This window comes from Peromyscus leucopus, chromosome 14 (assembly GCF_004664715.2).
Source record: "Peromyscus leucopus breed LL Stock chromosome 14, UCI_PerLeu_2.1, whole genome shotgun sequence".
NCBI classification, from domain to species: Eukaryota; Metazoa; Chordata; class Mammalia; order Rodentia; family Cricetidae; genus Peromyscus; species Peromyscus leucopus.
In genome coordinates, this window is record NC_051075.1 from 52,484,898 (window position 1) to 52,555,133 (window position 70,236).

General features: G+C 50.1%; 2 protein-coding genes across 12 annotated transcripts; one reads left to right on the plus strand and one right to left on the minus strand.

The window, feature by feature from the left end:
* The first annotated feature begins 1,020 nt into the window (after positions 1 to 1,020).
* Positions 1,021 to 24,959, plus strand: Vsx2 (visual system homeobox 2). 2 transcript variants are annotated; one of them, XM_028877927.2, is made up of 5 exons: positions 1,021 to 1,483; positions 2,741 to 2,825; positions 7,385 to 7,508; positions 21,835 to 22,015; positions 22,708 to 24,959. In XM_028877927.2, exons 1-5 carry the CDS (start codon positions 1,114 to 1,116, stop codon positions 23,088 to 23,090), a joined length of 1,143 nt encoding a protein of 380 aa, XP_028733760.1. In that variant the 5' UTR covers positions 1,021 to 1,113; the 3' UTR covers positions 23,091 to 24,959. The 2 variants fall into 2 exon arrangements, with proteins under 2 accessions (XP_028733760.1, XP_028733765.1); XM_028877932.2 differs by having other exon boundaries at positions 22,765 to 24,959.
* Positions 24,960 to 33,375: 8,416 nt separating this feature from the next.
* Positions 33,376 to 48,816, minus strand: Abcd4 (ATP binding cassette subfamily D member 4). Of its 10 annotated transcripts, none has more exons than XM_028876718.2 (19): positions 48,677 to 48,810; positions 46,863 to 46,981; positions 46,613 to 46,740; positions 45,359 to 45,498; positions 44,230 to 44,346; positions 43,755 to 43,880; positions 43,166 to 43,216; positions 40,431 to 40,546; positions 40,060 to 40,181; positions 39,885 to 39,976; positions 39,654 to 39,743; positions 37,574 to 37,782; positions 37,345 to 37,436; positions 36,869 to 36,905; positions 36,492 to 36,541; positions 35,603 to 35,655; positions 35,259 to 35,335; positions 34,593 to 34,708; positions 33,376 to 34,456 (listed from the first exon to the last, which is right to left on the minus strand). In XM_028876718.2, exons 1-19 carry the CDS (start codon positions 48,712 to 48,714, stop codon positions 34,388 to 34,390), a joined length of 1,842 nt encoding a protein of 613 aa, XP_028732551.1. In that variant the 5' UTR covers positions 48,715 to 48,810; the 3' UTR covers positions 33,376 to 34,387. The 10 variants fall into 10 exon arrangements, with proteins under 10 accessions (XP_028732551.1, XP_028732553.1, XP_037066612.1 ...); XM_028876720.2 differs by having other exon boundaries at positions 40,452 to 40,546; positions 48,677 to 48,809; XM_037210717.1 differs by lacking the exon at positions 46,613 to 46,740 and having other exon boundaries at positions 40,452 to 40,546; positions 48,677 to 48,733.
* Positions 48,817 to 70,236: the final 21,420 nt, after the last annotated feature.

Consider the following 70,236-nt stretch of genomic DNA (forward strand, 5'->3'; position numbering starts at 1 on the left):
TTGGGTTTGCTGCAGAACTCCAAGCTTTTGACTCAGAGCTGCTAACTGAGTGACTGGAAGACCAAATAAATACGATCTTTGAGTGAAGCCGGGCACACTTCAGAATACAGAGTTGGTCAAGTGAGCCCCAGGTAAAATCCTGTCCCTCAGGAGGACCAGGCAGGAGAACAGCGCGTTTGATAACAAGCTGGACTCTAGAGAGAGGTTCTGTCTTGGAAAACCCAGGAGGAAATGGAAAGAAAGGTTGGGCGAGGAGGCGAGCTAGGGAGAAAGGGGAGGGGAGAAGCCCCCGTATTTATTGTCAAAGAAAATCCTGGCTGTTCCTCTTTCCCCCTACGGCCTGATCCTGTTCCTGCCGCCTCTAAGGTGGCCCAGCTTTCTGAGCAGCTCTTCTGTGCTGGGGAGACAAGTCCTCACCCACCCATCACCCTCTCCACGCTGAAGCCAGTTCCAGTTACCCCCCCCCCATTCCCACCACACAGTTCAGGGCCCTCCAGCCTTTCTTGTCCCATGTCTGAGTCTATTTGAGCCTCCTGAGGTAAAGGGAGGGAGGTCTCCTAACCTCTAGCCTCTATCTGCAGCCCATCCTACCGTCTCCCCAACCCCACACCAGGGATCTGTCCCAGCGAACCCCGGGACTGGTCCCAGGCAGGTTATACAACTCAAAGCCCCCCATCCACCATGCCTCCTGGAACAACCTCAAATCTAGCTGTTTCACCTCCGCCCCAACACACACACACACACACACACACACACACACACACACACACACACACACACACACCCGGGATCCAGGAGATCCAGCCCAAGGGCAGGCCCCTGCACAGCCCACCACACTTGGGCCTGCAGCGCCCTGGCCCCTTGGTGCCGGCGGCGACGGGAGCTGCCAGCTTTTTGGAATTCCTAATCGCTCCTGGCCCCGGTGATTGGCTGTTCAGCTCTGACCCCACTTGGGCAGCCGCCTGGTTGGATAAAAAGGGAATCTCCTTGGGGCTCCAGAGCATTAGACACCGGAGGGGACACCTGGGACCAACTTCGCGAAGCGGGCAGCCTGGCGGGGGGGTTGGGGGAGCAAAAGACCCGCGGCCTCAGCCCCTCCAAAGAAACCGGGAGATGACGGGGAAAACGGGGGAAGCGCTGAGCAAGCCCAAATCCGAGACAGTGGCCAAGAGTACCTCGGGGGGCGCCCCGGCCAGGTGCACAGGGTTCGGCATCCAGGAGATCCTAGGCTTGAACAAGGAGCCTCCCAGCTCCCACCCGCGGGCTGCCCTCGACGGCCTGGCCCCCGGGCACTTGCTGGCTGCGCGCTCGGTGCTCAGCCCGGCGGGAGTGGGCGGCATGGGGCTGCTGGGGCCCGGGGGACTTCCCGGCTTCTACGCGCAGCCCACCTTTCTGGAAGTGCTGTCCGATCCGCAGAGCGTCCACTTGCAGCCACTAGGCAGAGCGTCGGGGCCGCTGGACACCAGCCAGACGGCCAGCTCGGGTAGGTGAGGGCAAGGCTGCTCGCCTGCCACACTGCTTGGGAAAGCCGCAGCCCGGCCTGCGCCGTCGGTTCTCGCCAGCCGGCCGCGACCTCCCCCGGGAGGAAAAGTTCGCACAGGCCAACGGATCTCAGCCCAGGCCTAGAGTCAGAGGGCCCCGGGCCAGCGACCCGGACTCAAGAGGGTTTTCAGATTCAGCTTTTCCAAGCCCTGCTCAGTTCTTGCGAACTAGTGTCTGGCCCCGCTCATCCCATCTCTGGGTTGGGGGTCCTACTGGCTGGCAGGCTCCGGGTGGCTGAGTCCTTGTTGCATCATCTCCTAAGGAGCTAGCTGGAGGGCCCCAGCTCTCTGCTCCACGGTGCCCTGGCCTTGGGCAGGACCTGCGGCTCCTGAAGCCTGATGTTGCTGGCGGGACAGGAAAGAGAAGCCAGCCCTGGCTCTTGCCCCTGTGTCCAAAGTTGTCCCCCATTTTCCTCCCCTCTTCTCCGTTCCAAACCTCTGTATTGCTTAGCTGAGGTTCGATTTCCTTTGCCCCTACGAACTGGGAAAATAAAGCCACATCGGCGGCCAAAGGGCATCCAACAGATCCAACCAAAGCGCCTCCTGGATTGGATCCTGATTTTTTCTCTGGATCAGGGACCCTGGATGAGTTCCCCCTCGCCCTTTCAGGGCCACTTTCCTGGCGGTGTGTTCTAGCTCACCGGCTCTCAGTAATTCCCTAGATTTTTCGTGCCATTGTTTATTATGTATTAAGTGTAGAAGGAGAATGCAAAGTGGTTCGTCGCAGACTCTCTGAACTCGATGAGAAAAACATTTTGTGGGTGCCACGAAGGAGGCAGCGAACCTGCAGTCTCCAGACCTTTCCAGAGTCCCAGCTCCGCTCCAACAAGCCTCCATTCCTTGGGTCAACTTTTCGACCTGGGACTTGCACTTGACAGGGCAGAGCTAAGAGTACCAACCCGGGTCCCTAAATCCTCAGTGCCTACCTCATTCTCCCACGTCCCTGCCTGCCAGCGCGCCTGGGCCTTGGTCTTTATTGCAACGAATTTTTTTTAAAATCTCTGGTTTCAGAAGCAGACCCGGGGAGGGTCAGCCTGGGCTAAGGGATGGGGACGGTCGCCCAGGCCCCGGAGGGCTTGCTGGAGACCACAGGCCCGCGCCGCTCGCCCAGGCTGCAGAAGGTGGGGTCCTCACCTTATTTTGCGGCTCTGCGGAGCGCACTCCCCATTCCGCCTCCTGCCTCTCCGCTCGCTTTTCAGATTCCGAAGATGTTTCCTCCAGCGACCGAAAAATGTCCAAATCGGCTTTAAACCAGACCAAGAAACGCAAGAAGCGGCGACACAGGTAAGGGCCGCACAGTTCTTTCCTGCTCCCATCCCCAGCTTCCTTTTCCCCGGCCGGGTCACCCAGATTTTGTTCTCTGCGATCGCAGATGTGAGGGCCCGGGCTGCACCAAAGACACCTGCGTGGTTCGCCGGAGCCTGCCTCGGGGCAGCCCTGGCACCCGCTGAGGGTGACTGAGCGTCAGCCCGGGCAGCCGCACCTTTTCTGCTTTCTCCATGCGCTGGAGAAAGGAAAGACCAGCTGGGACCAGATCTGTGCTGGAGAGGCGTCGGCGGCCCCAGATCCCTGCACTGACCCGGTCTGAGAGCCCCAGACCCGGTGGAGAGCAGATAGACACCCACCTCCCGCTGGAGCCGAGTCCGTGCAAGCTCGGCCCTGGGCGCCCGGTTCCTCCTACACTGGCCCCGTCTCGTCAACTCTCCAGTTTTCTATTGCGATCGTTCCCCTTCAGACTCCAGTGACCGCTGCACGGATGGCCCTTTGCTTTCGGCCTCTGCTCGTTTGTGCTATTGAGCAGGGTCGCTACCCTCCCGTGAGCCTCAATTTCCTAGTCTGGAAGATGGGGAAGAAAGCGAACGATCTGGTTCCACCTGCGGAGACCGGAGTGGGGTGGACTGCATTGGTGTACATTCTAAGGAGAGTTGGTCAGCTCATGGGGATCCATGCATTCTTCTGGCCTCCTGGGGCACCACGTGCACGTACTAATAAGCAGACACATACGCATATTTTTAGTGTGAAACAAAATGTCTTTAAATAGACGCTGTGAGTCCAAAGTTAAAAATTCAATGGGTCTATCCTAAGAAGTATGCTCCCTCCTCCACCACCCCCACCCCATCCCCGGAGGGGAGGGGTGTCCGACTCTCGCTCATTTCAGCATCAACACTAATTCGTTCCTGGTAGAAATCCTCAGGCGATTTTTTAAGCTAGGGCAGGCCAGAGAGACAACAAACAAACAAAAAACCTGAGTTTCTGGGAGCGCGGTTCCCAGGTCTCTGTCCCTGCACTCCCTAGCCGACAGGTTTCTTCACTTTTCTCTCTGTCCTAACCCAAGAGGGGAGGCCCCAGGGACAGTTAGTTCCCCGCTGCCGCTCTCTCTGGCCTGTGGTCCCATCGCAACCTCTTTTCCCTCCCGAATTTGGTCTCAGTCTCTGCATCCTCTCCCCTGCCGCCCCGCTCCGTGCTTCTCTGCGCCTTGAATTGCCCTAGCCTCCTCCACCCCCAAAGGTCATCACTGACTCTCTTTCCTGACCTCGGAACAGGTTTTGGCTTAAGGGAAAGTGAACTTCAGCTCGGGTCTCAGGGGGAACCTCCTTTCATTCTCCTCGGGCAGCTGGGGGGGCTTTAGTTCAATTCGTTTTATTCTTTTCGTAAATTTGTATTTGTTACTATTATGTGTGCATGTAATGGGGGTGGTGTGGGTGACGGTGAGGGGACTCATTTACGCCATGGAAACGTACCTGGTGGTCGGTCTGAGGACAACTCGGTGGAGTTGATTCTCTCCACCTTTTTGTGGGTTCCGGGGAATCTACCCATGTCTCTAAGGTTGGGCTGCAAGTGCCTTTCCTTTAATGTTTAGACATTTTTACCAGCCCAGTTTATTTTAAACGGAAAAAAATTATTAGTCCAGTCACTGGTCGTTTTGAAAATCCATCCAACAAATATTAATTAAAACATTACCTATGGGATGCGGCAGACCCCAAAGGAATCTTCCGTGCTGGGATAAGGTCAACGTGGTGTGGTGGTGTGTGGTGGTGGTTCTGCTCTTATCCTAGGCTTGGAGAGCCCTGGAAAGAGCATTCCCTAAACTCTGGCAGTGATGGAAAGGACGTCTCACTTTGCTGTCCACATAGAAACAAGCAAGGTGGCCCGCACTCTAAGTCCGTACCTAAAGTCCCTCGTTCCCATCTGATAGAGAAACATTTGGGGTTTGGGTGGGTTGGGAGCCAGGTAGAACAGGTCACCAACATCAGAGACTAGCTGCCCTGGGTGTCTGTCTTTTTCTGGCGTATGAAGGTAGCAGATAATCGGAAAAAAGAATGGGGGGGGTGGTTGGGAGGGGCATAGAAAACAAAGCATATTCCCTGAGCTTCATTCAGTCTTTGGGGATTTTGAGAAAGAGTCCCTGGAGCCCTGCGACGAGAATTGGCTTCAGGAAACAAACCAGTTTCAGCAGAACTGGGGGAGGAGGTGGGTAGACCAGGGATGCAGCGCAGTGGTGACCCACCTCCGGGATTTTGTTCTTGGGGAAACTGCAGATCCTCTTGCAAGAGACCCTGGGCTCTACCTCAGTCAGGAGCAGAGTTGGCGGTCTCTGGGTGGGGGAAGGGACCCTCCTGAAGAGTATGTGCTTATCAATAGGAAGACCAGCTCTGAGGCAGGAATGAGAGAGGCTTGAGGGATTTAAGGGTTGCGTCTGTCTGTCTGTCTGCCTGCCTGTCTTTCCTTCTTCCTTAGTTTTTAGTTTGTTTTGTTTTGTTTTGTCTTCTTGCAATGTAGTCCTGACTGGCCTGAACTATGTTGATCAAGCTGGCCTTGATCTCACTGTTCCTCCCGCCCCGTCCTCCAATGGCAGGAGCACAGGGCAGGTCCCTACTACACTTGCATTTTGTTTCGAATGGGACTCTTCTAAGTACAGAAAGGCCCTTAAAAACTCTAAATCATTCACAGTCAGCTCCCTTCCTGGACTTTGGCCAGGCCATACCAGTGTTCCTCAGTGTCCCTGGTTTTAAAAGGGACTTGCATATTTTGATTGCTTATTTTGATGATCTGTTCAAAAGATCTCCAGCAAGTCAAGAGAGAGAAACAGAGAGCTGCAGATCTTCAAAATCTTGAAGAATTAACTTTTTTCTTTCTTTTTCTTCTTTGCTTGTTTTGTTTTGAGACAGGATCTCACTGTGTAGTTCTGGCTAGCCTGATGTACACTGGACTGGCCTCTAACTAACAGAAATCTGCCTGCTTCTGCCTCTGTACTAGGATTAAAAGCATCACTACCACACCCAGCCTATGAATTAACGTTCTGTGCACATAAGAATTCCATATATTGCCACCAAGAGACTAGACAAAATAATTTAAAAGCAAACTAGTCATTTTTAATAAAGAGCACACCCCCCCCCCCGTATAATATCCCTGGATATACTGAAGTCCATATTAGCTCAAGGAAGGGGGCTTATGTGTGCATTTTTTCTATGCACTGGAGAGGGGAGGGCACAGTAGGGAGACTCTACAAATAAACCCTGTGCTGGCCCCAGGGTCCAAATCTCAGAGGATCAAGAAGGGACATCCCCCTTTGTAAAAGTTCTGTTTGTAGAAACCTGTTGTCTATGAGGGTGTAAAATAAAGACCAGGTAAATGCAACGAATATAAAATCTGTGGAAAGAGTTTGCAGCTGTCGGTGGGTGGTTCCTAGGTTCCTAGGTTACTCTAAACGGAGGGTTATGAAGGTCTTAGTATTGGAGGCTTGTTATTTGCCCATTTTCCTGGGGTGAGAAAATGTAGCTTTTGTCAGCTTTTTGTTGTTGGTTTTTTTGTTGGTTTGTTTGGTTTGGTTTGGTCTGGGTTTTTTGTTTTTTGTTTTGTTTTGTTTTTGAGACAAGGTCTCTCTATACAGGCTGTCCTGAAACTCACTCTGTAGACCAGGCTGGCCTTGAACTCACTCCTGCCTCTGTCTCCTGAGTGCTGGGATTAACGGTTCATCATCTCTTAAAATGGGTCAGTGGGAACCATTCTGGGGGTAGGAGAGGGGATGGTACATCCTGGCACTTACCTGTGAGCAATTGACCCTGTGTGGTGGGTCTGGGTAGTAGCGGTGCTCTGCACAGGTGGAGAGGGCATGGGTGGGATGGGGAGGGAGGAGGGAGAGGTCAGAGGTGTGTGAGACACTGTTCTCACTGGACAAACTATCCAAGTGAAGCTGCTTTTAGCCTTTAAAGAGAATCTTTACATTTGTCTGGTGGGGAGGAGCTCAGGATGCAGGTCCAGTGGACCAAGGCTTTATTCATCTGATGAGACCTCCTCTTTGGCTTGTGGGAGAGGAAGAATGACTTTCAATATTTAATATTCTGGAATTTTCTTCTTTTTTTGTATTTTTTGTTTGTTTGTTTGTTTGTTTGAGCCTGTCCTGGATCTCGCTCTGTAGACCAGGCTGGCCTCGAACTCACAGAGATCCACCTGGCTCTGCCTCCTGAGGGCTGGGATTAAAGGCGTGCGCCACCACCACCTTAGAATTTTCTTCTTAACGCACTTTTCCCCCAGAGTGTTTCCAGAAAGATTCTGAATGAAATGTCACCGAAGCTAAAGTAATGTGTGCCCATGACCAGGATGATGTGGGACCTCTGCCCTGGATAGAGAAGAGGCTAGAGGGTCAGTGTGTGTGTGTGTGTGTGTGTGTGTGTGTGTGTGTGAGAGAGAGAGAGAGAGAGAGAGAGAGAGAGAGAGAGAGAGAGAGAGAGAGAGAGAGAAGGTGATTGTGACCAAGGCACAGGAGAGAGATATCCTGCCTTCTCCAGGGCAGGCAGGCTCTTTCAGTACCAGGGTTCTGAGTTCTGATCTTGCTCCCTCAGGACAATCTTTACTTCCTACCAGCTAGAGGAGCTGGAGAAGGCATTCAATGAAGCCCACTACCCAGATGTCTATGCCCGGGAGATGCTGGCCATGAAAACGGAGCTGCCAGAAGACAGGATACAGGTAACAGTGGCTAGCCCCTCCAGCTGCCTGGAGACGCCTGGAGACGTCTATATCCCCAGGGGCAGGTACCCATCCTCACACGTCTATGCCCTTCCCTGGGGGAAGGACCATTTGCCAATCACCCTGTCCTCAGTAAAAACCATTGAGTCAAGTCTATTAAGCAGACAGGTATTTGCTGAATACCTACCACGTAAGTGAACTAGAGGTGGACAAGACACTTGCTAGATAAGTCTTGCCTGCTCTTCTAAAATGTAGGCTTCCTGGGCTGGGGATATAGTTCAGTGGTGGCGTGCTTTGCCTAGTTTGAGTGAGGTCTTGGGTTCTATTCCCAGTAAAAACCAAATCAAACCCCAAATCCAAACGAACAAAATGCAGATGGTACATTGTAGAGACCGTGAGGAGGCCTTATAATGAGAAAGAGCGTTGATAGGGGTAGGGTCTTCCCGAGCGAGCCTATTATAGCAACGTGGCTCTCTCTCTCTCTCTCTCTCTCTCTTCTCTCTTCCTTTTGGTTTTTTGAGACAGGGTTTCTCTGTGTAGCTTTGCACCTTTCCTGGATCTCTCTCTGTAGACCAGGCTGGCCTCGAACTCACAAAGATCCGCCTGGCTCTGCCTCCCGAGTGCTGGGATTAAAGGCGTGTGTCACCGCCGCCCGGCAGCACATGGCTCTTTTAAGACCAGAGGAAGGACCAGGTGGCTGAGAGAGGAAGCTGGCTTTTGCCTCTAACCCTAGCCGGCTTCTCCTCCTCTCCCTTCCCCTTCACTTCCTATTCCTGGCCACTGCATCCAGCTGCAGCTCTGTGTTCCCCTCATGACGGGGCAGCTGTTCCCACGTGCAGCTCCTGTTCAGTGCTTCTTCCTGGACTGGCCCAGACCCCCAGAACGTGACTGGGTACACATACCCTCTAGTGGGACTCACCAAGCCCCTCCTCCTCCCCTGGGTGGTTGTGTGGCATAACCAGCCACGTTTCTAGATTGGTGTGCCCAGCCCAGAAACCCCAGGGTATAGGAACATCTTGAGGCCAGAGAATTGAGTGGGATGGGTGGAGTATCTCCAGAACTGATTCCAGGTACATCTTAGCCTTAAATGAAAGCTACTCCAGGCAGGCCTGGAGAGTGGATTCCTGCTGCTACAGAACTGGTGGGGAGGGGGACATGGATGTTGGGACGTGTGGAGATCAGGTCCTGACTTCCTGATGCTGTTGCCTGCCCAGCATCTGCCTCTCTGTCTCCACTGGAGGTTCTTTCTGTCAGCAGGTGCTTGGTGGAGGGGAGCATCCCAGATGTGCTAGAGAAGGAAGCAGGGGTTATGGGTTGTTCCGACTAGAGAACCAGAGAATGAAAATGAGCCGGGCAGTGGTGGCGCACGCCTTTAATCCCAGCACTCGGGAGGCAGAGCCAGGCGGATCTCTGTGAGTTCGAGGCCAGCCTGGTCTACAGAGCGAGATCCAGGAAAGGCGCAAAACTACACAGAGAAACCCTGTCTCGGAGAGAGAGAGAGAGAGAGAGAGAGAGAGAGAGAGAGAGAGAGAGAGGGATTTCCTTTCACTAGAAATCAATTCAGAATTTCAGCTCCAGGCTTTAGACATGGACACGAACAATAAGCTCAATTATCCATAAGCAGCTTATGCTTATCTGTGGAGACCTGGGAATGTTGATTCTCACCCAGTTGAGTTCTGGTGGGGGAGATCTGGGTGGGTGTTGCCTCTGGACTGTGTGTGTGTGTGTGTGCACACACACACACGTGCATGGGGTGGCGGTGTACCCTGTAAACCGAGGCCTGGTTTGCCTAGTCCTCTCCTTCCGGCCTTCATTAGCATCAGGCTGGCCATTCCGGGCGGCTTGGAGGCCATTGCTGACAGGTCCAGGTCTGCACGGCTCTTTAGTGAGAAGGAGCCGCGGTCTCTCTAGTGGGCTGTCTAATCTCTGTTGAGCCGCGGTGTGGTGGGCAGGGCTGTGGGAAGCCGGAACCTCCCCTGTAACTGCCCTGTAAATTTTCCCAGCAGGCCCAGGCTAGTTCATTAAGTCACCTGGAGGTTGTCTGTTGGGAGGGGTTCAAAGTCACCATAGCCAGCACGGGGAGGGGTGGGGAGTAGAGAGCCTACCTGACTGACTATGCATGGGTGGATAGAGGAGAGATGAGACCAGAGTCTTGCCAATCTTCTGGGCACCACATAGCTAAGTGCTGCCCCCTACAGGAATTTGTGAGTGATTAAGTAGTCTTGCCCCCCAACTTAACCCAGTGGTTTAGGAAAGGTCTTGATGTGTATTGGTAACAAACCTAGGTATTTCAGAGAGGTTGTCATGTGCCAAGGGTGTGTACGGGCAAAGCAAGGTGAGGCAGGGGCTGGTGGCACTGATTCCAGAGCCAGAGCCCTGGGCTCGCAGCCAGGCGTCTCCTCCCAGAGTCTCCCTGTACTCGTGGGATTAGGGTGCACATACCCCACGCCTTGCACAGATCCAACAGGCTGAATGTGAACAGAGTTCAGAGCCGTGAGGGACATGTGTCCCTGCTCACTCAGAGTCAGCTCCGCTCTCATGAAACCTTGGTGACAAGTGGCAGGGTAGAGACCAGTGGCTTCCCACTTTTCCCAGAGAACTGGGAAATGACAGTCGACAGCTTCCTGTGCTCCATAGCTAAGCTATTGTAAGGCTGGAACGTGGGTCTGAAAACGCACCCTCTGCCTTGGGCTTCTTGGGTTTGAAGAAGCTGAGCCCAAATCTGGAAGAACGAAGGAGATTTGAGTTCAGCAGTGGGGTCCGGGCATGCTGACAGGTGGAACTAAGGTATGTGAAGATGGGTTGCTAGCACTTGAGTACAGCCTGCTCCAACATTGAGTCAGCAGTAGGCTGTGTGTGTGTGTGTGTGTGTGTGTGTGAGAGAGAGAGAGAGAGAGAGACAGAGAGAGACAGAGAGAGAGAGAGAGAGAGAGAAGAGAGAGAGAGAGAGACAGAGAGAGAGAGAGAGACAGAGAGAGAGAGAGAGACAGAGAGACAGAGAGACAGAGAGACAGAGAGAGAGATGAGTCCTTAGAATCAGGGGTTTACAGGTCAAATGGAACAATGATTGGTTTTGGTTTTGGTGATGGTGGTGGCGTGGAGTAGCCGGAACAGGAACAGCGCTGTCAGGATCACTGGCTGTCACCAGGCTCTAGGCTGCCAGGCTAAGGAGAGTTTAACAGCCCTAAGCAGACGGTTGGGAAGCTGAGCCCCTGCTCACGGTGTAGCTGAGGCTTCCCGCCTAGTCTAAGGACAACCCACAGCACACACGTGACAGCTAGGCACACCTACTTCCTTTTTTTGTTTCACTATCAGCAAAGTCACAGGCCGAGCCTCATACGACTCGTTCGTAAAAATAACATTTCCCCAAATTCTACCTTGCTGAAGGTGTTGCGATCTGGGGCCTTTACTGAGTACTCACCACTGCCCTCGGCGGTCAGTGCCTGGCACTTCATCCTTCAGCACCAGATGAGTCTGGTGTTGATTTCATACCCATTTTCTGGATGAAGAAACTGAGGGGCTGAAAGGTCAAGTTGATAAGAGGCTAGGATTCAGAGCCCAGTTTTACTGCTATCCCATGAGATGACATGACACTCTCTGTTCAAACTGTAACTAGGGTAAAAGGCCGTGAGTGAGCCAGGCCTCCGTGGGCCGCTCTGGGCTGGGGATGTAGTGATGTGGGGCACACTGGGGATAGAAAAGGTTCTAAGTCACCACAACAGACTTGTCTACACGGTTCTCTTTATGTATCAAATTTAGAATATATGTTCTGGAAGCCTCTTCAAGATGTCAGTCCTGGGGAAGGGGAAATGGATTTCCAGATTGATTTTATTTTCTCTGAGGTCACAGGTTACTAGCACTATAAGAGAGGGCTATATACATGGCTTTTGGGGTCTTTGTTTTTGGTTTTGGTGCTAGGGACGGAACCTAGGGCCATGCCCGTGTTTGGCAAGCGTATTACCATTGAGCTTCACAGATCCCTGGCCCTGTGGGTTTTTTTCAGATTGGTCTTTAATTTTTCTTATGTGTTTAACTGTATGCACAGTGTCTGCGGAAGCCAAAGAGGGCATCGGATCCCCTGGAACTGGAGTTACAGGCAGTTATGAGCCACCACGTGGGTGCTGGGAACTGAACCTGGGTCCTCCGCAAGAGCAGCCGGTCCTCTTAGCCACTGAGCCAACTCTCCAGCCCCCTTTGGCCCTCTTTTAAAATACACAATTTTTCTTCTTTAAAATCTAATTTTTATTTTCAGTTTTTGTGTGTGTCTGAGTGTGCTTGTGGTATAGATGCGTGTGGGGTGTGGTGCATGTGCTTAGGCGTGTTCCCAGAGACCAGAGGGGAAGGTTAGGTGGCCCATCCTACCACCCGCTCCATGTCTTATTTCCTCCAGACAGGGGCTTTCCCTGAATTTGGAGCTAGACTGGCAACCAACCAGCCTCAGCAATCCTCCTGCCTCAACCTCCCAAGTGCTAGGATTATAGGCAAGTGCTGTACCAGTTCTGGCTTTATTCTCTTAATTGATTACTCTGTTATTGTTTAACAAAAGATACCTTGTTAGCGAAAAGCAAATATGCAAAATGGATGGATACAGTCTCACACTGCTCTTAGCAACTCCTATGTGGGAAAGGTGAGTATGGATTACCTGGCTAGCATTATTCCATTTGGCATTATTATTATTATTATTATTTTTATTATGTTTTTGGACCTGGTCTTGCTATGTAGCCCAAGCTGGCCTGGAACGTGAAATCCTCTCGCCTCCCCTCCTTAGTGCTGGGGATATTAGGGATGTATCACCATATCCAACTAACACTTCTAACATTCCCTTGACTGGAGACCACTTTAGAGCAGGCATGGTTGAAGCTAAGCACGGTGGCCTGTCTGTGATCCCAGCATTTGGGAGGTTAAGCCAGGAGGAGCTGGAGTTTCATCACAGCCTGGATTCCATTGTCAAGGCCAGCCTTGGAAACACAGTGAGACTGTTCACCCCATCCTCGAAGTTCTATTCCAGAAGTTCAAGGTAGCTGTCCTGATGGGAAAGAATTTGTAGGATCCTGGCTTGGAATGCTTATTAGTGCTTCTTTTATGTATACAAGTGTTTTGCCTGCATGTAGGTCTGTGCGCCATGTGTGCCTGGTGCCCCCGGAGGTCATAGAGGGCATTGGATCCCCTGGAACTGGAGTGACAGACGGTTATGAGCCACCACGTGGACGCTGGGAACTGAACCCAGGTCTTCTATAAGAACAACCAATGCTCTTAACTATGGAGTCATGTCTCCATTTCCTTGTTTATTATTATTATTATTTTACAGTGCTGGGAATTGAACTCAGGGCCTTGTGCATTCACAGACACCTTTTTAGAATACCCTTGTGGCACCCCTATGCCCACCAATCCAGATCGAATTGGTCTGGAGTAGAGCCTTGGCGTCTGTGTTTCAAATCTCTCCGGGTGGTGGCTTCTGTGCGCAGCTGGTGTAAGAACACCAAGTCTTGGACGTAGGATAGGACTGTAAGAGGGTTAAAGGACGTGGAAGGTAGTGTAAGGGTGGAAGGGTGGAGAAGGAAAGAATGTGTCCTGGTAGACAGAAAGACGCTGCTTTAGGAGTTCTAGAAATGTGGGCCGAGCTGCCCCCTAGTGGCCATCAAAGGCCATGACAAGCTTGATCTTGGAGCCTTACGCTGGATGGCATGGAAGAAGTCTGCTGAAATATGGTGTCACAAGTTTACGTGCACTGAGCAGGCTGAGGTAGAAAAATTGCTGTAAGAGAGGATGACTACCAGGAGTTACAGCCCATCCATGGCTACACTCTACATCTCAAAAAGCCCCCCAAAATCAAGATGTGGTGCCACACACCTTAATTCCAGGGCTCAGAAGAGAGGCAGGTGGATCTCTGGGAGTTCCAGGCCGGCGTGGTCTACATAGGAGGTTTCAGGTCAGCCATATATACTGAGACTCTGTTTCAAAGAAGAAAAAAAAAAGCCAGGCATTGTGGCACACGCCTTTAATCCCAGCACTCAGGAGACAGAGGCAGGCAGATTTCTGTGAGTTCGAGGCCAGTCTGGTCTACAGAGCGAGTTCCAGGACAGCCAGGACTGTTACACAGAGAAATCTTGTCTTGAAAACAAAACAAAAAATAAAGCAGGATTGTTTGAAGCCAGCCTGGGCTACATAGCAAGAACTTGTCTCAAAAAAAAAAAAAAAAAAAAAAAAAAAAAGCAAAAACTTGCAGGGTGTGGTAGCTCATGCCCGTAATGGCAGCATTTGGTACAAAGAGACAGAAGGATCAGGAGTTCAAGGTTACCCTCAGCTTCCTGGGGAGTTCAAGGCCACCCTGAGCTACCAGAGTGCCATCTAAAACAAACCAAACAAAAGGCAAAGTCTGGGTAACAAGGTGACAAATATTGGAACAGCGTCTATCCTGCAAAATGTCACCTTTAGAGGGGTGATCCTGGGAGGAGCCCTGGGCATGTTGTCCTGTGGGGATACTGGGGTTGGGCCGCAGGTGGGACCTATGTGAGGAGTTAGGAGGACAGGAGTCCTGGGGAGTCCTGGGGAGTCCTGGGGCGCAGCTCCAGCTGCTGGTACTGATCTCTTAGGAAGTGGGAGAAAGACTTGCTAGAGCTGCAAGGTGGCCTGTTTGCTGTGTGCCCTGAAGCCGCAGAGCAGCCCTCCGGTGAGGAGGCCGTCCTTGGGCTGTTCACCTGGGAGGCACAGGTGCCCTCTGCCGGCTGGAGAGACAACTACACCAGCTGCTGACAGCTGGAACCCACCTGAACGCGGGCTGGGCTTCTTGAGACTGCTGGGCACCTCCTCTGAGGGGATGTGCACCTGGAAACCCAGGCTCCTTCCCAAAGCCCCAAAGCCTCCCTGCTAGCCTTTGCGGAGGACTCCAAACCTGGTGGCCATTTGTGTCACTTTGAGACCTTTGTCAGGCTCTCTGTACGACCGGCCTCTTCTCCTGGGACCAGATTTCCACAATAGAGGGGCTATTTTTTTTTTTTAGGAAGTAGAATCAGGAAACTCCAGGAATTCTTGGGGATTCTCAGAACCAAGAGTCAGATAGAAAGGGGCTGCCATGACCTCTGCAGGGTGGGAAGCAGGAGGAGGGCCCCCCTTTCTGTGACCCTAAAGCTGGTGCCGGAAAGAGGCCTCCTCACGTAGCACTGTGGTCCACAGACTCCATCAAGTGTCGGGCTGGTTCCTTCGAGTTCTTGCTACATGCCAGGCATTCCCCCCATGCTATTTTATTTAATGTTCCCCGACAATCTTGCCAGTGGATGGTAACAGGGCATTTGAGAAGCAGGAAGCTCTCGGGGGTGAGTGGATGTGCCTTGGTCTCGGCGGCAGCCGCAGACGGAGCAGCGATCTCTAATGTAGACACATTGAGATGTAGACACATCCGCAGCAGCTCTGGGCAGGACAGGCTTTGTAGGACCGCTGCCATTTGAGCCTGGGCTATCGAGTTTCAGCGTGATCTGCTAGGATCTTCAGACGCTACAGGGAAACTAGAGGCTGTCTGTATTCAAACATGGAAGCCGAGCCTGGAGATGGCTCAGCAGCTAAGAGCCTTTGCTTCATTAAAGAAGAAAGGAAACCTTAGGGTTGGCATGCGGCTTGATGATGAAGCGTGTGGAAGGCGCAGGTTCCGTCCCGAGGTGGGGCAGGGAGATTATCACCCGGAAGTTAGTTAGCTCTCCCCTCTCTGCCTTCGATTGCACTCACTGTCTTCTGTAAGTCCAGCTTTGCTAACGGACAAGTGTAGGGGGTCAGAGGGACAGGTGACGCTGCCATTGATTAACCTGCGCTTTAGGCAGACTCCCATTGATTTCCTGTGATATAATAATAGCCAGCAATTATCTAGCACCGTCTGTATGACAGCATCTGATTTTAGGCACTTTCACTAATTTTATTTAATCTTCAAATGAGCCTGAAATGTAGGCACAAGGGCCCTTCATTATCCAAGGGGCGTTAGTTCTAGCCTTTCTCCTCGGGAATGCTTAAGTCCCCAATATAGAGTGACAGAGATGGTGATGTCTAGTCCGTGTTAGCCGTTGGCTTCTGTTATTACCAGGGCAAAAAAAAAAAAAAAGCAAGAATCTGTACATAATGTGTGTACATCCTCATGTCTGCTTTCAATCATCTGTTAATTATAATATCTACTTGATGTAAATTCTATGTAAATAGTTGTTGCACTGTATTGTTTTGGAGAAAACAGCACACACTCAAAGTACCAGGTGGGCTAGGGAGATGGCCCAGTGGATAAAGTGTCAGTGGTGGGAATAAATGTGAGTTCTGATCCCCAGGACCCATGTAAAGAGCCTGGTGTGGGGCGTGCCCCTGCGATCCCAGTTTTGAGAGGTGGAGACAGGATTGCATAGAGTTCGTTGGCCAGCCAGTCTAGCCAGTCATTGATCTCCAGGCTCAGTGACAGACCCTGTCTCAAAAAACAAGGTAGAGTGCAGTCAAGGAAGGCAGCTAACACCAACCTCTTGACCTCCCACGTGTCCATACATGAGTGCTTGCACATGCACGCAGTTCACAGACCACACACACACACACACACACACACACACACACACACACACCTGTACGTGTTTGTCCGTGGTTGTTGAGCCCACTGACGTGGACACAGAAGGCCGATTGCAGTTTTTGTTTGGCGAACCTGAGATTACACGGCACCGCTCAGCTTCAACTGTTTTTGGCTGAGATCAAGGGCAGTGATTTTTAAAAGATTTTAAATTAATTTGTGTGGGTGGGTGTTTTGCCTCCATGCACGTACGTCTGTGCACCACATGTGGTCCTGGTGTGCACAGAGGCCAGAAGAGGGTTCTGGATCTCCTGAAGTTATAGACAGTTATGAGCCATCACGTGGGTGTTGGGACTAGAACCCGGGTCCCCTGGAAAAGCCAGGCAGTGCTTTTAACCTCTGAGCCATGTCTCCAGCCCCAAGTGTAGTGACTTTTAAGCTCTGCATGCATGCTGCTTGCTCCCATCAAGACAAGAGACGGAAAGCTATGAACAAAGCTCACTAATCCCTTATCCGCTTCCCTCCAAGGCAATTTTCATTTTGATGCCAAATGCCCTAAAACAAAATCATTTTGGCTGTCCAGGTTTCCTCCGTAAATTGGAGCCACATCTGGTCTTTGCAGAGAGCCAGGCACTCCAGGAACTCATAACTGAGGGTCCAGGTTCGAGCTACCAGCTGGCAGCATGCTCCCCTGGGAGAGAGTGTCATGGGCAAAAGCTGGTCTCCACACTAGTGATTCATTTGCCAGAGGAGAACCAGGGAAGGGGGTTCTGCTTATGAGCCCAGAAGGGACCCGCAAGCCTGTACCCCTTCTTTAGTTCCAACGTGTTCTTCCTACCTGACAACCCTGCCCCACCTCCAGCACTTCTGGACCAGCTAGGGGATACACCTGCCATGGAGGACAGCCAGGAGTGTTTTGTTATCTGCACATTCCACAATGCCTTCTCCAGAATCCCTCAATCCAAACTGTGCTGAAAATGGAAGGTCTTTAATGATTTTAGCATCAAAACTCACTTAGTGGCAAAAGCAGACCAGACCTTGTGTAGTTTACATGTCTCTTAGTGTGGGTGAGTTTGGCTGCAGAAACTGAGGCTGGTGGATACGATTATGTGGTGCTCAGGGAGCAGAGTGGCATTAACATGTGCTATATGTATCCTTCCTTCCTTCTTCTCGAGTTTTCAAGCAAGGTCTTATTTGACCCAGGCTGGTCTTACACTTCCTCTGTAACCGAGTCTGGCCTTGAACTCCTCATCTGTTTGCCTCTACCTCCCAAGTGCTGGGATTACAGGTCTGTGCCCTCATGACCGGCTACATATACTTTCTTCAAGGATTGTTTTTATTTCTGTGTGTGCCGGTGCCTGGATAGGCTGCAAAAGAGCATTGGTTACCTCTGTAGCTAGAATATAGGAGGTTGTGAGCCATCTAATGTGGGTGCTGCTGAGAACTGAACTCAGGTCCTCTGAAGGGGCACATGCTCTTTAACTACTACTAATCACCTCTCCAGTCCAGGCTACATATAGTTTCTAAAATCCCAGATATTCTCTGGCTGCAGGGATTCTGTTTAAGGACTTATGACCTCAATGACTTTCAAAGGTTCTGCTGGACTGGCCACCTCCTGGCCTGGGGGCATATGGCTTGTCTCCATTCATATTTTTGCTGAGTGGGATCTGTCACCATCTGTTATACACTGTCTGGTCTGAGGGGGTCGAGGAAACAGGAAGTCACTTATACTTGCATACAGGTTAATCCTTTTAGATTTTGCCTCTGTCGGAAGAAGGAAGCCTGGAACAAATGGGTACTTTGTAGACAGGGACCAAGCGTGTATAGATGGGAGATGAAACAAGAGGAGCCGCAGAAAAAACTCATACCAGATAGGGCAGACACCCTGGAAAACAGGCAGGCAGCCTTGGGGAGTTCCTAAACACAGAGTGAGGCCAAGGCAGGACAAGCAGGCCATCTTCATGGTTCCTAACTCTGATGCACAGAGGCCAGCCATCTAGACAGGGTTACACCTGCGTGTACAGCTGCACACCAAAGAGGGTGCCAGATCTCACTGTAGACAGTTGTGAGCCACCTTGTGGTTGCTGGGAATTGAACTCAGGGCCTCTGGAAGAATTGCCAGTGCTCTTAACCTCCAGCCCCTAGTGGCCATCGTTTTATATGAACTCTTTCCCCCTGAGCTCCCCAAAGCGTTGGGGTACCAGGAGGAGGTCTTGTATCTTTGCTCGCCGGATCTAAACAGGAACTACAGATTCCAACAGGTGGTGTGTGGCAAAGGTGTGTTCTCTGGCTGGTGCGGCCATCCAGGAAGAGTCCAGCAGTGGCGCTCTAAAGCTTTTGGTCACTGCGAGGGCGGGGGAAAATCACAGCTTCTGAGGCAGTGATGTTGTCATTTTGATTTTACCTCTATTTATTTATTTTTGAGAGAGTATCACCGTGTAGCCATGGCTGGCCTAGAACTCACTCTGTAGACTGGAACGGCCTCAAACTCACCGAGATCCACCTGCCGCTTTCTCCCCAGGGCTGGGATTAAAGGTGTGCACCACTGCATCCGGCCCTTTCCTGTTTCTAGAGTCTCCTGATTATTTGCAAAGGAAGAGGTCCCCAAACATGGCTATATGGGTTAACTTAAGGTGGTGTGAAACGTGAGGGCTTTCCCAGGGGGAAGAGAGCATCCCTGTGGCTCACCTAACTGGATGGGTAGTACCAGGAGCGCCCCCTGCTGGCTGTGGCCGGCCCTATACCGGACTATGCGGCTAGGGGACGATCCGCGCTCTCTGCGCCACCTGGCGGCGAAGTCGGGAAACGCCAGTGAGCGCGGCCTCGCGGAGCCCCGCGTCCGAGCCTTGGCTCCCAGCTGCCCAGGCAGCAAAAGGGTTAAGCTGTCAGCGGCGCGAAGTTAAACAGGTGTCAAAGGCGCCCCATATATCTGCAGATTGAAATCAAATTCTTTGCCGTATAAAAAGATAAATTACCCAGGCGCTGCCGCGCGTCCCACTCATCACGCCAGCGCCAGACGGCAAGCAATTTTTTTTTTTAATGTGCTAACGACCTAATCAAGCAATCAAGTCGGAGAAGATTGCAGAGTGACCCGGGCAGCCATCTGCCGGCGAGCCCCGCATTCATTTCCGCGCCCCCGCACCGGGCGGGGGCCGGGGAGGGAGCTGCGGAAGGGAAGAGGGGGAAAAAATCCTAAACAAATTAACACCCAATTTTCCCCGTCTAATTAGTTAAATGAGAAGTGTTTGGGGTCCCCCGGGGAGGGGGAGCCGCTCACGGTGCGGCGATCACTGCCTCCCCAGCATTAATTAGTGCGGGTCAATGCCGTGGCTCCCGGGAGAGAAGCCGCTTTAATTTCCCGTGATATTTCAGTGCCTGAGGCCCATCGATTCAAACTGAAATTAACTTATTTTTCAATCAGCCCAGGGCTGCCCCTGGGGGTGACTCTTCTTTTGCCGCCTCCTGAATAGAGCAGGAGCAATTTTTCATCAAAAGCTGATACCTTGGCCGCCCAGGGCGGGGGAGGGGTCCGCAGGGAAGGGCGGGGGCGCCAGAGTGGATGGAAAGCGCCCGCAGGGAAGCTGGTTTTCTGCTCCCTGTTTCTTACCCTGCGGTCAAATTGGGACCAGAGGTGCCTGGGGCCTTCCAGGACCACCAGTTTCCCAGAGAGCATCCAAGGACAAGGGTAGCGAAACTCCGGGTTCTGTCAGCAGCTGGTCTCAGGAGGGCTGCTGGGGGAGATGGAGACATCCTGGTCCCCTGAATGTGTGGATTTCCTCCTGGAAGCTGCAGTGGGATTGGGGATGTAGTTCAGTGACAGAGTGCTTGCCTAGCATGGGCAAGCCCTGGGTTCCACCCCCAGCCCTGCAGATGATGGTGATGATGATGGTGATGGTGATGGTGATGGTGATGCTGCTGCTGCTGCTGCAGACGCCCCCAGTGTTATTCATATTCAGCCCATACCAATCAACTCTGGGGCCAAATATTCCATCTCTAGGATGACACCTACCCATCCCTCTGCTGGGTCCCTACTCTTCCCTGCCCTAATGCTCTAGAGAACGTCAGGTTCCTTACCTGACCCGAGAATGTCACCCACCTTTCCAAAATCCCATTCAAAGTTAGGCCTGAAATCAAAGTGATGGGCAGCAAAGTATGTGGGAGGCTACGGTGGCTCAGCGGGGAGAGGTCAGGAAAATATGGCAGATGAGTGCTGAGTCTGCTGCCAGACCGCAGACACGCGGGCGGTGGGGCCTCCAAATGGACCCACTCTTCTGGGCTCCACAGACTCACACTCTTGTACTCTCCCCAGATGGTGGCAGATAACAGGGCTAGGGAATGTGCTCTTAAAAAAAAAAAGAAAATCTGCAGAACTGTTATACAGAGAAACCCTGTCTCAAAAAAAAAAAAAAAAAAACAACTTAATTCATTTAATGTGTATGGGTGTTTTGCCTGTGTGTACCTCCATGTACTTCTTGTGTGCCTGGTACCTGCAAAGGCCAGAATAGGGTGTCAGACCCCTAGAACTGGAGTTACAGAAGGCTGTGAACTCATGTGGGTGCTGGGAATCAAACCTGGGGCCTCTGGAAGAAAAGCCAGTGTTCCTGGAATTAGTCTTTTTGCAAACCAGAGGGTCTGTTACAGGCATGGCCTGTGATTGGACAGCTATGAATGTCACCCAACACAAAACTGTGAACCTAATTAAAATATGATAAGGTTTAGGCTGCAGACGAATTTCTAAACAGTCTTATTGAATAAGAAACACAGAGCCAAATACAGAGGTAAAGCCCAAGAGATCAGAGCAAGATCCATGACTCCCTTTAGCTTGCCACTCACTGCTGTTGCTTCCCCTGAGAGAGAGACCTTCTTCCTGTGTGACTCGTGTTTTTATTGCTTCCCTGTTCTGCCTTCTCATTGCTCTAAGCCCAGCCACATGATTTCCTTGTCACTGCCTGTCTATACAGACCTCCTGGTCTCTATGGTTGGTACTGGGATTAAAGACCCAAGGGTCACCACGCTTGGCTGTGTCCTTGACCACACAGAGACTCTGCCTGCCATGTGATCGGATTAAGGGCATGGGCTACCACTGCCTGACTGCTGTTCCTGGCTCGTTATGACTTCTGATCTCCAGGCAAACTTTATTTATTAACATTCAAATCAAATCACATTTCAGCGCAGTTAAAATATCACCACATTAGGCTTTTCGGGGGAGAGGCTCATTGAGACAGAGTTTCTCTGTGTAGCCTTGGCTGTCCTGGAACTCATTCTGTAGATCAGCCTGGCCTTGAACTCACAGAGATCCACCTGCCTGTGCCTCTTGCATGCTAGGATTAAAGGCACACATCAACACTGCCTGGGCTGGCTTTTATATTTTTATTTAAATTGGATTGTGTGGTACTCGAGCCAGAACTTCATAGATGAGACCACATCCTGCTTCGATGTCAGGAGGCAAGACATATCTGTACACTGCAGGTGTGAGCGTCCCCTCTTAAGATCCTTCACATTCGCGTGGACATCGTAGCTGCAAACTGAGGACCATTACTGGATGCTGCCCACCTGCAGGGCCTTGTCTGGAAGTGTTCCAAGCCGATCTCCCCAGAACGGCTTTGATTTAAAACAACAAATGGGTCTATTTTGCCCATGGTCATCTCAAGTCTTAATGTCGCCCTCACCGAGTCGGAGATACCTCGGGGACTCCGTGGGATAGGGGAGCCGGGCGAAGAACCCCCTGAGGCAGACAGGGGTCAGGGCCTTGGGCCTGGAGTTCCTCAGAGCACAGCTCTGACCATTGCTCTGCACTGCCAGGTGTGGTTCCAGAACCGCAGAGCCAAGTGGAGGAAGAGGGAGAAGTGTTGGGGCCGGAGCAGCGTCATGGCTGAGTACGGGCTCTACGGGGCCATGGTGCGGCACTCCATCCCCCTGCCGGAGTCCATCCTCAAGTCTGCCAAGGATGGCATCATGGACTCCTGTGCCCCGTGGCTACTGGGTAAGAGCCCGCGCCCTCCTTGGGGCCCTGCCCCGGTGGTGAGGAGAGCGGGGCCCCCTGGGGGCGGGAACTGAGCACTGGGTAGGGAGACAGTGGACCAATGGGAGAGAGGTCTTCCAAGCAGATGATCCCATCTTTCCGGGGCCATCCTTTGCACCTACGTCCCGGGTGTCCAGACTCCCATTCTGGAGTCACTGGCTTCTTTTGTCCCATGAGGAGGATGTGGCCTTTTCCCCGAGTCTGTACTCCTTTCTCCCTGACTGAAAATGGACTTACAGTGAACGAAATATCTCCCTTCGTGGGTTAAGGGGACTCCTATGTCCCTTGGGCCGCCTCTCTAGTTCTGCCCAAGAACTTCTTTGCCCCAAACCTCTCCATCTGCCAGCTCTCAACTACCATCTAGGCATCAGCTTGTCTTGGGGGTCCTAAAACCTGGAATCCTATGACAAAGGGGTAGGGGAGATGCCTTGAAGGGACAGGACAGGTTGGGGGTGTCCTCAAGCCTGAGGGTCTGGTGGAGAGGACTCTGCTGAAGGCTGGTCCCCAGCTGGTGGCCTGAAATTCTACCTACCCCCAGCAGGCCCCCTCCCACCCCAGACCTTGGTCCAGGTGTGGGACTTGACTGTGGAATGTGAAGAACGGCTCTCTGCTCCTCCTTAATTCTGGCCTCTCTCTATCTTTGCCGTTTTCAGTTCAAGATGGCTTTCCCAGACGCTTTTCTAAACCCGAATACCAACAATTCTTTTTAGGGATGCACAAAAAGTCGCTGGAGGCAGCAGCTGAGTCGGGAAGGAAGCCTGAGGTGGACCGGCAGACGCTGCCCAAGCTTGACAAGATGGAGCAGGAGGAACGGGCCCCGGATGCCCAGGCAGCCATCTCCCAGGAGGAACTGAGGGAGAACAGCATTGCGGCCCTCCGAGCCAAAGCTCAGGAGCACAGCACCAAGGTCCTGGGGACTGTATCGGGGTCCGACGGCCCGGCCAGGAACCCTGAGAAGCCAGAAGAGGAGGAAGCCATGGACGAAGACAGGCCAGCAGAGAAGCCCAGCCCACCACAGCTGGAGGACATGGCTTAGGTCGAGAGGAGCTGGCTCTGGCACGCTGAGACTCTGCTCCTCTCGGGGCCTGTGGTGCAGGGAATCCTCTCCGAGGCCAGGCCAGGCCTGGCTTCTCCTCGCTACACCACAGGCCCTTGATTACCCCATCAACTCTAGACACGGGCCGGTTCTGGCCACAGCTTTGGACCATGCTGAGACATCCTGGACCGGCTCCTGACTTCATCTTCCTCTTGCTCATCCTCACAGCCTGCCTCTGGAGCCTTCTCGCCACCCCAACATCAAGGTCCTGCCGCCACTCCATCCTTCCTTGGTGACTCTTGGTTGTCCAAGCCTACCCCTCACTCTCTGTTCCCTCCAGTCTCCCTTTGCAGCTCTCGTCCCTCAGGAACTCCACCAGCCCATGCCCGAAGCCTGTTGCTGCAAGCCCACGGCCATGGCCTGACACAGCTGTGACCCGGACCTGCACACCAGCCCTGGTGTCCCGAGCCCCCCAGGACTCGGCAGGTCCGTTCCCTCTCCATCCGTTCCTTCTCCTCGCAGGCCTGGACCTGGGGTTCTGCTGTGTGAATATTGTTGCTCTGCTGGTCCATGGGTCACCTCTGCATCGTCTGCCCTCCCCACTGATGGCCGGATGCCAGACTAAACAGGGCAAAGTCTCAGACTGGGGTTCCCCCTCCGCGCCGCCCCATGCCATGCTGTGGCCCATCCTCAGGCCCTTGCTCACACCCAGCCTGCCCTATAGGTTCCTCCTTTGCAGAAGTGGGCAACACCACAGGCATCGGTGTACAGGCCCTACACCCTGAGGGAGGGGACACTTCTCACCAACGCTGTGGCTCACTGTACTGCTGTGGAGTTCAAACCCTCACCCAGAGCTCTGGCACCCCCCCCCCCGGGCCTGGGTTTCCGAAGCGTTCTGACTCTTCTGCCCATGACGTCCACCTGCTGTTTAAGGCTCCCTTCTGCTACAGCATCTTACAGACCAGTGGTCTTTAACCTTCCTAGTGCTGTGCCCCTTCAACACAGTCCCTCGTGTGGTGGTGACCCCCCCAACCATAAAGTGATTGTGTTGCCACATCCGAACTGTCATGAACGGTAATGTAAATATCTGATATGCGACATCAGGGTGGGGCCGTGACCCACAGGTTGAGAACCTGTTGTAAGCCTGCCGGTTCACATGTGCCTGCTTTGGAGGAACATGGCGCAGCTTGAAAGCCACAGACCCGGCTTCACCTTGACCTAGGCATTCCTAAAAGGCCAAACCTGAAGCGGGCCTGGGCTAGGCATATGCATCAAGGGTGTGTGATCAGGAAGGTGGAGGGGGAAACTCAAAGGAAAGCAAGGCAGGCGGCCGGTGAAAACCTACACCAAGATGCAGGCACTCAAGCTTCAGGCCAGCTGTGTGCCCAGGAGCGTGGCCATAGGTGAGGAGCCATGCTGGACTGGGGGACTCCTGCCTGCAGAGGAGGAGAGCTGTCCACACTGATGGCCTCTCGGCAGACGTCCCTCTCCCGTCTTCATATTGGTCACAGGGCACACAGCCTTACGGAGTCCTCCGCTCCTGGATTCCCAGGCCGACCACAAGACCCCCTTCACCCTGTGAAGTTTGGCACCCCAGCCACCTGGGCCGGGGCTGCTTCACGAGGAAGGCCAGAGACACTGAGTGGCGATTTTAAATCTGTTTTGACGGTTGGTTTCTTCTTCATAGAACGTTCCTGCTCCCAAGTTCTTGTCTTCTTGACCGGGTTGAGATGCTAGATTCCAGCCTAACTGATGTAAATAATGTACATAGCGTGGAAAGGAAGAAACCGGATATTGAGGTGTTTGAAACACTGAACTGTCATAACTTTTAGGTATTAAAAGCATAATTTCTGTGCTGTTTTCTGTAAAGACACGAGCAAGAATAAAATTCATGCAAAGAGTGCTGGAAACGGACCCAGGAGCCCTCTCCAGGCGGGCCAGTTGCTTGTGTGTGTTGAGAGGTGTCATGAAAAGCGAATCCATGCTGGGCGGTGGTGGCGCACGCCTTTAATCCCAGCACTCGGGAGGCAGAAGGAGGTGGATCTCTGTGAGTTCGAGGCCAGCCTGGGCTACAGAGTGAGATCTAGGACAGGCACTAAAACTACACAGAGAAACCCTGTCTCAAAAAACCAAAAAAAAAAAAAAAAAAAAAAAATAAATACAATTACCAACTTCCGCAGCATGATGCAACATTTAAATCCCAGCACTTGGGAGGCAGAGGTGGGTGGATCTCTGTGAGTTCCAGGCCAGCCAGACTCTGTTTCAAAAAAAAAAAAAAAAAAGCAAAACAAATTACTCCAGACTTCAAGGAATAACTGGCTTGTCTCTCATGATGCTGAGCTCATACCACATCTGAGTGACATTTGTCACTGTATTGTGGGACCCTTTCCCATTGCAAGCCCAATGTACATCTCCTGAGTTATTACCTTTAGGCCCCTGCTCATCCCCACAGAGAAAAGAGACGTCATTTTTTCCCTCTGGTACTTCTTGCTGCTCAAGGCTATTTCTCTGGAGTTGCCCACAGTCCACAGCCTCGCTTCCTTTAGTACACACCTGGGTGTCTGCATGTCTCACCTCTCAGCCTCCACAACAGCACACAGGAAAGGTACGCGCATCAGATGATGCTGAGTCCCTGACAGAGAGGAAGGGGACCAGAGATCACTCAGCCATTGAAAGTGCTTGCTGCTCAGTTCTAAGGACCAGAGTTCGGGTGCCAGTACCCACATAACAAACCAGATGCCCTGCAAAATGTCTGTAACTCCAGCTCTGAGGGATTCGACACTCTTCTGGCCTCTGTGCCCAAAGGTACGAGCATCCCCCCCTCCAGACACACACTACACAAACACACAGATACACACACAGAGACACAAACACACAGGCACACACACAGAGACACAAACACACAGGCACACACACACACACAGACACACACCACACAAACACACATCGATACACCAGACACACACAATTTTTAAAAGCAGACGACAGGCATGGAGAAGACACAGCTCTCAGAAAGTGCATGAAATTGCCTGCAGACAGCTGTGACCCGCAACTTGATGATGTCTTGAGTGGAATTCTAAGATGAGAGAGCGCAGTGAGCAGAGGAGATGGGTGGTATTTGGGCTCAAGAAATCTCATAAGGTCGTTTTAAATTGGCAGGAGAGATTGCTGGCAGCCCATCAAGTTGAATGACAGGAAGGGGAAGTCTTCATACCTGGATCAGCCCCAGATGTGGTCCTCCTCATCCCGGAGCCTGAGGGTACCCATGGGAACCAGCTGGCTCCTCTGTGGTGCAGGGACAAAACTGGGCCTCTGATGGGCTCCCTATACACAGGAGGCCTCTTCTGCAGTTACACCCCTTAGTCTAGGAAGGCCCTTCCCTCTTCCTGGCCACACCAACCCTCCAGGAAAGCATACTACCACTCCTCAGGGCTGATGGCCTCCTCTCTGGCGCAGCACCTGGTACACGGCACCACACTGGCATTTTCCCTGTCGTGGTGTAATTTTCAATTTGCAAGTCTATCTTCCCCACCAGATTGATTTCGTTAAGGGCAGAGCCTACATCTGATTTATCCTTTTATCCCAGGCACCATCACAGAGCCTGCAGCTCAACCACTGCTAAATGGATGGATGGAGGGAGGGAGGGATGAATGCTCCACCTATAACTTACTCATCAATAACTTAAGATGTATCGAGTGTCTAATGTGTACGAGCTCTAACACATATCAACCTCCAGTGTGTATCACGGGGCAAGGCACTGGGCGGCAGTAATAGGCTGAGCAGTCTTGAATGCCTGTTCTCATGGAGGTTACAGTCGGGAGGGAGAGACACTGATTCCAGTAACCACACGAGTGAATGTAAAACAGCAAAGGACCTAAGGTCTCAGAAGCATAAGGGACCACAAAACAAAAAATACAGTGACGTGACCATCTGGGGGATCTGGGTCAAGGAGTTTCACCTTTGAACCTCTTGCCGCCTACTACCTGCTCTCACAGCTTTGGAAGGAAGGATGAAGGACACTGGGAAAAGTCCCACAAAACCACCACGCCAAGTTCTGGGCCCTTGGCGGCTGCTCCACCCTAGGTAGATCTGGGTGACAGACAGCTGGGACAATCAAGATGCTTGGGGGATCCTCTTAGAGACAATCATCCTAGACCTGGGAAGAGGCAGGGGATGGCTACCCACAATCACCAGGAGGCAGGGGGCTGGCTACTGGTCTTCAGATAATCAATGGCAGAAGAGCAGATGGCCAGGCCCAATCAGGGCAGAGCAAAGAGAATCGCTGCTCAGGTGCAGACCCTGGAACTCCACCCTGGAAGAGATAAGGCACCGGGGCCACAACCCCACTGGCTGCCCATAGAGAACCACGTGCCTTGGGAAGCACAACGAAGAGATAAAAAGAGCAGGAAGGACTGATTGATGAGGGCTGTCGGAGCTGCTGCGCAGGCCTGGCAGGGATAGATGAGGAGGAGGCTGGTGGGGGCTGGAGAGGGGCCTGTGGTGTGGGGGGATGGAGTGGGAGCTCCTGAGGCCAGGGCCTGAGGCTTGGAGAAAACACTAACAGGAGAGACTTGGTCTCTGTAACCCCTGGGACCTGGCCGCTAGCTACTTCCTGCTGGCCTCTCCAACTTCCTGTGTCACCTGCACCCCCACCCCACGGTGGCCTTGGGGTCTTTCTCTTGCTCCCTGAGAGGTGCGGTGCTCTGTCTTCCCAGACACCCCTGGGGTGCTGCACCTGGCCCATCAGTTATCACTAAGGAGGCATAAAAATGACGGACGTTAATAATGGGAAATGGGGTGGGGGTGGGTGGGAGAGGTGTTGGCACGCTGAACCCAATTCTCAGTTCTTCTGTAGAGCCAGGTGTGGAGATCGCCTGGAACTCAGCCCTCAGCAGGGTGGCATCTTCGGGTTAGAACAAGCGCCAGACCTGCCCGCTGCCCTGTCTCTAAACCGTAGGTCTCTGATTACCAAGTTAGTCACCTAGCACCCTCTGGTCAAAAGCCGGTAGTCTCTCTTGCCTGCAGGCCTCCCTGCGGTCCTCTTCACCACCCTGGCCCTCCCTAGGCTGTTCCTCATCCCAGGCATCGGGGCAGTCTACTTAGTCACAGCCGAGCGGAACTAATGGGGCCTCCCTCCATTAATTTCCCACTCCTGAGCGGTCCCTTAGTGCTGATGGACATCCTCATCCCCCGCCCGACTGCTCTCCGCTGTGCCTGGGACCTCTCCCATTCATCTCCGCTGTGCCTGGGACCCCTCCCATTCATCTCCGCTGTGCCTGGGACCCCTCCCATTCATCTCCGCTGTGCCTGGGACCCCTCCCATTCATCTCCGCTGAGCCTGGGACCCCTCCCATTCATCTCCGCTGTGCCTGGGACCCCTCCCATTTTCTCAGCTGTGCCTGAGACCCCTTCCATTCATCTCCATGGTTCCCAGTGTGGCTGAGCTAGGCGGTGTGTGGCCCTCAAGGAGTCTCTGCCACAGGAAAGGGCTAAGGAATGATGAGGTAGGTGGTCTTGTGCTAAGCTGAAAACACACAAGCTGTCCTGTAGTACCTCAGGTGGACTTTACCTTCCGTGGTATTTTGCATGAGAATGGCCCCCACAGCTCACATATTTGGATCCTCGGTCCCTAGTTGGTCAAACTGTTTTGGATTAGGAGGTGTGGCCTTGTTGGAGGAGGTGTGTCACTGGGGGGTGGGCGATGAGGTTTCAAAAGTCCAGGCCCAGTCTGTGTCTGTCAGTCAGTGTGTGTGTGTGTGTGTGTGTGTGTGTGTGTGTGTGTGTGTGTGTGTGTGTGTCTGTCAGTCAGTGTGTGTGTGTGTGTGTGTGTGTGTGTGTGTGTGTGTGTGTGTGTGTCTGCCTCCTGCTTGGGGGTCAGATGTAAACTCTCAGCTACTGATCCAGCACCATGCCTTCCTGCTGTTATGCTCCTCGCCATGAAACTCTGAAACTGTAGGCAAGCCTCCAGTTAAATGCTTTCTTTTGGGGCTGGAGAGATGGCTCAGAGGTTAAGAGCCCTGGCTGCTCTTCCAGAGATCCTGAGTTCAATTCCTAGCAACCACATGGTGGCTCACAAGCATCTGTAATGTGATCTGGCACCCTCTTCTGGCATGCAGACAGAACACTGTGTATATATAATAAAGAAATATATCTTTTTAAAAAAAAGTGCTTTATTTTATAAGTCGCTTTGGTTATGGTGTCTCTTCAAAACAATTGAAAGGTAACTAAGACATCCTCCTCCTACTCTTGCCTGGGGCCTCTTGAAGCCTGGGGGGGGGTTAAGCAAGGGAATCATGGTGGCCCCCAGGGCGAAAGGGAAGCTTACTCTCCCTTCTGATAGGTGAAGCTGCGCAGATTTGTATGTGGTGCTGGGGATCAAACGCAGGGCCGGAAGCTGCTCAGAAGCAGAAGCGGTTCAGGAAAAGCAGCTTAGTGGCCTGGAGAGATGGCTCAGTGGTCAAGAGCACTTGCTGTTCCCAGAGGACCCGAGTTCAGTTCCTAGCATACATGGGGCAGTTCATAATCATCGGTAACTCCTGCTCCAGGGTATCTGGTGTCCTCTTCTGGCCTCCAAGGGTATCATACACACATAGCATACACTCATCAACACACACACACACACACACACACACACACACACACACACACACCTTTAAAAAAAAGTGGCTCAGCTAATTGAAATTGCAAGGACACAGGAAATAGATGAACAAAACAAGAAACTGTTAGGACAGGGCTGAGCTGAATAGTAACAGACACAGGGTATGTTCAAAGGGCCACATCTTCAGAGGGTCTCCTTCCCCCATATCCCATGTTCCCCATAACGTGCTACCGTTCAGCAGTAAGTCTGCACATGGTTTCCACGTGTGTAAAAGGAGCGCGTCTCTGGGAAGGGGCGGGTGGGGTGCAGAGCAGCATGGAGGACAGTAGCTGGGAACAGACTTTTGAGCCAGGCAGAGTCCTCCCTCATCTGGGGATTCCTGAGCCTGTGCCCAGGGGTAACAGTCTTCCATGAAAACAGTGTTGCCAGGAGATGATAAGAATGTCAGGGTGGATCAAAAAGATATGACCTTCAACCTCTTGGATGACGGTAGACTCATCATCTACCATGACACCACCGCACAGGGTTCTCGCCACAGTCCAATGAGATAGTGAGAAATGATCTGCAGTAAGCTACTCATACTGCCCTGGAGTATATTTTGAGTTTTGCTGATTGATTTCTTTAGTTATTATTTCAGTTTTGTGTTCAGGAGACCAGAGCTCATGTGACCCAAGTTGGCTTCAAACTGGAGCTGAGATGGCCGCCGTTCCAGCCCCGGTCCCCTGGAGCTGGGATTACAGACACGGGCCACCATGCCCAGTTCACTTCATTCCAGAAGCTACAAACAGTCCACAGAATGGCTACCACACCCCGGCACTTCCCAGAGGGCGGGCTTAGGCTCCTGGTACTCTTTCCTCTTATTCTTGCTTTTCTGGCTGCTTTCTGAGCCTCCAGCTGAAGAGAAATGGATGGAAGACTTGTTGACGGAGTAAAACTGATATGTGGGCTGGAATGGGGGATGGAAGGGTCCCATAAAAACGGGTTGTTCTGCTGGATGTGGTGCACGCCTTTAATCCCAGCACTTGGGAGGCAGAGATAGGAGGGTCTCTGTGAGTTCAAGGACAGCCTGGTCTACAAGTGAGTTCCAGGACAGTCAGGGCTGCACAGAGAAACCCTGTCTTGGAAAAACAAAAACAAAAACAAAAGAATGGGTTGCCCCCGGGCTGGAGATCCGGCTGAGTGACTAAGACTGCTTGTTGCTCTTGAGGAGGACCTGAGTTCAGTTCCCAGTACACACGCACGTGCGTGCACACACACACGCACGCACACACACACTCACACACACACATATACACACACACACACACATACACACACACGCACGCACGCACACACACACACGCACACGCACACACACACTCACACACACATATACACACACACACACACATACACACGCACGCACGCGCACACACACACGCGCGCACACACACACTCACACTCACACATATACACACACACACACACACACACATACACACGCACACAGTGGCTCACAACTATCCCTAACTTCAGTTCAAGGGGACCTGACCCCCCCTTCTGACCTCCACAGGCACCAGACACACATGTGGTACAGGCAGATACAGGGGGAACACTGCACATAAAAATACAATTAATATATTGTGGTGGTATTTTAATTGTGCTGAAATGTGATTTTATTTGTATGTTAATAAATAAGTTTGCCAGCCGGCCGGTGGTGGCGCACGCCTTTAATCCCAGCACTCGGGAGGCAGAGCAGGCGGATCTCTGTGAGTTCGAGGCCAGCCTGGGCTACCAAGTGAGCTCCAGGAAAGGCGCAAAGCTACACAGAGAAACCCTGTCTCGAAAAACCAAAAAAAAAAAAAAAAAAAAAAAAAATAAGTTTGCCTGGAGATCAGAGGTCATAACGAGCCAGGAACAGCAGTCAGGCGGTGGTAGCCCATGCCCTTAATCACATGGCAGGCAGAGTCTCTGTATGGTCAAGGACATAGCCAAGCATGGTGACCCTTGAGTCTTTAATCCCAGTAGCAACCATAGAGACCAGGAGGTCTGTGTAGACAGGCAGTGACAAGGAAGTCATGTGGCTGGGCTTAGAGCCAATGAGAAGGCAGAACAGGAAAGCAATAAAAACACAAGTCACACAGGAAGAAGCTCTCTCTGGGGAAACGATGGTGGGGAGATGGTGAGATAAGGTAGTTGTGGGTCTTCCCTATTTCTCTGATCTCTTTGGCTATTACCTCTGTATTTGGCTCTGTGTTTCTTATTTAATAAGACCATTTAGAAATTCATCTACAATATATCTTTTCAAAAATTAAAAAATAGAATGACTTGTTCTGTGCCGGATGTGGGAAGACACACTTTTAATCCCCACAACAGGAGGAAAAGGCAGACAGATCTCTTTGAGTTCCAGGCCAGCCAGAGCTACACAGGGGATGGGACAGGGCTTATTCCAGCTCAGGCAGCTGACTGGACAGCGGGCGGCATCGCTTGACTTCACAGGGAAAAGGCCATCAATTGTCTGGGAATATTTGGTGTGTTACTTTCTGTTGCTCTGAGACAGTGGTTTACAGCCTGTGGATCCCAACTCCTTTGGGATGGAAGGACCCTTTTACAGGGGTCAAAGACCCTTTCACAAGGGTCACCTAAGACCATCAAAAAACACAGATATGTACACTACGATTCATAACAGTAGCAAAATTAGTTACGAAGTAGCAACAAAAATAATTTTATGGTTGGGGGTCACCACAACATGAGGAACTGTATTAAAGGGCCGCAGCATTAGGAAGATTGAGAACCGCTGGTCTAAAAGAATACCACAGGAAATAGTTTATTTTTATAAAATACATTATAACAAAATATAATAAATTATAAAATATAGTTATCCCAGGACTGGCAGGCTGCCAAGCTAAGGCTGAAAAGGGACATCTGGAGAGGGGCTTCCTGCCGGGTCACAGTGCGGAGGGCAACAGTAACAAGGCAGGAGACACAAGGAGACGGGGAGAAAAGGAAGGAGACAGAGAGGGCAAGGGAGCAGACCCACCCCTTTACCATTAGCCCATCTACACTGTGACTGCCTCGGAGCATTCAGAGGGCGATGCACTCTGGACTCAGCACCTCTAAGGTCCATCTCTGAGCCAGTAAGACAGATAAAGGGGTGCCTGCCGCCCGAGCCTGACCAGCTGAGCTCAATCCTAGGGGCTCACGTGGGGAGAGGAGAGAATGGACTTCTGAAAGCTGTCAGCTGACCGTGACAACATGTTCACACACGAGTGCACAGGAATGAACACACACACAAACACACATGAAAGAAAAGCTTTTCCCCCCTTTGGTTTAAAGGTCCCATCCAAGTTGGGCATGGTGGCATAATCCTTTAATACCAGAATCAGGAGGCAGAGGCAGGCAGATCTCTGAGTTCAAATCCAGAACTGGTCTAAATAGTGAATTCCAGACTAGCCAAGGCTATAAACTGAGACCCTGTCTCAAAACAAAAACTAAAACAAAAGTGGTGGTGGTGGAGGTGGTGGTGGTGGTGGAGGTGGTGGAGGTGGTGGTGCACACCTGTAATCCCAGCACTCAGAAGGCAGAGGCCAGCCTGGTCTATAGACTGAGTTCCAGGATAGCCAGGGCTACACAGAGAAATCCTACCTCAGGAAAAACAACAACAACAACAAAGAAATCATGGAGAGGATCAAGAAGGAGATCAAAATATATTGTATGAAAAAATTTAATAGATTTTTTTTTTTTAAGTTTAAAAAATGTCCCATCCTTCAGCACTGGGGCAATACATAAGTACATACACACAGAGAATACAGAAATCTGGCACAAAAAAAAAAAAAAAGACTTTGGGGTCAATAACTTTATTTTATGCTTTTGAGGTTTGTCTGTTTAACTTGAGGGGTCTTATTATGTAGCCCAGACAAGTCTCAACTCATGATCCTCCTGCCTCTGCCACCAGCCTTTTAGGATTACAGGAATACAACACCACACTTGACTTAATTTTGTTCCTGTTCCATTAATAAAACAAAACAAACCCATCAACCTTGCTTTACCCGGTGAGGGGAAAGGTACGATCAACAGGAATGCAGCTCAGTGGTAGAGCACTTGCCTAAGATTCACAAGGCTGTAGGTTCGATTCCCAGTAACGACACCAACCACAGATAACAGAGACAGAGGGTCCCAAGGGTCAGTGGTCCAGGCACTGGCCACACTGTGTCCTCTCCAGATATCTGGCGGAAGGGGAGGGACAGGCTGAGTGGAAACACCGGGCAGGTGGAGACAGGAGAGTGTACCTTCAAACCGTGAAGGACAAGTCTGGAGACTCAAAAAGATCACTCTACAGTAGAGAAAAGCCACATTTTTAATGCTTATTCTTTAAAAAAAAAAAAAACCACTTATAAAATCCAAATGGTTAATTAAAGTTAAAAAAATCCATCCCTGACATTGAATCAGCTCTCTTGAGTCTCATAGCTGCCTCACTCCGACCCTTCACTTCTCAGTTCATTCAGCGTCTCTTCAGCAAACGTCATCGGAAGTAATTTGTGAAAAACCACGGGGAGTGCTGGGGAGACCTCAGCGTTCCCTGCAGGGCCGACCCTGGGCAGGGCCTGAGGCGGCTAGGGTGGATGTGAGGCTCCTTCCTGTCTCATCAGCCCTGCTTGTCTGCCCGGGGCACTGCAGGCCTGCCCAGAGCCTGGTTGTCCTGGCATACCCATGTTTGGCTTTACTCCATTTTGATTCTGGTCAGTTCCCACCTTCCTCCTCCACCGAGTTTCAGAACCCAGGAGTGAAACTGCAAGAGACCGTTACCCCACTGCGGTCAGATGGCTGCCAGAGCAGTCACCCCGCTCCCTCTGCCCCCCAAGGCCTCGTCTGAGGGGTCCTGGCCAGGCCCAACCTTCCTCAGGCCGTCCCTGTGACATGGATACCTTCTCGAGGCTGGGCCGATGCCCCACGCTGACAAACGTCATCCCCAGTTGCTGGCCGAGGCGATAGAGCTCGCTCTCCACTTCCTCTGTCAGGGCACTGGTGGCTTCGTCAAGCACTGGCGGCAGCATGCGGTGGAAAGGGATCACAGGCCTGCCCTTGCCCTCCGCATCACTCTTCCAACCCATGTTCACCCTTGGTGTGGAGGACTGACGGGTACCCTGGCCTACAGGATCCCTGCCTCAGGGACACGGCTGTCCAGAGAGCCACACCAGGACAGAGGACACACCTGTGAGCACTGCCCAGGTCTCTCAGCTGCCTACAGCTAGATAACACTGTGCCCCAAGACCATACGATCCAGGACGTCCGTGCCTGCCACACGTACATACCCCCGCCAGGCACAGCTCGGGGGATGCCCACTGGTCTATGGAAGAACCCGAAGAGCTATAATTCCAACCCCTCTAACTGAGGCTGCCATGGCAGGAAGCTTAACAGTGGGTATTTACATTCTCAGGACTATGCCAACGTGCCAAGCGCGGATCATCACAGGTAAGGGACACAGGGATGCCCGGCCATGCACAGGTGTGCAGAGGTGGATGTGAACACACGCTGTGAGCACCTGTGAGTACACACAGCACCGGGCACATGCACCCACGGGGTGACCTCACCTGCGTACTTTGGCTGCAGGTAGAAGAGGCGAGCGAAGGACAGTCTCTGCATCTCCCCTGGGGACAGGACATCATACCTAGGAAAGGCAATGACAAGTGAGCCCTTAAAGAGGTGACAGCTGGACTTTTTCAGAGAACAGGTCTCGAAAGAAGCAAGTTGACTGCACGGGTTGGCTCCGGGACAGAGGCCCTCCTGCTTAGCCACAGGATAGGTGAGGCCCAAACCACACCCGAGGCACAGATCCCCAGCTGGCGGCTGTTGGGGTCAGGAGCCATTCCAGTTCTTTACAGGGCAGCTGGGACCCGTCTTCATGGAGGAGCTGCCGGAAATAGCTCATCCTTACCAGTTCCAATCCACCTGCTGGTCCAGACCTCCCGTCCTCGCCACCAAGCTGGACTGTAACAGAGAGAGAGCAGGAAGTCCACACGAGGTGCGTCCCTGTTTTCTGCAGGCCTAGCTCCCCACCTCAAACGTCTGTGAGACGGACACCGCAGTGGTGTACCATGGGGGGTATTATCACTTATGCTCTAGGCTGGCTGGAGTATGGGGACAAAAAAAAAAAAGCAGACAGACTCTGTTACTGTTTTAAAATTTCCACAGAGGTGAGAAAACTCAGTGGGTTGAGTGTTTGCCACACCAGCCTGCCTGGCACCTGAGCCTATCCCTGGAACCCACACGAAGCTAGACGGAGAGACCTGAGTTCAGAGTTGTCCTCTGACCTCCGTATGAACGATGTGGCATGCACACTCACACACGTCTAACACACACCACACACCACACACACACACACACCAACCACACACACACACACACACACCACACACATACATACACACACACCATACATACACACCACACACCACACACACACACACACCATACACACACACCACACACCACACACACACACACACCACACACACACACATACACACACACCACACACATACATACACACACACACACACATACATACACACACACACACCACACACATACATACACACACACACCACACACACACCCACACACACCACACACACACACACACACACCAGAAGTGGAAATAAGATCTCTGTGGAGAGCGAGAGCACAGCTCCTACTGCCGACTGGCACTCCCACCCTTTGCCCCGGTCTCGGGCCCAGAAACGTCGATGGCTCTGCTGGCTGAGCGCGACCTGTGGCCATGCTCTCGGGTGGGCCAGAGTCCTCACAGCCCCTGTCCCACTCACCAGGCCTGCCAACTCCAAGAACCTCATGATCCTCTCATCATCAGCAGAACCTGCAAAACAGAGGCTTCCTTAGCACGGGGGGCCTCAGGCCGGCCAGAATGGAGGTCACGCGTCACAGCAGGGGCAGACTCCCCAGGACAAACCTCACGGCAGAAGAGCCCGTGAAGGGAATATTCGCTTCCCTCCTCCAATGGGTGTCTCTCTTCAGGAAAGGAAGACTGGACAAGAAGAGGACCCCAAAATAGTGAGCAGATAAAGGATAAGACCCAACCTGAAACCAACAGCCTGGCTAGACACTCTTCAGGCCCAGGGGAGGCCAGTCAGGCAGAGCAGGGGCAACAATGATGAGAAGATTCGATGGAGGAAGGACAGCTCACCTGAGTCAGGGTAGATCTCTTTCAGGGGATAGATCACCTGAAACAAGAACATCTCTGGCTGGGTCAGGTGATCAGAGACACCGAACTCAGTCCCACCCCTTAGCAATCCTGGAAACCGCCCACAGAAGCCAGACTCCCCCCACCTCAGCAGAAGGTCCCGCAGGAGAGCCACAGATGCAGCCCGTGGGGCAACAGCAGCCTTCGGAAGTGTGTTGGGGGGGACAAGAGTCTTTGACCTCCCGAGGGCACACTCTAATGGCAACAGGCAAATGGGATGACTGGCTAGACACCCTAGGAAGTGACTCTGGGTCCCGTCCATAAATACTGCGTAGTAGGTCCTCAGAAGCTGGGGGCTCCCAGGCATGAACATTTTATTGTCCCTAGCCTCCTAGGGCCTGAGGCCTGGCCCGCTGTTGGACGCCCTAGACACAAGTGGACGGCATGAGGCTGGAGGCGTGGACCCCGGCCCTGCTGACCTGCTCCCGGAGTGTCCCATCAGTGAAGAATGGCTTCTGTGGCAGGAACAGCACCCCGTGGGGCCCAAAATCGGCCAGCATCTGCACAGAGCCTGCAGAGCCCACAGAAGCCTGCATTGGGAGACCTCGCAGAGAAGGAACCTGCCTTTGCTCTCCTCTCACCCGCTTCCCACCACACTGCCCCCACCCCGGGGCCCCGGCTGCAGGGGAGGCGAGAGGGCTGGCTCACCCTTCACGCTCTCCCACAGGCCTCCCAGCACCCGCAGCAGGGAGGTTTTGCCGGTGCCTGTGTTGCCCGTGATGAGCAGGCTCTGCCCCTCACAGATCTTCAAGCTCAGGTCCTTGATCAGGGGCTTGTCAGAGGAGGGGGCCGTGACGGAAACCCGGTCCAGCAGGAAAGCTGTGTCTGACGGCTCTGCTATTGGCCACCCTGGGGCCCTAGGGCAGCAAAGGGAGGGGGAAAGACGGGCCATGTGAGTAGTGCCAGGAACGCGCTTGGCCCAGAGGTGTATCACCTTTGTCCCGGGGGCGTTCAAACTCAAGACACTGACGTCTCAGCCCCCACGCCTCAGGATGATGCCAAAGCATGTGGAGACGAGGCTGCTAGCTGGACCCCAGGGATAGGGCATACAGAGACGCCAAGGGACAACAAACATTTAAGTAACCCTCCGTGAGCCAAGAACGATGCCTCGGGAGAAACCAAAGGCACCCACTCTAACCTGGACCTTGAATTTCTAGTTCGCAGAACTGTGAGAAACTTTCTGTCATCTAAGCTAGTCTGTGGTAGAATGTCATGGCTACCTAGAATCAGCGTGGACATGGAGCAGGAGCACTAACCTGTGCCCTACTGTGACAGCCCCTACGTGACTGATCTCAATCAGTCTTGGCACCCGTGAACGGTAAATGCTGCCCTGCTTGGCAGACAGAGAAAACCCGCTCCGATGGCCAAGTGACTTGCCCATGGCTACACAGCTTCATTCTAGGGTTAGTGGGGCTATTGTTGGTCTTTTCTGTTGTGGTTTGTGTAGCCTAAGCCATCCTGGAACTTGCTCTGTGGACCAGGGTGGCCTCCAACTCAGAGATCCTCTGCTTCCTGTGTCCTAGGATTGGAGCCATATTTCCATTTTTGGAATCCTACTGGGTGGCAACTGTCCAAGCACTTTCCAAGGGCGATATCTAATCTTTACTTCTGAGAAAGATTTCATGAGTATCCTTTCCAGAGATAAAGGCAATGATACTCAGAACAGTCAGGCAACTTGCCCGTGAGATGAAACAGGGAGCCAGGAACATTGCGGGACCCCAGACATACATGAAAAAAGACATCTCTGGGACTGAGGGAGGCATGAAACAAGGGGCACCCCAGGAAAGGGGCAGTGTGGGGGGCAGTGGCGGGCTCAGCGGGAAGAAGAGGTAAGGAGGGCGTTATTCAGACCTTTGTTCTTTTTTTAAAAAACAAAGTATTACTTTTGTCCTGTGTGGTGCATGTAATTGTGTGCACATGCGTACACATGTGACGCCACAGGTCATGTCATGTGTTCCTTCTTTGAGACAGTCACCCACCAAACCCGGAGCTCACTGTTCGCCAAGGCTGACTAGACACTGAACCCTTGAGATCCGCCTGTTCCCAACCACCCTGCTCTAGGAACACGCTGCCATACCTGGCTTCTGTGTGGTCACTAGAGACTCGAACTCAGATCCTCAAGCACTTTTTGTTTGTTTGTTTGTTTTTTGGGACAGGGTTTCTCTGTGTAGCTCTGCACCTTTCCTGTAGACCAGGCTGGCCTCGAACTCACAGAAATCTGCCCGGCTCTGCCACCCAAGTGCTGGGGGATTAAAGGTGTGCCCCACCACTGCCTGGCTGTTCCCACTAAGACATCTCCCAACCCCCTTTTTCTTTATTTTATATAATAAAATAATTTTGAAAAATTAATAAAATAGTATGTATTTTATGTAGGCAGGGTCTCTTCATGTAGTTCAGGGTGGCCTTAAACTCAAAACAGTCCTACCGCAGCCTCCTAAATACTGAGATTAAAAGTGTAAGCCACCATGCCTGGCTCTTCGTTTTGTTATGGTGCCAGGCAGAAGGTGTGTACGTCTGCTCTTTTCCGGCTGGAGAATGATGTCAATCTGTGCAATGGGTCCCAGAATGAAGGGGTCAGTCAACAGAGCACACTGATAATGCACTTGATACACCATGGAGACTGCTTCCACCCACTCCTTAGAGCTCTGCTGCCTGGTGGAGAGGCTCCACATTAAAACCGGGCGGTGACTACGGCATTCTTCCAACCGCACTACAGCCCGGTACTCACTTGTTCAAATCCCACTCACTCTCGCCTAGGCTCTCACAGTCTTGTGATTGTCGGGACATGTCCAGCAAGGCCTCCTGAAGCTCTCCAATCCTGGGGAAGAAAGTAAGAACTAAGTCAGGATCCAGACGCCAGGTCAAGGGGAAGCTCCTCCCTGTCTCGCGCCCATTAACACGCGGTGGGCTCCTGTCCTTTTCCCACTCAGCATTTCCTGATGGCGCACGCTCTGCTCACCTGTGCGTGTACCCGGCAACGTCGGAGAATGTGGTGGACAGGTCGATGAGCTGGGTGAAGCAATTGATGAGGTAGATGCACACAAAGGCATTCTGGACAGGACGGAGGGCAGTTGGTGCAGGGCCCAGGCACGGGCCCCAGGTAAGGGCTTATCAGAAAGAAGGGTTTGCCTCACCTTGCTGACCAGGGTGCTGAGCTCCGTGGGGCTCAGGTCTCCATAGACCCCACTAAAGATAGGGATGGCGATGACAACATAACTCAGAATGCTGCCCAGATAGTCAAAGGTGTTGATACCAACTGCGGGAAACAGATTTCGTGAGAGCCAGGAGACGCTCACGTCTTCTGCAGGGGACATAACCCAGGCTGGGGAGCAGGAAGCCAAGGAAGGTCACACTTCCTCCAGATCTCCGTTCCCCTAGGATACCCACAGCAAAGGCTCCCCCTGGCTAATCCTTTCATCAAGTGGACCCCTGACCAGGGCAGGCAGACACTAGGGTGGCATGCAGATGAAGTGGTAATGGCACCATCCCCATCCTGGGGTCCCACCTCCCGGGCCCCCCTGCCTACTGTACAGCCAGAGCTCCCTGGACATCAGCTCTCTCTGGGTCTGAAGGAGTCTCTGCAGCCTGCGGTCCGTTCTCATGTGCTCTACGAGGCCAGCTCTGGTGGAAGAGGATGAGGTGTCTATAGGACCTGCCGGGGCTCAGCAAGGCTGGGGCACCGTCCCTGCCGCCATGGCCTCCTTGAGAGACCAAGCCCATGCAAACGATCTTAGCCTCAGACACTTCCTTCCGTGAGCACCTACCCACAGCTTGAGCCCCGTGACCCAGTCTGTGGTCATGAACTCTGAAGTTGGCCAGACCTGGTGTCGATCCAAAACTCTGGCTGATGTCTACTGAAATCAGTTACTTAACACCTGTTCCTTGCTTTAAAGCTGAACTAGTGACGTCTACATAGAAAGTTAGATCGTGATCTCAGAGTTCTGTTGGGGAGTGCTGAAGAGAAGGATCAGTGCTTTTGCCCTTATAGAGGACCTGGGTTCAATTCCCAGCACCCACATGGCAGCTCACAACTGCTTCTAACCCCAGTTCCAGGGGACCTGACTGCCTCTGCTGACCTCAGCAGGCGCCAGGCACACACACGGTGCAGATGGACATGCAAGCAAAGCACTCATACACATCTTAGAAACCTTTAGCCTAGCGTAGGGGCGCACGCCTGTAATGCCAGCACTTGGGAAGCAGATCTCTGTGAGTTGGAGGCCACCCTGTTTACAGAGAGAGTTCCAAGACAGCCAGGGCTGCAGAGGGAGGCAATAGGGGGCTGGAGGCCTGGCTCAGTGGTTAAGAGCATTCTTGCTCTCCCAGAGGGTGCCAGTCCAATCTCAGCACCCACACGAGGCAGCTCACAACTGCCTACTTCTGGGCCCTAATGACACCAGTACACACACACACACACACACACACACACACACACACACACACACACACGCACACATACTCACGAATAAAGTAAATAAAAATTAAAAAATAAAATTAAAAAATTCAAAGCAATTGAATTAAAAAAAAAAAAAAAAAAGAGTTCTGTTGATTTTTTTTCTTTTCTGATACACAGTCTTGTGCATCCAGGCCAGCCCTTAACATGCTATGTAGCCAGAATGATCTTGAACTACTGCCGGCCTCTACCTCCTAAATGGTAGGACTACAGCCATGCGCTACCACACCTGGTTTATGAGGTGCTGGAGGTTCAACCCAGGGACTCAGGCGTGCCAGGCAAGCACTCTGCCAGCGGATCCACACCTCTAGCCCTAGACTTTCGGATATAAAGTACCATGCACATGAGGGAGCCTGAGTAAATAAGAGCTATTAGTACTGTTGCTGTTGTTATTATTAATAATTATTGTTACTACTACAGTGCGAGGGCTAGAACGCAGGAGTCTTCATGCTAGGTTACGTGTTCTACCACTGAGCTACACCGCCAACCTCAAGAGCTACCATGATTAAGCAAATGAAACGGAGCAGTCACTGCACACCAGACTCCACGCTGGCAGTCAGCCAGCGCCATGGAACAAACAGTTCCTTTCTTTAAGAGACCTGCAGATGGCAGGTGGCCCTCCCGCTAGGAATACGAGTGTCAAGTGTGTCCTCAGGACCATGGCAACCAACAGGCATGTCCACTAAGGGAGTCCAGGGCAGCTCCCTGGGGAGGCAACTTAAGGCTTCAAACACAGGCAGAAAAGATCCAAAAGAGAAGTTGGAGAGAAGCGGGCGTTTTGAATGCTGCAGAGTCGGCAGAACCGGTCTGCAGCTGTGAGAGCTGCCCGGTCGATCTCACAGCAGAAGCTGCAGGATCCAAAGCAGATGCACCGCCCGAAGCCGGCTTAGGTTCCTTTTTTTTTGACAGAGTTTCACTAGGTACCCCCGGCTGGCCTTCAACTCACGGAGGTCTACCTGCTTCTGAGTACTGGATTACAGGTGTGACCCACCATGCTCATCTCAGATTCTTAGTGTTCCTGGTGTCCCCCTGCGGAGGTGACTGCCTACTGCAGTAGAGACTGTCCGAGAGCAAGGGATCTATTAAATCCACCCCATGCACAGGTGATCCAGGGACTAATTCAACTTTTTTTTTTTTTTTTTTGCCAAATTTTATTTATTATGTATACAGTGTTCTGCCCGCATGTTTGCCTGCCGGCCAGACGAGGGCATCGGATCTCATCATAGATGGTTGTGAGCCACCATGTGGTTGCTGAGAATTGAACTCAGGACCTCTGGAAGAACAGTCAACGCTCTTAACCTCTGAGCCATCTCTCCAGCCCCTCAACTTCTTAAATACAGCCTATGCCACCAGCCCGGACACCGCCACCAGGACCTGCCCTGGTCCGGGAGGGAAGGGACTTCACAACACCCAGCAAGACACCAGGCCCGCGGCTCCAGCAAGTGGGGAGAGCAGATGTGATCTTCTGTGAGAAGCCGGTCCCCCACCCCACCCCCACACTGCAGAGACAAAAGGAAGCCATTCCAGAGACAGGAAAAGAGACAAAGGCAAGTACCTCAATCCAGATGAAGCCACCCACTCTTTATTCCTTGGCCATGTTAGGCCACTAAGACTGAGGAAGTCACCAGTTCCAGAAACAGTCGCTGTGCCGGAGCGGAGCACAGGGAGAAGGCTGGGGAGAGGGTCACTACGTGCGGCAAGCTCTACGGTGCCAAGATGGCTGTGGACTTTATCTTTCCTGTCCTGATCCTAACTGTGGGGAGGCGGGGAACCCCCTCCACTAGACTCACCTGTAGAAAGCGGCAGGCTCAGCATTCACTCGAATCTGCATGTGCTTGAACCTGGGCCGACAGAAGGGAACTGTGCTGAGGCCGGGAGCCCTGGATGGAGAGGAAGCCCGCTCCCACACTCCCTCAACCCTGTGGCTGCCTGTCCCAGGACTGTCACAAGGGTAAAAACCCCCGGGGCCTGGGTGGAGCAGCAAACAGAGCTGACCTCAGCTCGGTGCTGACTTCAGCTTTCTGGGACGGGACAAGTGTATTCTTTGCCTCCTCCCCGAGGCCTAGCTTAACCAAGGCAAGAGGCACAGGCCAGGGGCAGGCGGTAGATCAACTACTGGCCCAACAGACTGGGCAATTAGACCATGAGTGTGTGAGGAGGCCCCCAGAAGATGCTGGCGATGGCCAATCCACACCTTTCTTCCTGCTGCACATGCGTGATGTCCTTAATGCTCACAGTTCTCTCAGTGGACAAGTACATCGTTCACTTCAGAGACAGAGCGGAAATCTCAAGAGGCATATGACACCCGTGTCCCCCACAAGATCACACATGGCGAGGAGCTGGCCACCTTGCCCCTTAATCTCAACCAAGAAGACACACCGAAAATCCCCCTCCAGCTTCTCCTGCTGTACCAGCTTCGTCACGATGGGCCCCATCAAAGTTTTGTTCACCATGGTTCCCAGGATGAAATATCCAAAGATGCTCACAGGCCCAAGCCAGCCTGTGCTGAAAGGCAGAGGGAAAGGGAGGGTGAGAGAGGATGTGGGGTGCCGCATACGCAGGTAGCTCTGCGATCCTCCTTCCTGCCTCATCCCTCTCACGTAGCCCCTGTTGGATCTCCGCGTCACTGTGACATCTGACACCTGGCTAAAGCTACGGAGCCAGGCTCCCTGACAGTGAAATACCGTGTAACAGGACCAAAGAGGGGACAGGGTCACAGCGGGTGAGCTAGGAAGGCTCCCTGGGGTGGGGTGGGAAAGATGAGCCTCCCTTGGACCCCGCCCTGCCCCGGGTGTGGGAGGCTCTGGGTAAAGGCCAGGCTGGGGAGGAGGGCCCCTGGAGGGAGAGGCTGCACCTTTGGAAGCACTGGTATGTGTAGTAGGCCAGGGTGAAGGGGGAGATGATCAGCTTGCTGGCCATGCTGCTGAGCTGCCTGCAGAATCGTTCCACGTCCTGGCTGATGCGCTGGTCCCTACAGCCGAGGACAGAGGGGCTGAGCCCAGCGGGCGAGGAACCTCCCCTTCTAACCCTGACTTAGACGGACCCCAAGGGTCCTTAGACTCTAGCCAGGATTCTAGACAGCTGTCTCAATTTACCCTACATGGGAGGGGGAAATAAAAACCATCTGAAGATCCAAGGAAAATCTGAGGCTAGAGTTGTCTTCCTGCATGGTCGGGAACATGGTCTCCTTAAATCTCAACCCTCCCGTATCTCTCTATGGACCTGAGGTTACTCCAGGTCAGGAGCTGGTTGTTGACAGCTTCACCAGGGCTGAGTCGTCATGGAGAGGCCATCTTCTCCGGCCCTTCACTGAGAAGCTCAGCCTGAGATGAGGAAAAGTCACCCCGGGCAGGCAGCACCTGCTGTGACGAGGTGAGTGGGGAAGGCCTAAGTGTGAGGGGGAGATCCCACAGGTCTCGTCTCACACAGGGGGCCACACTGACTCCTCTTCCCAGTGAGAGACATGAGCCGGCACAGGCCGCTCGCAATCCCTCACCTCTAAAATGACAGCTTACACTGAAATACTTGATGTCGGGTCTTAGTTCACCCTCACTACATCCTAGAGACAGGAACCGTTATGATCGTCTCTGGACAGAAGATGAAGGTGGGACGTACTGAACGTAAGAGCTAGAGGCAAGGAGGGGGCGGAATGGGGACCTGAATCCCAGACAGCAATAGTTACTTTCTTTTTCTTCTGCCCTGCACGGCTGCACATCCAAGAACTTGTTTCCTGGCAAGGATGCTTTCTTCACTTGCTTCAACTCAAAACATGAAACGCACTAAAGGGAATTGCCCCCAATCGCTTCCTTTCAGCGCCCTATTCTCGGCCCCACAGTCTCTCTGCAGAACCCCCTCCCTACGCAGCAGCAGCTCCGGGCGGCCACACCAGCCTCCTGCAGGTGAGTGTGGCCAGGAGCCTCTGCAGGACTAAGCTAGCTGCCTGGGACACTCGGGAGGCAGCAAAGACGGAGAGGGGTGCCTACGGATTATCGACGTCATCCCGCAGCACGTTCAGGGTGTAGTACACTCGCGCCCGGAAGTACAGGTTGTGCAGGTGCTCGGTGAGGTCCTTCCTCCAGCTCACGTACAGCAGGTTGCAGGTGAACTGGTCAAAGCTCTTCAGCTGTGCACAGGGTGGGGGTGGGGGGTAAGGGGGGCAGAGCAAAGGGAGGAGAGGAAAAGATGGCTTCCTCCAAGTCTAGGCTCCAAGCTCAGAGCCGGCGGGAGCTTCTGCTGATAAGGCAGAATCCGCTCGATCGCTTCGGCACAGTTCCCTGGTAAGGCTTCAGATCACGAGACTTCCCTTTCCCATCCGCTCACGTGCCTAGTCCTTCAACAAATCTCAACGAGCTTACCAAAGGCAGGCCCCTCGGGCCCCTTTCTGCAGTGAGTGTCTCACAGAGAGCAGGGGTGCGGCCGGAGACGGGAAACCATGTGGTCTGCTCCATTTAGGACTTACCCCCTCTGTCCCCAAGCATGGAAGAGGCCTCCACATGTCTTAGGTCTTACTGACTGAAAGCACACCCAAATGGCCCAGGAGGACAAGAAAGGCCAGCCCCAGGAAACTGCTAGTCCAGCCTGACAGAGGGCATCAGGCTGGGTCTTGGTAGAGCCTTGTTCCATCGCCTGCCACTTCTGAAGAGCCTCGCACTAAGCACTAGGGAAATGACAAGTTCACAATCCAGCCTGCGAGCAGACGATCACAAGGGCGTAAGGAGTGTGGCGGCAGCTGTCAGCACAAAGAGGAAGTGCAGACGGAGAAGGGGTTGACTTTGATGGAGGAAACAAAAAGAAAGTTGAGGAAGACTCAAGAGAGTGCCAATGCAGGCATCGTGAAAAACAGGCAAGGTGTTGCCAACTCAACTTGTGGAAGGCAGCTACGGACGAGAAAGAAGCGGGTGGAAGGTTGGAGGTGTGAGTCACAGACTCAGCTGCCAGAGAAGGAGCAGAGCCAGGTTTTAAAGTGTCCTGAGCTCCCTGAAATGCGACTTCTGGGATGGGAAGGGACCTTGACTGTTTCTACTGAATGCTAAACCAGAAAGTTCATCCCAAGTAGGCCAATAGCAAGATCAAGGCCCTGCCTCGGGTTCTGACCTGCAGGGAAACAGCTCTAATTCCCAGAAAGGGGCAGACACACACTCAGAGCTTGGTTCCTGCTTCCTGAACATTAACTAAGTCCCACCAGGCATCGCACTAGACTGGAGAGGGGGACACAGAGAAAGGCAGAGAGTCCTTACGGTGGAGTTGAGAACAATGAGTGCCACGGCCAGGAAGGTCAGTCCCTTAAATCCATCCAGGTCTTTGTTTCCCAAGACCCCATAATATTGACTGGGGATCAGGCCAACTTGGTAGATCACCAGTTGCTCTGTGGGGAGGGAGAGGAGCCAGAAATCACAGGGGAAAGAAAAGACATTTCCTCCTGCCAGAGACAAGGAAAGGCATCCTAAACCCAGGCTCTTTCCCATCCCCAAAAGCCCATTCACTCACCCAAGAGGGTCACACACAAGAGCGTCATGAACATTAAGACATTCTGTGATGACCAAGAAGGGAAGAAAACCTTCTGTATCCTCAGGAACCGCTGAGCAAGTTGCAGATCTAACTTGGGCCTGCAGAAAGTCAGACATGGAGAGAAGACTCAGAGGACAGTCCAGCCTTACAGGAGGTGTCGGGCTCAGCCTCGTCATTTACAGAGGGTCCGGGCTTTGCCCGAAGAATGGCTTATGGATACTGAAGATGGTAGCTAGATGGATATCAGTGCAAAAAGTGACACTACTGCCCTAACAGAAGCAAATGTAACAAAAAAAAAAAAAAAGATATTTTAATGAAGACACCTTAACAATGATGGAGTAGGAAGACATTTCTCAAATAAGACCCCAAATCTACAAGCAACACAGGGTAAAACTGATGGGCTTAATTTATAAAGAAGTATTTTTACTCAACACAGTACCACAGATTTCGGTTAAGTGAGAGAAGGTATTTACAGAATGAAAGTTGTAAGGAATTACAATCTGGAGTATGCAAGGAATTTTGCAAGTCAGGATATTTCATAGGAAAGTGGGGAAAGTAATAAGTAGTCTACGAAAGGGACAATCCACAAGCCTAACACATGACGAGATGGCTCAGTCGGTACAAGTGTTTGTCTTTAAGACCTGAATTCCATCCCCAGATCCCAGTGTGGAAAGAAAGAAGCAACTCCTAAAAGTTGCTCCCTGACTTCCATACATGTGTCACAACACACACACACACACACACACACACACACACACACACACACACACACTAATAAGATAAAAATAAGGCTAGCATAATAGAACACTATCTTACACACACATCAGATTGATACATATTAAAAAAAAAAAACCTAAACAATATCAAATATTGGGGATGGAAATAAGGGAAACCAGAACCTTTATAGACTGCTGTCAGGAAGTATAAACTGCTTGTGACCACTCCAAAGAGCAACCTTGTGTTATTAAGTATGGCTCAGCATATTATTTGCAGTTGGATAGCCCAGAGAAAAATCAGCAATATCTACCAAGAGACAACTGCCGGAATATTCATTACAGTATATTTTGTGGTGCTTTAAGTACTGGAAATAATCTAGGTGCCCATTATTAGGGAAATGGGCAAAGTAGTCTAAGTAAGAAGGGTGATACCAGGCAACATTCAGGAGTGAAAACTTTTATTGCATGGATGACCTCAAAACCCAAAGCTCAGTTTTAAGTTTTGGGTGTTTTTTTTTCTTTTTTCTTTTTTCCTGTTTCAAAATTCACAACATATAAGCCGGACGATGGTGGCGCACGCCGTCAATCCCAGCATTCAGGAGGCAGAGGCAGGTGGATCTCTGTGAGTTCGAGGCCAGCCTGGTCTACAAAGTGAATTCCAGCACAGCCAGAGCTGTTACACAGAGAAACCCTGTCTTGAAAAACAAAACAAACAACAACAAATCCAAATCACAACCTATTACTTACATGAATTCAAAATCAATACACATATTTAAGGTGACATGACAATCTTAAGTTAAGTTGTCTGAAAAAAATTAATACGGGGGGAGGAGGGTGTCCGAGGAGCGGATTGGGATTGAGAATGCGAACCACGGGACAAAGTTATACCAGAGGAGGGGTGTCCGCTACACCAAGAACGTCCACTCCATTCTGGGAAGCCGGGGTTCCAAAGAGCGCCGACAACTCCAAGGACAGTTGCCAGGGAGGAGGACCCGGCGGGGGCGGTAGCCTCTTCCCCGTGGCCCAGGCAGGGCGTCCCCACCAACCCGGCCAGCAGTCCTCGCTAGCCCTGCTCACCTGGCGCCAGCTCGGGCTCTCGGCCCTGGGACCGCCATAACCCGGGAGGCGAGCGACGAGCTCGCCGAGCCGCTGCCCCGCGTCCACCCCGGGCAGAGTCCGCGGCGCTCGGGGCCCCGCCCCGGGGGGAAAGGGGAGGGGCGCCAGCGACCACAGAGACGCGGCGGATAGAGAGGACGGACCCGGGCGCCGCGGCCGCTCCCGGAAGCGCAGGCTTTCCGGAAAGGGCAAGAGACTAGCCAGGAGGTACGGAGCGGGCGCGGCGGCTACAGCGCCCCCTCTGGGTCTGGGAGGTTTCTTTTGACACCTGGTAGATAGGAATGGAAATTTCTCGCAGAGAAGCCGGCGTGAGCTTTAGTGTGCGTATGTGTGTGCCAGGGCACAAGAGTGGAAGCCAGAGGACCACTTCAAGGAGTCAGTGTTCTCCTTCCATCCCGAGGGTTGCTGGGGAGCAAACTCAGGTTGTCGGGATGGGCGGCAAGAGCCTTCACCGGGTGAGCCAGCTCATTGGTCCCAGCACGATTTACATGATTAAAAAAAAATTATGTATATGGATGTTTTGCCTGTATATATGTCTGAGTACCACGTGCGTACCTGGTGCTGGCAGAGGCCAGAAGAGGGCATCGAGTCCCTGGAACTCAAGTTACAGACCCCCAGCTTCTGAAAGAGCAGCCAGTGCTTGTACCCTCTGAGCCATCTCTCCAAGACGTTCCTTCTCTCCCCAAAGTGATTTTTTTTTTTTTTAGTTTTTTGTTTTTTGTTTTTTTCGAGACAGGGTTTCTCTGTGTAGCTTTGCGCCTTTCCTGGAACTCACTTGGTAGCCCAGGCTGGCCTCGAACTCACAGAGATCCGCCTGGCTCTGCCTCCCAAGTGCTGGGATTAAAGGCGTGCCCCACCAACGCCCGGCCCCCAAAGTGATTTTTAAGTCAGGTAGTTGCAGCTCAGTGGTAAAGGGCTCGCCTGGAATACATAAAACTCTCGGTTCAGTCCCCAGGGCTACAAAAATAAACATATAATCTGTTTCCCGGCCATAGACGGCGACTCAAGCCCGTAATTCTAGAACTGAGGAGGTAATAGCCGGAGGATCGGGGGTTCAAGATAAGCCTCAGTTACAGAGAAAGTGCTGAGTTCGGGCTGTCTTCCAGAGGACCTGGGTTCAGTTCCCTGCACCCACATGGCAGCTAACAACTGTCTGTAACTCCAAAATCTGACACCCTCACACAGATATACATGCAGGCAAATCACTAATGCACATAAAATAAAAATTAAATAAATAAATTATAGAAGAAAAAAATTTTTTAAAGTGCTGAGTTCATGACTAGCCTGGACTACAAGAGACCTTCCTCGGGCTGGAGAGATGGCTCAGAGGTTAAGAGCACTGACTGTTCTTCCAGGGGTCCTGAGTTCAATTCCCAGCACCCATATGGTGGCTCAGAACCATCTGTAATGAGATTTGGTGCCCTCTTCTGTATACTTAATAAATAAATAAATCTTTAAAAAAAAAAAAAAGAAAGAAAGAAAGAAAGAGACCTGCCTCAAGAAAAGTCGAGGGGGGAGGAATTCTTTAATCATTGCTGTTTTCAACACTGCTCGTGTATAGTGGGATTTTGTTTGTTTGTTTGGTTGGTTGGTTGGGGTTTTTGTTTTTGTTTTTGTTTTGTTCTTTCTTTCTTTCTTTCTTTCTTTCTTTCTTTCTTTCTTTCTTTCTTTCTTCCTTCCTTCCTTCCTTCCTTTTTGTTGTTGTTTTTGGATTTTTTTCGAGACAGGGTTTCTCTGTGTAACTTTGTGCCTTTCCCAGAACTCACTCTGTAGCCCACACTTGCCTCGAACTCACGGAGAACCACCTGCCTCTCTACCTCCTAAAATCTGGGATTAAAGGCCTGTGCCACCACTGCCTGGCTGGTGTATAGTGTTAAAAGATGGGCCGGGTGGTGGTGGCACACGCCTTTAATCCCAGCACTCAGGAGGCAGAGCCAGGCGGATCTCTGTGAGTTCCAGGCCAGCCTGGGCTACCAAGTGAGTTCCAGGAAAGGCGCAAAGCTACACAGAGAAACCCTGTCTCGAAAAAACCAAAAAAAAAAAAAAGATGAATGGAGAAAATTCTTATCAACTAATTGACTAAAGTACCTAAAGAGATTCAAGAAGACAATAATATCATCTCACAGGGCCCCAAATTTGAATCTAGATGTATATTCTTTTCTTTTTTTTTTTAAGATTTATTTATTTATTATGTATACAGTGTTCTGCCTGCATGTATGCCTGCAGGCCAGAAGAGGGCACCAGATCTCATTACAGATGGTTGTGAGCCACCATGTGGTTGCTGGGAATTGAACTCAGGACCTTTGAAAGAACAGCCAGTGCTCTTAACCTCTGAGCCATCTCTCCAGCCCCTAGATGCATATTCTTATTGTCCCTCAACCGTTATGGTCAACATCAAATACCAAACACTGGACAAGTCAACAGGATAGCACATATCAGTTGTCCTTAAGGAGCTTCTAAGTCTCCAGGTCTGTCATGTGGCAAGCACAGCTATCTTTATGAAGTTCCGTGACAAAGATTTAAAACAACAACAACAAAAAACAAACCAAAACAACAACAACAACAAAACCAGGCTTCCCCAACTTCAACACCAACAATTGTTGGGGCCTGGTCTTTGTTGGATGAGCTATAGGAGCCTGAGCAATGCCTCAGGACTGAACAGCTGTAAGACACCCATAGCACTGCCCCTGAATCAGCCGACAAAAAATATGTTGCTAAATATCCCTTAGCAGAGAGGCTGACCGAAATTCTGGCTTCACTCTCTTCCTGGGCATTGAAAAACAATGTTTCCATATGAGAGGGGCAATCAATCCAGGACAGAGAAAGATGGTAACAGTGACAATCATTCTGCTGTGTCAGGCCTGATTCTAAGGCCTGGAGACAGAGCAGCTTCAACACCATGTGGGGGTACACACCTGTAAACACAGCATTCATTCGGGAGGTAGAGTTCGAGGCTAGCCTGGGCTCCCTGAGACCTGTCTCGAAAACAAAGCAAAGCAAAACAAAAAAAGAGGAAACATTTAAAAACTTCTCAAGGGCTGGAGAGAAGGCTCAGTGATTATGAGCACTTGTTACTCTTGCAGAGGATGCAGGTTTGGTTCCCAGCACTCACATCAGGAGGCTCACAAACTTCATGTAACTCCAGTTCTAGGGAATCTGACGCCCTCTTCTGGCCTCTGCAGGCACCTCCACACATGTGGTACACATATCTTACACTTAGGTACGCATATTTTAAAGGATAAATCTTTAAAAAAAATTTTCTCTGTTTTCATAATTGCATTTGGCCTTAAGCCCATAAACAATAAACAAATGAAATGATATACAGATCAGATCCTGCTAAGAAGACCATAGGAAGCTGTCAAAGGTCGAGCCCACTGGTCCATGCCTTGAGGTAGTTCTTAGTCTCTATGACATTTTATTTTGTTTTGTTTTTGGAGACAGGTTTTCTCTATGCAGCCCTGGCTGTCCTGGAACTGGCTCTGTAGACAAGGCTGGCCTCAAACTCCCCAGTGCTGGGATCAAAGGCATGTGCCCAGCATAGCCAGCCCCTAGGAATGCTCTTGGGATCACATCTGTGGAAGAAAGCAAGATAGAACCAAGGAGGAGATCCTTGTGAGGATCCCGCCTCCTGGAACCCCTTAAGAAGTTCCTGAACTGCCGGGCGGTGGTGGTGCACGCCTTTAATCCCAGCACTTGGGAGGCAGAGGCAGGCGGATCTCTGTGAGTTCGAGGCCAGCCTGGTCTACAGAGTGAGATTCAGAAAAGACACAAAGCTACACAGAGAAACCCTGTCTCGAAAAACCAAAAAAATTAAAAAAAAGAAGTTCCAGAACTAAAATGATGCATCAGGATTGGCCCTGCTGGGCACAGATAGCTACCCTCTTTATTCTAGATGCTAAGTCTTACAATCTATGTTATTTCACGAAGTCCATGATCTGAGGCAAGTCTGCTCCGAAGAAGTTTGCATGAGCTTTAGATCCAATCCCAGCACCACAGAAGAGAGAAAAGGGGGAGAGAGAGCAAGATAGGCCAGCTGTTGGATCCTGTTGAAAGGTTCAGGGGGGGGGGCGGCGTGGGGGAGGGGGAGAGGGGGGGAGACTGAACTGCCCACTGGCATTGCCTTGAGGAGCTTATCAGAGGGGCGAGTCTGTGGGGTGAGGGGAGGCTGAATGAGTGCCCCGGCCAGCGGGACCTAATGGGAGGACCAGCGAATGAGAGGGACAAGAGACACAAAGAATGAGAGCAAGGCAGGACGTCTGATCAAGCTCCAAAATTTTATTTTTCTCACAAGGCATATACAGGTAGGCAAAGGGGGTTGAGAGTAGGAAAGGACTTAATTATGGGGGTTGCAAGCAGAAAAAGACTTAATTATGGGCTGTTCGGCCAGCAGGAAATGTTGCTCTGAGGGTTATCTATCTACCCTTGTCTAACTGCAGCTCATTCACCTGATATCTGAGAAGAGGTTCTGGTATCTGTGGGAAGAGGTTCTGGTGCTGTGGAGACTTAAGCTAGATCTAAGAAAAGAGGAGAGAAACCCAAATATGGCAGCATGTATGTCAAGGGTCGCTTAGGCTTATGGCTCTCGTCATCTCCTCCCTTTTAATTATTTATGAAGGTCCAAGGTGGAGGTACAAATTCGCCTGGTGGCGATGGGTGTTAGCCAAGGAGGGGAAACATTGCCCTGATCCTCCCGGTTTATTATAGGTGTCTTTTGCTGGAGGAGGGGCCCTGGATGTATCTTCATCCTTAGACACCAACCCCTATGCAATCAGGGATATTCCTCAGGGGGACCCAGAGGCAGAAAGCTTGGTCCTCCCCCTGCAGTACCATTGGCCTCGCAGCTTCCTTGGTACCCAAGCTCTTCCCAAGTGGGGCCAGCTTGCATGTTTCTGGGTTTTCATGCAGTTCCCGGAGAACAGTCTTCGCCCAAAGGCTCTGCGTGGCCTTGATTGGCAAGATCAAGCCGATGATAATGGACCTGTATAGGTTTGGATGCCAGGAAGTCTATTTGTTTTTTGATGAATCGGGTTAGCCTGTCAATTACAAAAGGACCCAAAGTTACAAATAACAAGATGCTGACTAATGGTCCTACGAGAGGCATCAAAAGGAGAACATGGATGATCTCCACCAGTCATCTGCCACGGCAGAGGATCGCTGCTTGTGTAGCTCTAGGCTAAGTTTATGTAGCTTATTTATCTGGGTTTCTACCATTCCAGACTCATTAATATAATAACAACATTCTCCCTCAGAAAAAGGCATGTCCCACCCTTTTCTGCTGTCGGCAGGTCCAAGGCCCGTCGGTTTTGTAGGGCAACCTGTGCACGGGAGGTTAACTGCCTCTGGAGGGGGGACAGGGATGCTGCAGAAGCCTCAATTGCTACCTGAAGTTGTTGGGATAGGTGAGACGTTGTTATGAGGGAGTGACCCAGGGCTCCTCCCACCATGCCTGCAGAGACCAGGGAGGTGGCGAGGCAAATTTTGATCTCCTGAAGCTTATAAGAACCTTCTTAATAGACAAAATCTTAGACATGTTAGCAATATAATAGTGGTGAACTTTATCAGAGCAAAATTATGAATCCTTGGAGCCTCAACAAAACATCAGGATAGCCAGAGAATGAAATCTGAAATGTGTCATTTATATCTCTCTCAAGTCTTATATATCTTTTGACAAAAATTAATAAAATACATTTAGAACAGAATTATTAGTTTTAATCATATTTCTACAAGTTTTGATATCGCTGATGGACAGTTCATCAAAAGGATCTGGAATTGTATCAACTTATTTATATTCAAGGCTCGATATTTAAGAATCTAGAGGGCTGGAGAGATGGCTCAGTGGTTAAGAGGTCTGGCTGCTCTTCCAGAGGACCCGGGTTCAATTCCCAGCAACCACATGGCAGCTCTCACAACTGTCTGTAACTCCAGTTCCAAGGAATCTGGCACCCTCACACCAATGTACACAAAATAAACTTAAATAAACTATAAAAAAAAAAAAAAAAAGAATCTAGAGGTAAATAACAGCCTGTATTTAGACTGGCAGCTTTAGAGCGCCTCTGTCCTGCAGCTGCCTAGTATATGGTGTGGCCAGGTGATCCAGGATTCATAAAGGCAGGTCAATGTCCTGTGAAGACATGTATCCTCCTCCTGACATTATGAAAACATCAGGACCTTTTTAAATATCAGTGAGGGGATCATAGAGGCTTAGGTGTAACTTTGTGACTTGGCCTGGTGGTGATAAGGAATACCTGTAGTGGGGGATATGAAAAATTAAGCACCAATTCTTAAGAGCTCTTGAAGTAAGGCTGTTGTCTATATATGAGCTCTAGGCATTTCTAAAATTGAAAAGCAGTGAAAGAAATGGTGTATTATTTCTTATTTCATAACCATAAATCATAAGGACGTAAGTCTCGTGGGTAAGCTTCCATAGAGAGAGAATTTATAATTGTTGAACAGACATATGAAAAGTTGCCAGTATATACTGTAGAGTTATTTGCCATTTTATAGACTCATAAGTTTCATAGTTTGATATAAATATAATATAATCTGTACAATAAATGTATTGTAAGATATATGCATATACATATATACATACATATAGGTTGGGGGACTGTGAGGAAGCTATAATTGACAGTTAGTTCTGATAGTTAATCTGTATATATAATGAGGAACTTTGCTCAATGAATGAGTCCTGGATAAATAGAACTCAAATTTCTTGCTCTGTATGTCAGCTTTGGCCTCCATCATGGCAGGGTGAGTAGGCAAGCTAAAAGTGAAATGCTGGCCAGGTGGTGGCGCATGCCTTTAATCCCAGCACTCGGGAGGCAGAGCCAGGCGGATCATTGTGAGTTCGAGGCCAGCCTGGACTACCAAGTGAGTTCCAGGAAAGGCGCAAAGCTACACAGAGAAACCCTGTCTCGAAAAAAAAAAAAAGTGAAATGCTGATAATCTTTAGGTTGAGGAGGTATGGTAAAGAAACAATCTTGTACATCTATGGTGATGATTATTTTTTTTTATTTATTTATTTCTGGGGATGGCCATGGGAGATGGCAAGCCAGGCTGTGAGACTTCCCTTGGCTTTAATAAATTTTATTTAATTTCTTAAGGACCTGTAACAGTCTATAGGCCTGATTTTCCTGAATAAAAATATATTGGGGTGGTTTAAGGGCTGGTGGGGGACTTTAGAAGCCCAATATTTAAGTTTTTCCTCCACCAGACAGGTAGCAATTACAATTCTCTCAGCATTCAAAAGCCACTATTTGATCCAGATAGGAGCATTAGATTTTCCTGACCTTCTGGTTACATTATTAGCTTGACCTAGGCCTATAAGAGATGAAGGAGTAATAGTCGTCTTAAGTACTTGGCCAATCTTTTCCTGAAATATAAGAAACAACCGTGCTTATGTCTAGCAAGCCAATTATCTTCTTTCCCTATATTTTAAGTGTTTAGTTGGTTTGGAATATTTAATTTCCTAAACCCAGAAGGCCATATCACTAGAATCCACACCAGCAGCTCCCTTAGGAGCTGCCCTGTATGAATCTGAATTGCACAATGATCTTAATCTCTCCAGTAAAGTCAGAATCGCACATCCCTGGGGCAACCTTGTACAGCCGAGGAGCTACGGCCTATAATTAGCCCCAGTGTCCCTTCTGGGGAGGTCCATAGACTCTAGTATTAAGGTATACATAAGTTTATTTTTAAAGCCTATATATCTATCTCAGACCTCAATAAAAACTTTATCCATAGATCTAACTTAGGCATACATCCTCAATATCTTTAGGTTATTTATTGAGATTTATGTATCATTTATAACATATCTAGATGTTTATATGTTATATTTTTTATCCCAATGACTTGCATTACATATGTAATAAATAATTTTTAATGTTCTTAAACATTCTTTATATCTAATCATTCATATCCTATAAAAATTTTACATCTAAAAGCCTTATTGTATTTAATTCATGAGGAGATATAGGTGATTGATTACTGAGAGCAGCCTATGTGGTGAATTTCTTTAAATAAAGGAACAGCCAAAGATTATTTTGAAATCTGTTTGGCAAGCTATCTTTTCTATGAATTTGGATAGCAAGGCAAATTATCTTTTAGGCCTGGTAAATGGAGATATAATCTAAATGATCTCAAAGCATAGTTTGGACAAAACCCTGGCAATAAGGGGTATGGCAGTTTTGTCCAAAGCTTAAGCATTTTATTTAAATGCTAGGGGTCTAAGTAATAAATTGATTATATGAAATTTAGCATACTTAGCATGTATATAAAAATATGATTTTGTATACACTAGAGAATTTGATCATAAAATGATCAAGCTTTAACTTGTATCTCTAATAGCTTAGAGCTTAAGTATAACTTATCCTTAACCGTTTACAGTTTACGTTGGCCAATCAATCAATAATTTTATTTCTTAATTATCTTTAACTAAAGTAAACTTATTTAACAATTTATAAGTTAGTTGTCTCTGTAAACTTAGAACTTAGGTTTTCTACCTGTCAGGTTTAGCCTAAAAAATATTAAGTTTGTAATGAAGTTATTTTAATATAGAAACAGGAACTCTTGTTAAAAAATATAGTATATAAGGAGAGTAAAAATTCAATAAATCCTTGAAGGTGTATCATGAAATGAGATAAGCACAGTAAAAATCTAAAACAGAGGAGGATTTTTTTTTTTTTTTAATACCAGCTGCAGCCGGTTTGTCCAGTCTGTATCAAGCCAGACCGCCACCGGGAATGGCAAGAAGAGGAGAAGGGTGGAAGTGAGCTGAGATGCAGATAGCAGATAGTTAGGTTCAGAGGGAAGAAGGCAGATGTTTAGGATTCCAACCCAAAAACGTCTTGGGGGTCTGATGAATCCATGCAGGTCGTAGTAGGACGTCCCCTAACCAGGACCTGCTTTTTTTGAAATGGGTTAACTGAAGTTCTTGTACTTGACCAAGATTTTTGTAAATTACCAAGAACTTAAAAGTCAACCCAAAAAGAGGAAAGAGAGAGAAAAGGACACTCTTTTTAGGAGAGCTGGGAGTTGCCATTGGTTTTTAAATCGGCACTGGCTGTGAGGCTTGCATTAATTTTAATGAAGGCTGCTGGAGCAGAGCTCCTAGTTAGCTGCAGGGCAAGTTTAGGGCTCAAGTTAGCCCTTAGATGCCAATAGCTTTAGCAAAAAAGACTGTAGCAGGACGCTGCTGCTACTATGGAGAACATAGTGAACTTCACTAGCTCTGGTTTACGCTCTCAGGAGGTCTTTTTTTTTTTTTTTTTTTTTTTTTTGGTTTTTCGAGACAGGGTTTCTCTGTGTAGCTTTGCGCCTTTCTTGGAGCTCACTTGGTAGCCCAGGCTGGCCTCGAACTCACAGAGATCCGCCTGGCTCTGCCTCCCGAGTGCTGGGATTAAAGGCGTGCGCCACCACCGCCCGGCTACTCAGGAGGTCTTGTAGTGTGATAATATTGTGTTACCTCCTTGTAAGATCCTGACTGAAGTAACGGCAGGTTTCTCCCTAAAGGGAGGAGTTAGACTCTCTGCCGCTTATCATAGTCTGATGGTAAATCAATTTCTTAAGGTTGGCCGCTTTTAGGGGTCTCCTAAATCTTTCCTTACTTTTTTTTTTAATAAAACTTTAGGATATCATTTATCAAGTTCCAAAAAGAAAAGGCCTGAACAGGCACCATCTCAGGGCCAAAAGTTTGATAATAATTTCTTAAACAATCTCCTATTCGTTTCCATCTTTTTCCATCTATAGTTCCCTCTTGAGGAAACCAAGGACAAAGGTCCCCAATATAGTCAAAAAAATTTTTAAGATCCTTTTTCTTTACCCTAGTTCCTTGTTCTTGAGAGATTCTTTCAAACCTGAAATAAACAGGTCCTATTTACTAAATTTTTGTCCCATGGTGACTCACTCACCTTGTGTCGACACCAAATGTCTCTCCTCGGATCTGTCTCATGGGGCGGGTGGTCCCACGCAATCTCCTCTCCAGACCTTCACTCATGACCAATGCACCCCGGCGGTCCAATGTCAGTCAGCTTGCTTGGGTGCGACCTTCACCAAGCCTTCCAGTTTCAACCGCCCCCCCCCCCCCCCCCCCCCCCCGTCGTTGGGCGCCAGGTGCCCCGGCCAGCGGGGTCTTCAACGGGGACCTAAAGGGAGGACCGGCGAATGAGAGGGACAAGAGACACAAAGAATGAGAGCAAGACAAGATGTCTGATCAAGCTCCAAAATTTTATTTTTCTCTCAAGGCATATATAGGTAGGCAAAGGGGGTTGAGAGTAGGAAGGGACTTAATTATGGGGGTTGCAAGCAGGAAGAGACTTAATTATAGGCTGTTCGGCCAGCAGGAAATGTTGCTCTGAAGGTTATCTATCTACCCTTGCCTAACTGCAGCTCATTCACCTGATATCTGAGAAGAGGTTCTGGTATCTGTGGGAAGAGGTTCTGGTGCTGTGGAGACTTAAGCTAGATCTAAGAAAAGAGGAGAGAAACCCAAATATGGCAGCATGTATGTCAAGGGTCGCTTAGGCTTATGGCTCCGGTCAAATGAGGGCTGTAGAGAGTTCGAATTGGGCCGTAAAAAGAGGAACAGAGCTGGGAGGTGATGGCGCACGCCTTTAATCCCAGCACCCAGGAGACAGAGGCAGGCGGATCTCTGTGAGTTCGAGGCCAGCCTGGGCTACAGAGTGAGATCCAGGACAGGCACCAGAACGACACAGAGAAACCTTGTCTAGAAGGGAAAAAAAAGAGAAACAGATAAAATACCAGTAGCTAAGAGGAGAATGCAGAGTCAGATATTACAGATACGCAAATCATAGGAAAGAGATTCTGGAGGGGATGGTTGTTACCCTTTTTTGATCACTTACTAAGACTTGGGAGCTATGTTAAACTTTTTTTTTTCTTGTTTCTTTTCTTTTTCCTCTTTGAGACACGGTCTTTTTATGTAGCCCTCGCTGTCCTGGAACTTACTATATAGACCAGGCTGGCTTCAAACTCACAGAGATCCACCTGCCTCTGCCTTCCTGGGTGCTGGGATTAAAGGTGTGCACCACCACCGCCAGGCAGGTGATGGGCATTTTATTTGAATCACTTAATCTGTAAACCCAATCTGTAAGACCTGTCATTTTGTTAACACCAGTTCACACGGGGAGGAACCAGTTCCGTAAACTCAGTCATTGGCTCCTAGGTGAGGGATTGGGGATATAACCAAGACTTCTGGCTTGGGAGCCCATACTCTTCCCTCCATTTTCACCTGAACTATTATCTCTTCTCCAAATTCTAACTCCTGCCTAATATTTATGTCTGTTGCCATTTATTCCCCTGTTGATAGGAAAAGATAATTACTGGTTCAAGACTCGGCTGAAAGCCAGGTGAGGTGGTGCACGCCTTTCAGGAGGCAGAGGCAAGAGGGTCTCTGTGAGTTCCAGGCCAGAATGGTCTACAGAATGAGTTCCAGGATATCCAGGGCTACATAATAGTGAGAGTCTGTCTCAATACAAACAAATAAAACCAATACACTGTAGAAAGGACCTGAGTATACATAAATGGTGTATGCACAATTGATATTCTGGGGAAAAGAGGAACCAATCCCTGACAGATACTGGGGACAACTGTACTGAGAGTGTTGGAGGCCACAGGCAGTTAAGTGTGGGTGGCCATATAACAAGCTGGAAACAATATCGAGAGTGCAAAGTCAGGCATGGCGGTGCATGCCTGTAAGTGCAACATCTGGGAGGCTGAGAAAGCAACAATTCTACTGCATGTGGCATACACACTGCAAACCATAGTACTTGAGAAGTAAAGGAAGGAAGATGGTGAGTTCAAGGCAAGCTCTAGCCTCATACTGAGTTTGAGGCTAGTCTGGGCACTATATAAGATCCTGTCTTAAAAAAAAAAAAAAAAAAAAGAAGGGTGGAGTGTTGGGTTGTAGCTCAGTGGCAGAGAGCTGCTTGCCTAGCATGCCTGAGGCCCGGGGTCCATCTCTAGTGTTGTCAGGGGAAGAGTACAAATTCCTGAGTGTAGCATGTGCTGATAGAGTGTGAGCTGATGATAGAGTGTGAGCTGATAGAGTGTGAGCTGATAGAGTGTGTGCTGATAGAGTGTGAGCTGATGATAGAGTGTGAGCTGATAGAGTGTGAGCTGATGATAGAGTGTGTGCTGATAGAGTGTGAGCTGATGACAGAGTGTGAGCTGATAGAGTGTGAGCTGATGACAGAGTGTGAGCTGATAGAGTGTGGGCTGATAGAGTGTGAGCTGATGATAGAGTGTGAGCTGATAGAGTGTGAGCTGATAGAGTGTGTGCTGATAGAGTGTGAGCTGATAGGTGTGAGCTGATGATAGAGTGTGAGCTGATGATAGAGTATGAGCTGATAGAGCACGAGCTGATGGTAGAGTGTGAGTTGATAGAGTGTGAGCTGATGATAGAGTGTGTGCTGACAGAGTGTGAGCTGATAGAGTGTGAGCTGATGATAGAGTGTGAGCTGATAGAGTGTGAGCTGATGATAGAGTGTGAGCTGATTGATAGAGTGTGAGCTGATGGTAGAGTGAGAGTTGATAGAGTGTGAGCTGTTAGAGTGTGAGCTGATAAAGTGTGAGTTGATAGAGTGTGAGCTGATAGAGTGTGAGCTGATGATAGAGTGTGAGCTGATGATAGAGTGTGAGCTGATAGAGTGTGAGCTGATGATAGAGTGTGAGCTGATAGAGTGTGAGCTGATGATAGAGTGTGAGCTGATAGAGTGTGAGCTGATAGAGTGTGGGCTGATAGAGTGTGAGCTGATGATAGAGTGTGAGCTGATGATAGAGTGTGAGCTGATGATAGAGTGTGAGCTGATGGTAGAGTGTGAGCTGATGGTAGAGTGTGAGCTGATGGTAGAGTGTGAGCTGATAGAGTGTGAACTGATAGAGCATGAATCAGATCCCCAGCACTGTAAAGAAGGAAAAACAAGCCAGGCAGTGGTGGCGCACTCCTTTAATCCCAGCACTCGGGAGGCAGAGGCAGGCGGATCTCTGTGAGTTCGAGGCCAGCCTGGGCTACCAAGTGAGTTCCAGGAAAGGCTCCAAAACTACACAGAGAAACCCTGTCTCAAAAAAAAAAAAAAAAAAAAAGGAAAGAAAAGAAAAGAAGGAAAAACAAACAAACAAAAGCAAAATGAAAAGTCTTAAGCATATTTTCCCACACAGTTTTCAGTACATCTGAGGTAGGGTAGGTTTCTTGCTTTACAAAGAATTCCATATTCCTAGCACTTGGGAGGCTGAGATAGGAAAATCACTGCGAGTTAGAGGCCAGCCTGGGCTAATCAGTGAGTTCCTGGCAGCTAGGGCCACATAGTTAGGTCCTGTCTCCAAAGCCAAACAAATGTGGCAGGGAGATGCCTCCTCAAGTCAAGCCGAGGAGCCTGGAAACCCGAGGTTGATTTATGACAGCCATTTACAACTCCTGCAAGTTACCCTCTGACCTTCACATCTGGATAGTCACATCCACACACATCACACAGATGCATGCACACACATGCACACACACACATACATACACACACACACACACACACACACACACATACATGTAATTTAAAAATTATAAACCAAACAAGGACAGGAATCAAACATGATCCTCACATCTCTCACACTGAGAGGTCAGGGGGGTCAGGAGACTTGGAATCCCATCGTATTCCATCACTGACTAGCTGGGTAGGGCTCCCAATCTTTGGGACATGCGATCCTAAAACATTATGAGTTGCTTATGTTCAGTTCAAACTGCAATGGGTGTCCTGCATTTGTCTTGGCTCTGTCTGGTCACCGTCCTGCTGGGTGATCTTGGCCAGGCTGCACAGCTCCTTTGAACTCCTTATCTACAAAGTGGAGAAGCTGGGACATTCCTCACTGTGGTGAGACTTAACTAAGATCTTCATGAAAAGGTGTTTCACACAGCAAATGGCACATGGTGACTGCCCAATAATGAGCTATTAGGATTCATAACTTTCATTTTAATTTCTGCATCTCCTAGAGCAGTTAAGTCTAGCCTATCACATTAGATTTACATCAGCTTCTCAGAAATGCATCAGTGAACAGTGAGTTAAGAGGAGTCTGGCCTGTCTGGCAGCTGCCTGGGAGCTTGAGTCAGCCCTGAGCCCCAAAGAGAAGATTAGTGACACTAATTTATCAATCAGATGGCATTTCCTCGAGGGGGCAAACTAGCAAACAAAAACAAGAGTGTGCTTTTTGAAGGGACCACTAGGGGGAGCGTGTGCATTTTGGACCAGGCCTGGGATGTAGGGCAAGTTGCAGGCTTTCCATATTTTGAGAACAAAGCAAGGAATAAGAAAGCCCTGGGAAGTCCTGGGTTCCAGAGGGAATGTGGAGCCCCCAAATGCCAAGAAAATCAATCTATATGAGACCGTTGCCTGTGGAGCATCAATGAGAAGATGGTGGGAAAAGGAGGGACCAATGCAGTGGGTCAAGAAAGGAAAAGGGGGATAAGGAAAAAGAGGCCGAGCAGACTGAAATATTAAAAAACAATAATAAATTGTATTGCAAATTCCAGAGTTCCAGAATGTATAAAGATCCCTCCTCCAGCAGGTGGTGGTGGTGCATGCCTTTAATCCCCCCAAAACAGGGCTGGGGATATAGCTTGCCAGAGAAGCACTTGCCTCCAATGTGTGAGGCCCTAGGCTTGCTCTCCAGCTCAGCAAAAGAGATTAAATTAAACTAATAACCTCAATTTGGGGGAAGGAGAGACAGAAGGGTCAGGAGTTCAAACCTAGGTCAGACTATTTATATGACGGGACTCTGGAGGGAAAAAAAAAAGATGGCAGAGGATTGGGGTGTCGTTCAGTGGTACAGTCCTTGCCTGGAATATGAGGCCCTGAGACTGGTATAATTAAAGGACTTCAGAAGCTTTTGGAATAACATTGCTCAATGGGGTTTTCAGGGGCCCTCTTCGACTCTGTTTCCCTTTTCAATAATTGAGATTCTAGGGTAGCTCTAGATGTACCTTAGATGGGATCATAACCCGATGGGGGAAATGTATAGGAGCCCTGAGGGTTGCTTATGGGGTTTAGGACATGTCTTTAAATGGGGTTTCTGATGAGAGTCCTAGAAATTTGCAAGTTACAGCTAGGAAAGGAGAAAGGCAAAAGTCATTAACCGTGTGGCAATTCTTGATTCTCAGCTGCTCAGAGACATCAATCAGAGACTCTGGGATGAGGGGCTCCTTCCCTCATCTCAACAGATCTCCCCATCTTTATGTCCTGCCTTCTTAGCATTCCAAGACTGCAGGAGAATCAGGAGTTTAAGGTCAGCTTGGAAATGAAGAGCCGGGGATGAGCTCAGTCAGCAGCAGAGGGCTTGTCTAGCGTGCACATGGCCCTGAGCTTGGTGCCCAGCATAGCAAATATAACACTACCAAATAAGTACAATGAACCATGTGCAGGTAAACGCCTACCATCAAAGCACTCAGATGATGGAGGCAGGAGGAGCCTCTGCTACAGAGAGTTCAAGGCCAGCCTGAGCTACTTGAGATCCTATCCCAAAAAAACCAACCAGGGCAGAAGAGATGACTCAGTGGTTAAGAGTGGTTGCTGCTTTTGGGGTTCTGACACCCACGGCTGGGTGGCTCACCACCGTTCCTGGGGATCTGATACCCTCTTCTGGCCTCTGTGGGCAGTGAACACATGTGGTGCACAGACACACAAGCAGGCAAAACACTCAGACACATACAATTAAAAGTAAAAATAAAAGGGGCTGGAGGGATGGCTCAGAGGTTAAGAGCACTGGCTGCTGTTCCAGAGGTCCCAGGTTCAACTCCCAGCAACCACGTGGTGGCTCTAGGGTCTCCCTCATCCCTCTAGAGAAAAGAGAAAATGCAAGGAAAAATGACCGTCCATTCCTATTCATGGACGTGAAATGCCCAGGATGCTATAAATCATCGCTGTTCAGCCATGCACAAACCACCACAGTCCTGTGTGTAGGCTGCTCCACTGTCCTGTTAGCCCACAAGTGGGAAAGCTAGGGGGAGGGGAGGAGAGGGGAGGGGAGGGGAAGAGACAGATGGAACCCGGAAGATACTTGGCCAGCCAATCTAGCCCAAACAGCAAGCTCCAGATTCAGTGAGAGAAAACCGCCATATTTCTGTCTCAGAAAATACGGCACAGGGGCCGACAGGCTGTTTCAGCTGGTAAAGACTTGAAAACCAGATTTTATTTTGCAGGACTCATATAAAGGCAGAAGCAGAACTGAATCCACAAAGGATTCACACTTCCACACGTGTGCTGACAGACATCATATGCACGTTCTTTCTTGCACGCACACACATACTCTTATTTTAAATGATAGAGAGATGGGCATGGTTGTACATGCCTTGGATTCCAGCACTCTGGCCACAGAGGCAGGTCTATAGAGAGAGTTCCAGGTCAGCCAGGGCTCATAGTGAGACTCTGTCTCAAACAAAAGAAAACAAAACTAAAAGCCACATAAATAAAAAAATTTAAAAACAATTAAAAATGGTAGAGAACGATTGAAGAAGACACCCAACATTGACATCTAGCCTCCAAATGAGAATGGAGGGTTGGCACAAACTTACAAGTAGGAGTGTATATAATGCACACACACACACAATATAGAGAGAGTTATATATGATGCATAAATATATATGATTATATGTAACTATGTATAATTTTTTTTATATATATATATGACTATTTTAAAACACAGCATTGCTGGAATTCATGTCTTATGTCCCCATGATTATTAGAGGAAGTGATAGTCAGCGACCACTGACCCTGTCACACCGAGAACTTTCTAAACATTAACTCACTCGTGCCTATAACCTTAGCCCTTAAGAGGCTGAAGGAAGAGGGTTATATTGAGTTTGATGCTAGTCTGGGCTACACAGTGAGTTCCATACCAATCTGAGCTACAGATTTTGTTTCAAGAAACAAAAACCAAGACATTAATCCAGCAGTTATCCTGTACAAACCCTCTGGGAAGCAGGGAAGTATGATGCGGGTTTTACCTGTGGAACTCTGAATGGCTTTTGAGTGTTGGTCCTGTGGAGGCTCCCTAGTCCACTTCCAATCTCGGAAGTGCTTTTCTCTTCTTTTAAACTATCTCTACTTCTGTCACTGAATAACTATAGAAGAAAGGGAGAACGAAGGGGAAAGGGGGGGAAGGAAGGAAGGAAGGAAGGATGGACAGACGGAAGGAAGGAAGGACAGATGGAAGGAAAAAAACCGAGTTGTCAGCATGTTTCGGGGTCTCCCGGCTGGAAAGGGAATGTGGGTTTGGACCCAGGTCCAAGGCCATCGCCCCCGCCGACACTGGTTTGTCTAGGACCTCAATTCATATGTCCAGTCAGCCTCTGGTGCCTGAAGTTGTGAGTCCCAAGCAAGAGAATCATGGAAAAAATAAAAACAGGACATCTCCCCAACTTCAGAAAATCCAGCAGCCTTAGTTATCGGGCCCGGGAAGCTTAGGCAGATTTGGGAACTGGAGGGATGGATGCTTGCAATGACAATGGAAGGGTGGGGGATTCAGCTTGTGACCAAATTCTAATAAGCAGGATGGAGTCCGACTGGCCTGGAAGTTCACAGGCTGGGAGGCTGTGGAATCTGTTTGTCCGGTCCAGGGCATGCTGAGTCTCCATTCTCATGTCTAAACCTTCCAGGCCCCAGTCTGCGGGGCCCTCCCCCACGGTCGCACCTGCTGGCAGCGGGGGCTCCAGGGAATGGACAAGTTCCAAGAATTCAGGACCCTCCCCCACCTTTTACATAGCCAAGCCCTGAGACAAAAGGCGCCCAGAGTCTAGAGCTCTTTGCTCGGCCTCTGCCAGCTCCAGGGAGTGCCAGACGCCTGGAGCCGAGCTCCTACCACACCATTCACACTCTTTACCACCTGCCCATCCCACGCCCTTCTCTCCACCCTCGGCCAGGAGACCCTAGGATCCTTCCAGTTCTCTGGAGACTGAGGGTGGCTTCCTGTGGAGTGAGTGGGCAGGGAGACAGTACATGTGAGCATTCACGGCTTAGACGGCAGGTGCTGATCTTTTGTGTAGGACAACATGACACCACGGGACACAGCTGAGATCGAAAGGCGCACAGGGTCACCGGAAGCTTCTTGCCTGGTCACTGCACTTGATTTCTGGCCTCACTTCCCTGGAGGACATTGATCCCTCTCTTTCTCAGATAGTTCCTTGATCCACTGATAAATGTAAGCTATTCACCGAGCACTTAGTGTGTGCCAGGGTCAGCGCTTTTGAGTTCGTTCTGGTCTTATCAATGTCAGCAAGTCAGCAGAAGCACTAAGATGTGAATCCAGGTCTTCCACATCTTGAGTGCAGGGCTGAGGACTGACGTCTTGTCCAAATCCCTCCTCCAGTCCGTGCTGTTTACCTGTTCACTGATATTCCCATATGGTGTGGAAAAGCATCATCCTGCGTTTTTCTGGTCCTCAAGGCTAGCCCAGACGGGCCCTTCCTAACCTCTGAAACATACACTGTGTTCCCATCACCCAGTCCCAGGGCAGTTACCCCTCAGTGCTGGGAGATGCCCCGGGGAGTTAGTTCCACAAGCGGCTTGGATCAGCTGCCACAATTCTGCCTCCCTCTCTTGCAAGTCCTGGCCCACTGGACCAGTTCCACCTTAAGAGAAAAGGAGAGCTAGGTAACTCTGTCTTTTAAGATACTCCCAAAGCACTTCCGACTCTGAAGTTGCGGGTCAATGTATCAAAGATAATCTTGTAGGGACAGGAGGGGCAGCTCTGTACCGGAAGACTTCAGACAGCATTTCTCAGGTTGGCACATTGTCGTGCCTTGGAACTGGGGGGGGGAGGGGAGAAGGAGTTATTCATCCCTTGGACCCCTCCTGGGAGTTCTTTTTACTGTCCCTTAATAAATCTGTTGGTTCTGCTAACACACACACACACACACACACACACACACACACACACACACACAATGATAAAAAAAATAAAAACTTAAAACCGACAGTCCACAACAAGCCAACTGCTTGGGAGAAACACAACTTTTTTGCGAATGTGAGTCTGAGAAAAGCTGGTAAAAACACTGCTTTCCAAACCTAAAACGTGAACCTTCAGTTGGCCAAAATGGCTAAATGCTCCAGAAGAGCCATGCTTGTTCCTAAGCAATATGAATGCATTCCTAATCGTGTACACACAAAACAACAGAAACACACACACACACACACACACACACACACACACAAAACAACAGAAACAGAGAAGAACACACGTCTGCTCAGGTCCACCTTTGCGTACCCCTCAGACCACCCACCCCTTGCCTCCTCGATCCTCCCACCTTGGAAGAGTGTGTGGTGCTTTGGACTCGGTCCTGGCAGTAGACTGGAGTGCCACATCGCCATTTCTCATAACCACCGGCACTTGCGGTCCAAAGCGTGACGCAGGATACGGCATCTGGTGACAGCTCACATCTCTGTGAGTTCGTCGTGTTTATTTGTGAGGTTTTTGAGACAAGTCTTGCTGTTAGCCCTGACTGACCTGGAACTCCCAGTGATCTTTTGCCTGCTGCCTCGGCCTTGTTTGTTTGGAGTGCTGGAATGGTAAGCATGCGCAGCCAGCTAGTTTGATTGAAGAATAACTAGTTCACAAGCTGACCCACACCGAGCCTTTTCTCTGTGACAGTCACTGTATAAATGCTTTCTTTGCGTTTTATTATTTAATCTAAACACTTTTTTCTTTACGTTTATTTATTTATTTGTGTGTGTTGGCAGGAAGTACACAAGATAGCCAGCTCCTACTCGAGGGCAGAGGACAACGTTAGTCTTCTCTCCTAGCACTTTGTGGGCAAGCCCCTTTGCCCTCAGAGCCTGCCCGCTGGTTATCTCGTCTTTATCAGAATCCAAGGAGGTGATTATGTAGAATGACCATTTTCTCAGATGAGGACATTGAAGCTCTAATAGTTTAACTTGTTCCTGAGATCCATGTGGCCTGTGGCTGGCTTTGGATTCCTGGTCCTTCAGCCTCGATGTTCCCCAGGGTGACAGAGAAGCGCCACCACACCTGCTTTTGTGTTTAAACCGGATGTGGTTTAAATGTGCCTTTAATCCCTGCACTCTGGAGACAGAGGTAGGTGGATCTCTGAGGCCAACCTGGTCTACATTGCAAGTTCTAGGACAGTCAGGACCACAAAGAGATTGTTTCAAAATAGCCAAACAAACAAACAAAAAACCCAATGGTTATTCAATTCTGAAGCTACTACTATGTTATTTTGATTTTTGTTTGTTTGTTTGTTTGTTTTTGTTTTTGAGATGGGATTTCTCTGTGTAGCCCTGTCCTAGAACCCACTCTGTAGACCAGGCTGGCCTCAAACTCAGCAATCTGCCCGTCTCTGCTTCCTGAGTGCTGGGACTAAAGCTGTGCATCACTACTACCAGGTGAAAAACTATTTATATATATACTGGTTTTTTGGAGACAGGATTTCTCTGTGTAGTTTTGGAGCCTGTCCTGGATCTTGCTCTGTAGACCAGGCTGGCCTCGAACTCACAAAGATCCACCTGGCTCTGTCTCCCAAGTGCTGTGATTAAAGGGCGCCACCACCACCCAGCGAAAAACAATTTTTAATTTTTTTAATTGCATTTATTCCTGAATCTAGACCCTGGGTACATCTTGGGAGAGGGGATGGAAAGATTCTAAGAGCCAGAGGACCAGCAAGTCTGCTGTAGACTGTGTCTCCCAGAAATGACAGGGAAGTTATGCTATGGAAACCTTAACAGAATGGCCACCTAAGCAGGACCTCAACAATGACACCAACAGACACTGTTATGGGAGGGGAATTCATGGGACCCACCCTTACACAGAGAACTACCTGCAGCTGAGGACTTCTGAGGAAGGGAAAGTTAGGTTATCCTCAGGGATGAGTCCCTTAATCGGTGATCCAAGGCCAAATGGTCAGCGCTGAAATCACATAAATACTAAACAGATTCACCAGGAGATGTGTATGTGTGTGTATTTTAGATTACACTTTATTTATTGTACATACACACACAGACAGGTGCACGTGCCTTGCTTGGTATGCTTGTAGAGGTCAGAGGACAGCTAAATAGAGTTCGTTTTCTCCTTCTATCTTCTCCGAAGTTCCCAGGGATGGAATCCAGGTCCTCAGGCTTGGTGGCAAACACCTTTGCCCACTGAGCCGTCTCTCTGGTCTGAAGCTATTACTCATAATTTGCATTGTATGTAGCTTCAGAGAATTTTAATTCAGAGGCAGAGGGGGGCTGGCTTTTTGAGATAGGCTCTCCTTTGTAGCCTAGGCTGTCCTGGAAGTCAGCATGTATGTAACCCATAATGTTGGTTGTCCTAACTCAGCCTGGGAGAGCTGGGATTACAGGCCTGGGCCTCCATACCCAGCTTTACATTTTGAGTTACTTAACATTTACCTAAATGAGAAGGAAGAATAATGAACCACTCAGAATGAATGCTTTAAGGAACCCAGTAACTATCAATATGTTGCTATTTATGTTTCTCTTGTGTTTAAAATGCAAGCCCTTGAAATCTTATTA

Excerpts from the sequence above, each read along its gene's own strand:
- Abcd4 (XM_028876718.2), bottom strand. The coding sequence starts at position 48,714 with ATGGCGGTCCCAGGGCCGAGAGCCCGAGCTGGCGCCAG. Across the intron at positions 43,217-43,754 it reads AAGCTGGAGGGGGATTTTCG|GTTCAAGCACATGCAGATTC; the intron begins GTGTGTCTTCTT and ends CTGTCGGCCCAG. Across the intron at positions 35,336-35,602 it reads CAGCAGGTGGATTGGAACTG|GTATGATGTCCTGTCCCCAG; the intron begins GTAAGGATGAGC and ends TGCCTTTCCTAG.
- Vsx2 (XM_028877927.2), top strand. The coding sequence starts at position 1,114 with ATGACGGGGAAAACGGGGGAAGCGCTGAGCAAGCCCAAATCCGAGACA. Across the intron at positions 7,509-21,834 it reads TGCCAGAAGACAGGATACAG|GTGTGGTTCCAGAACCGCAG; the intron begins GTAACAGTGGCT and ends CTGCACTGCCAG. Across the intron at positions 22,016-22,707 it reads CTGTGCCCCGTGGCTACTGG|TTCAAGATGGCTTTCCCAGA; the intron begins GTAAGAGCCCGC and ends TGCCGTTTTCAG.